Below are 72,089 nucleotides of genomic sequence, written 5' to 3'. Positions count from 1 at the left end.
ATCCAATTCTCCTAGGGGACAGGGAGATATCCAAGCTTGGCAAATGGAGGAGAGTGATTTGGTACTAAAAGCACTTGTGAAGAGTGGAATAGACCTTTAAAACAATACAAACGTGAATTTTAACTGTAAGTGACCCAGCAAAAAAGACTAGAGCAGAGACCCTGGACAGGGGTGCCGGCTGCCTGAAGGGCTTCACCTATGCGCCCTGCCACCCCCTCCTGTAGATCTGACAGGACAGGAGGGAAGAGGCTGCAGGAACAAGTCTCATCAGGCTGCAGGGGGCCCTTCCCAGACACTGCTGGCATCCTGGACCCGATGCTACCTCCTTGCTCACATGTAAGCAGTTTATCTCAGGTCTTGTTTTGGCTTAGAAATCCTTTAATCTCCCAGGATTGTTTTAATGGATCGGCCTCTATTTTTATTCTTGGATGGAAGAGTGCATCAGACACTCAGCCGAGTCCACTGGACGTGTGGAGACCTGTCCCCGGGAGCACTGAATTCCTTGCAGCTTCCAGCAAGTTAAGGACAGAGCCCAGAGACTGAAATGAAAACACCAACAGGAGGAGGCCTGCTCTTAACCACCAAGTTTGGGGCATAGTAGGCATTCGGCAAATATTTGCTAAACACAAACATTGAGGAGTCCTATGAATTCCGAGCAGTTTCTGCCCTTGCTGCACAGCGTGGGGAACGCGTGGCCGTGGCAGCCAGCAGGTCGGTTTCTGAACTGAGGAGCCTGATGCCTATAATTTTCCCAAAGCAAAATATTTGTGGGTATGGCTACATGCCATGGAATTTCTAGACTTCGTGCCTTCCTTTTCTCTCCATGGAAACTTTGCTTTTCTTTCCTATACGTGGTCACTTCGTTTACCCTCCTCGGTTTCTCTAAGGGGAGCCCTGGGGCATGTGGACATTACATTGAGCCTATGCGTCCTTTTTGCTGCCTTCTTTTTATTTTATTTTATATTTTTAATTTTATTTTACATGTTCTTATTGAAGTATAGTTGGTTTACAGTGTTGTGTTAGTTTCAGGTGTACAGCAAAGTGATTCAGTTATGCATACATACATATATATATTCATTTTCACATTCTTTTCCTTTATAGGTTATTACAAAATATTGAGTATAGTTCCCTGTACTATACAGTAGGTTCTTGTTGTTTACCTATTTTATATATAGTAGTGTGTATCTGTTAATCCCAAACTCCTAATTTATCCGTCCCTCCACTATCCCCTGTGGTAGCCATAAGTTTGTTTTCTATGTCTGTGAGTCTATTTCTGTTTTGTAAATAAGTTCATTTCTATCATTTTTTTAGATTCCACACATAAGCGATATCATATGATATGTGCCTTTTTCTGTCTGTTTGCCTTCTTCTCAGTGCTTATCAAAATCCAGTCTGAGGCTTCCCTGGTGGTGCAGTGGTTGGGGGTCCGCCTGCCCATGCAGGGGACACAGGTTCATGCCCCGGTCCGGGAAGATCTCACATGCCGCGGAGCGGCTGGGCCCGTGAGCCATGGCCACTGAGGCCTGCACGTCCGGAGCCTGTGCTCCGCAGCGGGAGAGGCTGCGACAGTGAGAGGCCCGCATACCGCAAAAAAAAAAAAAAAATCCAGTCTGGACCCTATAAACATGGGATTTGTGTTGTTCTGGCTGCCATAGGCTGGGAGCTGGAGAGTTACTGGACACCAGCAGGGTTGTGTTGTAGGGATGCTGCTCTGTTTTAAGTTGTCAACACCCTTCCCAAACTGAGGACTGCAGAGTTAGAAATGGGGAGTGAGAACGATGTGTCCTGAGCGGAGGCTGAAGACTCAGAGTCTGGGGCCCCAGGCACTAGGGCAGTGAAGTGAGCTTACTATAATCCCAGAGGTCCTGAGGAGAATGGTTGGCCATGGCCGTGGTCAGACACAGAAGCCCACTGGTTCCGCATCTGGCTCACGCAGTCAGGAGGACCGTGCTGAGGCCATGACTCACACACCTGCCCCTTCTGAAGGCGAAGAAAGCTCAGCCCATGGCTAAGCCAAGGGAAGCATCTCTAATCTGTTCCTTATTCATGGGTGACCATGTCTCTATTAGTCAGGATTTTCCAGAGAACAATAGGATATGTATCTATATCTATGTACAGAAATTTATTATAAGGAATTCACTCATGCAGTGATGGGGGCTGGGAGGTCCTTAGACCTGCAGTCAGTAAGCTGGAGGTCCCAGAAGAGCCGGTGTTTCAGTGGAGCATAAAGGCTAGAAAAGACCAATCACACAGTCAGGCAGGAGTTTCCCTCTTATTTGGCTTTTTTGTTCCATTCAGGGTTTCAACTGATTGCGTGAGGGCCACCCACATTAAGAAGGGCAATCTGCTTTACTCATTTTACTGATTTAAATGTTAATCTCATCCAGAAACACCCAGAATAATGTTTAACCAAATATCCAGGCACCCCATGACCCAATCAAGTTTACACATAAAATTAGCCATCACGGTGTTCCAAACCACAATTCCCATCCTTGGAGAGACTGAGTTGGTTGAGGGTCTTGCCCAAACCAAGGGCGGCCCCTTTGTGGGCTGAGTAATAACGTATGAAGGAGTGTAGGATAAAAGTCTTAAGTAGGGACGATAGTAATTAGCAAGGATGGTTATGGTCTCTTTCATGGAGACAGAGATGGAATCAGTCAATTGGTACCAAAAGGAGAAGCAAGGAGACCTCCAGAGAGAAGCGGAGACCAATTGACAGTAGGGGATCCAGGCTAACGGGGGCACCATAGTGAAGATGCAAGAGCGCCTGGTGCTACTGAGGCAACAGGACAACATGGAACCCAGAACTACCTTCTGTCCTGAACAACTTCCCAGGTTCATCTGCTGTGGGGCTAGCAGTACATTAGATTCTGTCCTCCCCTTGTATCCCTTATCACCAGATGGTTCCTTAAATATACTGTAAAACCCCTATTCTTATGGTGAACTGAATGAGTCTCTTCCTTACCATCAAATGAGATGAACCTTTATCTACCACACATGACAAACTAATGCCAGTGACGTTATTCTACTTGACATTTCAGAATGATTCGAGTCCAAGTTTAAGAAGAGACTCACTCAGATGCTTTCTGCTCCATCTCCTTACTTTGTTGGCTGAGTAAGAGCTGTACTGGAGTAAGAGAAACAGAGGGGGAAGGAGATCACAAGATAGGGCTGGAGACCTTGCTGTTGCGTAGACGCAACTGTTCACAAATTTCATGGGATAGAAAAATATGGGATCGGGGCTGTTTTCTGAGTTGTTTTCCCCTCTGTTTGCCATCACAGGCTTTCAGACCACTCAGTTCACTAGTCTTGTCTTTGATGTTCAGCACAGTCCTTATAAGTCTCCCCTAAATGGAGGGTTGGGTAGGTGGAAGGAAAAGATGAAATAAATTCTTACAATGGCAACATTAGGGTCATTATTTATGTTAGCTAGAGGAGCATAGAAAAATATACCCGTATCCACTTGATAAATATTTTTAAGCACCTGCTCTGTGACAGGTAGGGTCCTAAGCTTAGAAGATATCAATGAATAAAACAAAGAACCCTGCCATGAGGCACTTACATTGTCACAGGGAGAGCAGGCAACAAACAATGAATATAGTAAGATAGTAATAATAAACAATAAGTGTAATACAGTAAGGTAATAAATATAATAAAATGAGCCAATATCACAGGATGTTGAAGGTGATAAATGCACTGGAAAGAAGGAAAGAGAACATGGGAGGAGGGCGAAGAACTTGTCTGGAGGAGGACAGAGGTCAGCCCCACTTAGAGCATGACCTTTATGAAAAGGCTTGCAAGAGGTGAAGGAGTTAGTCATTGGAGCACCTGGGGAAGAGTGTTCAGGCAGATGGAACAGTCACTGCAAAGGTCCTAAGGCAGGAGCATCAGGCATGGTCAAGAAATAACAAGGAGGCCAGTATGGCTGGAAGCTGGAGGAAAGGGAGGAAGTGGGATGCTGGGGCAGAGGGGAATGGGGCCAGAACATGCGGGGTGTTGGGGAGAAAGAGAAGAATCAACGATGGGCCTGAGCAAAAAATATAATAGGCAAATGGTGTTGGATTAGTTTAATCCCTGATGGAATCAGTGACTCTCCTGGTCGGGGAGGGGAGCTGTATATTGTAACTCCCCCCTACCCCTGGAAAGTCTTTGCATGGCTCCCCTCTTTAGAACACACCACTGTCTTAAGGAGGCATCAGTACCAATGGGCAATGATGTGTCTTACTCCTGGTGTGTGAGGGCAGGGAAAGTGTTGAGAATCAATGTTGTAACACATTGAAATTAACTAATATCTCCTCTTGTCTGCTATGAACAAACTCTCTTCTAGGGCAACTCTTTATTTTTATCATTTATATTCCAACGAGGTATCCTGACTAGAAATACACTAGACAACGTGGTATAATTTTTTAAAGGCTCTTAAGGGTGTATCTTGACGAAGCAACTAAGTGTTCCAGTAGTTTTCCACGGGTCCATTTCAGATCACAGAACCAAGGTAAACTTGATCACTTTCAGATGGAGCTAGACTCTGAGGGGTGGTGATTATATGATGGGTAAATATCTTAGTTAATGTGGTCTTGCTCCTCAGGAGGTGAGATGTCTCTGCCATTTTAAACCTCATATAGAAAACATTCTCTGTGGCTTCATCTGGTGTTTTTAATATTCTTTCTTGCAGTGCATTTTGGGATGTAAATTTCCCCTTCTGAGCATTTGCCAGCTACTGTAGAGGTTCATGAGTTGTGGTGAGTTATATTTTTCTGAGTCTCAGACCCTGCAGGGACGGTCCCCAGAGGTGGTTCCTGCTTCCCCACAACACCTGGCCTCATTGTGGCTTCATTGTCCAGTGCTGGCTCCTGACCTCCTCATGTGACAGAGGGACGCTGTATTGGTGAAGATGTGCTCTGTAGTGATATTAACAAGTGTTATGCACTGAATGTTTGTGCTCCCCCCTAAACTCACATGTTGGAGCCCCAACCCACATTGTGATGCATTAGGAAGTGGGGCCTTTGGGAGGTGATTAGGGCTAGATGAGGTCCTGAGGGTGGGGCCCCCATGATGGGATTAGTGTCCTTATAAGAGGAGGAAGAGGCACGAGAACTTCCTCTCTTGTCATGTGAGCACACAGAAAGAAGTCAGTCACCTGCAATCTAGGAAGAAGATCCACACCACGAAAGGGATCTGTTGGCACTTTGATTTTGTGCTTCCAGACTCCAGAACTGTGAGACATACATGTTGTTTAAGCTACTCAGTCCATAGTATTTTGTCATAGCTGCCTGAATTGACTAAGATAGCAAGTATGAGGCTTTTTGTAGTCCTTGCTATGATAACTCACAAATGTTTACTATTTCTATTTTTACCTTTTCTGACCATTTTTTAAAAATTGAAGTATAAGTGAAGTATAATAAAATGCACAGCTCTTAGATGTTTAGTTCAATAAGTTTGTACTATTGTCCATCTGTGCAACCAACACCTCTATCAAGATCTAGAGCACACACACCATCCCAGAATGTCCCCTTCTGCCCCTTCCCAGTTAGTTATTGGCCCATTCTCATGACCTTGGAAGTAACCACTCTTTGACTTCTGTCACCATGGATGAGTTTTGCCTATTCTAGAGTTTCAAATCACTGGATTCTTCCAGGAGGCATTTGTGTGCATGACTCCATCACTCAGTGTTTTAGAGATGTGTTCATGTAGTTGTACCTATCAGTTCCTTTTTATTGTTGAGTAATATTCCACTATATGCATATAACACAACTTGTTTATCCACCTTCCTGTTGATGGGCATTTACTTTTTGGGTTATTGTAAATAAACCTTCTTGCATATACCTTTCTGTAGACATGCTTTCATTTCTCTTGGATAAGTACCTAGAAATGGAATTTCTGGCTCATAGGGTAGATGATTATTGAACTTCAAAGGAAATACCAAACAGATCTCTAATGCAGTTGTACCATTTCACTCTCTCCTAGCAATGTACAAGCGTTCCTGTTGCTCTGCATCCTGGCCAAAATTTGGCATTGTCTGTCTTTTTTATTTTAGTTCTTCTAGTGGGTGTGAAATGACATCTTGCTGTAGTTTTAATTTTCATTTCTCTGATGACTAATACTGTTGAGTAACTTTTCATATGCTTACTGGCCTTTCATATATCTTTTTTTGTGAAATGTCTGTTCAAGTCTTTTGCTTATGTTTAAAATTAAGTGCTTTGGTTTTTCATGTTAATTTGTAGGAGTTCTGCTAGTTATTTCTGTACTTGTCTTTTTACCTCTTTACTCTCTAAATTCCTTGAGATATTTTACCAAGGATTATATTATCTCACTGTAGAGAGATATTTCTCTCTACAGTGCTCACCACAATTCTTTGTCAGTAGCAGGTACTTAAAATTTATTGGATTTTCAGCAAGTGCTAGGCTCTGCCTGTATAGTATAGTGATATAATTTGTTGATTTTCTTAAAATAAGTTTAAGTCAAGGTTATATGTTTAATTTTTTGATTGACAGCTTCTTTTACTTTTCAGCTTTTGAATTTGACATTAATCTTTTCCAGTATCTTCAACTTTGGCAAACGTTCAGTGTATTTATTTCCAAATGTTTTAAGCCAATCTTGCATATTCTACTTGAGTTTGGAAACTACAATAAACTTTATAGTTAACCTTTATAAGATTAGGAAAATATGAAGTATTCATGATAGGTGGTCTCTTCTAGAAGTTAAAATATTTATAATCTTAAAAAAGAGAACATTATGTACTAAGAAACATCTTATGTTTTTCTCCTATTCTGAAGTTTATGAGACATTTCTTAACCGAGAACTGGAGCCTAAAGGGCAGAAGGAAGAAATAGAAATACTTTTATTTGAAGATGAAGATGGTTAGCATTAACAAAGAGAATATCTGAGGCTTTTAAAATCTTGTCTCCCTTCCAAGTTTGTCAGCCAGAGCATTATAAATGTATGTACTACTTTGAAAGAGCACCTGCAATGATGTCATTTCATATTCTTAAATTAGTTTCTAGACAGACTGGCGAGCTCGGGAAAGCCAGAGAAATATTTCCACTCATCCATTTGAACTTTGTCCCAGACTCTTTGCTCTTGGGTATTATCCCATGTTTTAGAGAAAATCTTCATATTGATTCAGAGAAGCATAATGTTGAATCTTGAAAATTATAAGTAGCCAACAAATTTATTATATTTCACTTGATTGGTTTTAATCTCAATTCAAAATTTTTTCAGACCTCAAAAGTCATATTTGCTTGTTGCAGATAATAGAGCATAAAAGTACAGAGATAATGAAAATGATCTGAAAATCTACCTCCATAAAAATAATAATTATTATTAAAATCTCTTAGGTTTATCTGAAATCTTTTTTATTTTTATTTTCTTGGGACTTTATATCATCTCTATTCTACAAAAAGGAATCACAGTGAATATACTCTTACAGATTCTGGGTTTTATTTATTCAGTTTTGTTTTTTCCAGAACAATTTTCACACAGCATTGCAGATTTTTAATGGTTGTGTTTGTTTTAATGTGCTTTTTGTCCATTATGTTTGTGTTGCATCTCTTTCAAGCTTTGTTGTTTTCTTCATGTTGTTAATAAGAAATCTTTTCCATCCATGACAGTATGCTTTCTGTTAGCTTCTTGTTGGTATATGTAGAAGCTATTGACTGTTATACATTTATTATCTTAAAAATCTGGCTCTTTTGCTAGGTTATCTTTTAAGTTCCAAGTGTTTCAGAGTTGATTCTCTTAGATATTTAGGTTACCTAATCATATCGCTGGTATATAATACAATATTTGTCTCCTCCTTCCCAACAGTTATAGTTCCCAGTTCTCTTTCAGGTCTTATTACATGAGTCAGATCTTCTTAAGCAACATGAAATACTAATGCTTGAAGCAGCCATGCCTGCTCTGTTTCTGATTTTAATAGGAATACCTTCAGTGATTCACTATTAAGTAAGATGTTGGCCATTTGTTTATGTAATTATTATGGTGTTAAAGAAGCATCCTTTTGTCCTATTTTTCCCTTAAGGATATTTTATAATTGGGGGATGTGTTTTAGGTGTTATTTACGCCCTTTAAGCCACTATTAAAATGGGGTGCTACTGACATAAAGTATTATAATGTCAAATTTCCTAATAGTGAACACTTTTGCAATCTCAGGCTAAGAAAATCTTTCCTTGATCCTGATAGAAAGTTCCTTTAAGATACTATTTATTTTGAAGCTACTTTATTTAAGATTTTTAAATTACTCCTATATGAGGCTGGTTTATAGTTTGCTTTTCTTGTGTTATCTTTGTTAGGTGCTGGCATCAGGGTTAATGTACCATCATGAAATAGACTGTGTAGCTTTCTATCTTTTTCTATGATTTGGAATACTTGATATGACCTAATTCCTTAAAAATTTAAAAGAAACCTTTAAGATGCATAACTTGTATTTTATATTTCTTCTGTGGGTAGTAATCTATTAACATTTAAAATTTCTTCTTAGGTCAATTTTGGTAATAAGCCCAGAAAATTATGCCCCCTCCCCTTTTTAAAGATTTTCAATTATATTTTGCATGGAATAGAATATCATAATTTTCTATCAGGTTTGTTTTCACCTCAGTTTCATTTTTAAAAACGTTTTTATTATTAAAAAAATTGGAGAGAATATTACAATGTAGTACCGTTCCACCCCCTGGCTTCAATAATGATCAGCTCACGGACAACTTTATTCTATCAATACCCTCATTCACTTGCTCACCTACTGCCCCCTCGCCCTCATTATTTTGAACAAATCTTATCATCATAATTTTATCTGTAGCTCTTTCAGCATTTATCTCTAAAATACAAAGACTCTAAAAAATAATAATATTACTACTCACCTAAAAGATAAACAATAATTCTTACTATCATCAAATATCCATTCTATGTTCACCTTTCTCCAATTATCTTTTGCATGTTTATGATTTGTTTGAGTCCATACTTTAAAATTTGTTGATAAGTCTCCTACATTTCTTTGATTATATATTTCTCCCTCCAACTCTCTTTGCCTTGAACTTTCTCACGTCTAATTTCTTATTTGCCATTTCTTTTCTTGATTATATTTGCTTGAAATTTATTTATTTGACTTTTTTCTCATTTCTATATTTGCTCATTTTCCCCTGTTTTCTTGATTATATTTGCCTAGAGTTTATCTATTATATTTTTTAAAGAATCAAGTACATATTTAATTACATCAACTCTGATGCTGTAATCTTTTCCTCCTCCCAAACATATTTATGTTACTGCAATTTTAGTTTCCTTAGACTCCTTCCTTATCTCACCAAACCTGTTTATCTGTTTATCTCCTCATCTTATAGTCTTGGCTCATCTTACTTTTTTTTTCTTTTTAAGAAAGTGATGTTTATTTTTCATCAACTTTATTTCCATTGTCTGTGGAAGAACAGCGAGGACCACTCAGTTGCACTGCAGCCCTGTCTTCAGGGGCAGGGGGGTGCTCCAGTCTTCAGTAGGGAGCTGCTGGACAGGCACAGAGGGTAACCATGTACCTTCAGACCAGCCTTCCACCTTGGGTGGAGGAGTAGTAAACTTGGAAGCTGGATGGTCCATCCAACCTTTCCATCTCGCCACGATTTCTATAGAAGTAGAGATTGGATCTGACCTCCCATGGGTGCTCCAGGAAGATGGTGCCACATGCGTGCAGGACACCCTGGACCAGGGTCCACCACGTCAGACCCACGGAGCGAGCTCCAGGCCATTTTTCATACATTTTAATCCTTCCTCAAAGCTCTCATACATTACAATGACTATTCCCCTGACTCACTGGCCACAGACTCTTGTGGAGCTGGTGAAAAACTTGCCTCTCACACAGTATACTACCTACCATCTTTCTGTTTTTATTTTTATTTATTTTAAAACATTTATTCATTTATTATTTATTTATTTATTTTGGCTGTGCTGTATCTTAGTTGTGGCATGTGGGCTCTTAGTTGTGGTAGGCGTGCGAGATCTAGTTCCCCGACCAGGGATTGAACCTGGGCCCCCTGCATTGGGAGCGTGGAGTCTTACCCACTGGACAACCAGGGATGTCCTATCTTTCTGTTTTTAATGCTCATTGTTTTTACTCTTTCACCCTAGCCTGTTGTTAGATTTTGATTTTCTTATCCTGTTTCATGGAGGTACCACCTTCTTGTATTCTACCAAGGATAGAAAACTATTTCCAAACTAACATTTCTTTTTTCTGTAGTAAATCATTTTCAGAAATTTCTTCATCCTCCTCTGAGTCTTCAGGATTGTGGTTTCTTTCAACTTTTTTGAATTTTATTCAAATTAGTACCATATCGATTTTTTTTCCTTTTAGAAATGAAGTACTCTTCCAAGAAGAAACATTTATTTAGGCTTAAGGATGGCCTACAGAAAAACGTATTGACTGCCCTTTCATTGCGGATGAGATCGCTGGTTATATTGGTCAAGGCTCACAGTGACAGATAACAGAATGCATTCTAGTTAGCATAAAAAGTGATTTATCAGATGATATTATGAAGCTTACAGAACCTCAGTGAGACCCAGGGCATGAGATTTGATTGCTACACAATCAGAAACAGTGGCAACCAAGGGAAATGACCAAAAGTGTATGGAACTTTTCTAGTGGAAACCTCACTGCTGTCACCACTTACTCCTCAGTACCTAAGATATTAGGAGCCAGACTTCAGAAACTCTGCCAGAGCTGCCCCAGGAGAACCAATGTGCCTATCACCTTGCTTGCGAAGACCCCTAATTTCCCTGTGCTTGGCCACTGCCTCACATTACTGGCATCCTTCTAGTGTCATGCAGGTATCTACTTGACAGACATTAAGTCACATACACCATCCTGGCTCTTCTAAATGAGGTTTTTAGTTTCCTAGCATCTATAATTCTGGAAGGCTCACTAAAAGGCAGTAGGAATGGCATTTGAGTGAACCTATGAAAAATCTACTGCACTAAATAAGTTTAGTGATAGATGGAACACATCTAGCCACAATCCCAGATCCAGGAGGTCTTCATCTCTGGTGGGTTTTGCTGCATAGGAACTGGTCTTCACAATACACCACTGATTTCCTGGTATTCTGTACCAAAGAAGGATATGAAAAAACTACAGTTCCTTCTCACACTAACTCTAGGGCTTTTCTTGCCTGAATCTTCTTCCCCTGAACTTTATTTTCTCAAATGAAATTTTTTACCAGCAATCTCTCCCCAAACCCTCCATGCCACAAACCTCCACACTCACTAGTCTTTTGAGACTTTCATTTTCTGAGTGGAACTATAAATATGTGGGGATACAAAGGAGAAATTAATTCTGACCATAACATAGGAGTGGACAAGCTGCACCATTTCTGGTTTGGTACGGATCCTGGATACATTAGCTGGAAACAGAATTGGTGCAAGGATGGCCTTGAGTAAATTAATTGACTTTGTTTGAAGGCTAAGTTACCTCTTAGCATATTTCTAGGGATAATGTCCTATGACTTTATGAAATTTGAAAGTCATTCACTTACATATTAGAAGAGTATATTTTCTTTCTTGACAAAAATGATATATGACTTTTCAACAAATGGTGCTAGAACAACTGGATATCTACATGCAAAAGAATAAAATTGGAACCCTATCTCACAACACACACAAAAATTAACTCAAAATGAATCATAGACTTGGATGTAAGCACTTACACGATAAAACTTTAAAAAAAGAGAACACAGGAGTAAATCTTTTTGACCTTGAATTGGCAATAGTTTTTTTTAGCTACAATACCAAAAGCACAAGTGACAAAAGAATACATATATAAATTGGGCTTCATGGAAATTAGAAAACAACTTTGTGCTTCAAAGCACAAAATGCCCAGAATGAGAGAGAATATTTGCAAATCACGTATCTGATAATGGACCTGTATCTAGGATACATACAAGACTCTGACAACCCAATAATAGAAAAATAATCCAATTTTTTAAAATGGGCAAATCATTTAAGTAGACTCTTCTGCAAAGAAAATATACAAATGACCTAGGATGCTCAACATCATTAGTTGTTCAAGAAATGCAAATCAAAACTAAAATTTGACACATGTCACACACAGTAGGAAGGCTAAAATTTTTTAAAAACAGAGTTTGGCAAGAACTTGGAGAAATTAGAACCCTCATTCATAACTGGTAGTGTGTTTTTCTTTTTTTAATTTTTTAAATAGTGAACTACATTTATTGATTTCCTTTTTTCCCCCCCTTTTTTTGAAATTGAAGTATAGTTTAGTTGGTAGTATTTTAAAATATTGCAGGACAGTGACTTTGGGAAAGAGTTTGGCAGTTCCTCAAAAATTGAAACAGAAAGTTACCATATGACCCAGCAATTCGAGGACCTACTCCATGTGGATTGAAAACATATAGCCACACAACAATCTATACACAAATGTTTATATAAGCATTATCTGTAATAGCTAAAGCATAGAAAATCACAAATATCCATCAACTGATGAATGGATAAATTAATATTTACTGGAATATTTCTCAGCAATAAAAAGGAATGAAGTACTTATACATTCTGAATATGGATGCATTTTGAAAAGATATTTATTTATTTGGCTGGGCAGGGTCTTAGCTGCAGCATGCGAGGTCTTCATTGCTGCACATGGGATCATTTGTTGTGGCATGCGAACTCTTATTTGCAGCATACAAACTCTTATTTGAGCCATGTGGGATCTAGTTCCCTGACCAGAGATTGAACCCGGGCCCCCTGCATTGGGAGTGTGGAATCTTGGCCACTGGACCACCAGGGAAGTCCATGAATATGGATGCATATTGAACTCATTATGCTATGTGAAAGGAGCCAGTCACAAAATACCAGATATTGTATGATACTATTCATAGTAAATGTTCATTATAGGCAAATTCACTGAGACAGATAACAGATTAGTGGTCACGAGGGGCTTGGAGGAGGGGAGAAAGGAAAGACTGTTAATAGGTAATAAGTGTTTATTTTGAGGGTGGTGGAAAGGTTTCAAAATAACAGTGATGGCTGCACACATTTGTGAGTACAATTGGCCCTAAAACAACATGGGTTTGAATTGTGTGGGTCCATTTCTACATGGTTCTTTTTCAATGGTATAGAATTACATGATCCACGGTTGGTTGAATCCACAGAAGCAGAACTGCAGACACAGAGGGCTGACTATGAAGTTATACATGTATTTTCAGTTGCAGGAGGTTGACTCCTCTAACCATTGCATTGTTCAAGCGTTGACTGTACAGTATATGAAAAACCACTGAATTATACACTTTTAAAAGGTGAATTTTGTGGTATGTGAATTCCATCTATTAAAAAAGTAATGCATGAGATTTGAATTTCACAAAGTTTATTCATGATATGCTCATGGCATGAAGTACAGTCCTAGCTTCAGCTAAAAAGTTAATTGAAAAAGAAAATAAGAAACTGAAGTTCCAAATTAAAAAGTTTTTAAGAAGCAAACCAAGAGAGAGCAGAAGAAAGCAAATAATAAAGATAAAAGCCATCATTAATGAGATAGAAACTTAAAAAATATAGTATAAATAATAAATTCAAATGTAGTTCATGGAAAAAAAACCCAACAAAGAACAAAGTGGACATTAGCTACTTAAGAAAAAAGGGAGAAACATAATTATAAACACAATGACAAGGGGAAAATAATTAATGAAACCAAGGAAGTTAAAATATAATGAGAACTATCTCTGGCCAAGAGGGAAGACAAGGCTCAGATTTACCCTCTCACTGTAAACAATTTGAAAACTGGACAAAATAGATTAGACAACTGTTTTCAGACATTAGACAATAGATAGCATAGTACTGTGATCCCTACTAATAGAAAAACAAAAAAGATAAGCCTTACAATTGCCCCAGCTTTCTACCTCCAGACATTTTTCAGACCATAGGTGACAGAGGGGCAACCAAGACAGAGCCCAGTGCCCTCATGAGTTGAAGAGATAGAGATCAGAATTTAAGGAGGCTGGGGCTACATGAAGTCATAGGCAGATTCCCAAGTAGGAAAGAGCTACTCAGAAAAAGAGCTGCAGAAATCTACATAGAGACGCCTTAGGTGTTTGCTGAGTATTAGGGTGCTTCTGGGTACAGTGAACCTTGACAGAGATAGGCCAAGAATGACCAAGTGTTGTAAGCTGACAGAGTATCAGAGTCACACAGGGAAGGAAGTGGACTATTTAAATTCTGACCAGTCAGAGTGGAGGGTCCTCGGTACCAGCCTGGTGCATTCATTGAAGACCCCAGAGTAGTCACACCATATCAGTAGGACTGAAATCTTTGTGGAGTGAAGTTACTCTAGACCTTCCCTAGCAAAGCTTAAAACCAGAGCTCACAGGGATCAATCTGATCTTCAAGTAACTTTTCTCCTTCCAAAACAAAGTCCATCACTCTATACAGGAAAGCAACAAAATCTAGACACAAAAACATAAAATTTACAGTATCCTGCAAAAATTACAAAAAGCCAAAAAAAGTCCAGTAACTAGGATAAATATCAGTCTTTAGAAGCAAACCAGAAATTACAGAGATGATAGAATTGGTAGACAAGGAATCATAACTAGACTTTAATATTTAAAGGAAGATATAATGAGAAGAGAAATGAAATACATTTAGAAGAACTAAATGGAAATTAAAGAGATGATGCATACAATAGAGGAAATTTAAAAACCATTAGTGGAAGGAATAATAATAGTACATTAAATACTTCAGAAGAAAAGATCAATGAACTTGTAGATATAACAATAGAATTTACAGAAAATGAAGCATAGAGAGAAAAAAACTGAAAAAAAAGAAAAAGCTGAGCTTCAATTATCTGTGGAAAAATTTCAAGCCCTCTAACACGATGGTAATTGAAATCTCTGAAAAAGAAGAAAGCAGAAAATTATTTGCAGAAATAATGCCTCCAAATTTGATGAAAATTATTTAGCCAGAGAAGCTCAACAAATCCAAAGTAGGATACACACACACACACACACACACACACACACACTACACCATAAAACATCACAATAAAATAGCTAAAAACCAGTGACAGAAAAATTCTAAAAGCAGAGAGAGAAGATGGACATATGTACAAAGGAGAAAAGGTAAGAATGACTGCAGATTTCTTGTCAGAAACTATGCAGTCCAGAAGACAAAAGAATGATATATTAAAGGAAGAGAGATAGAGTGATGATAGATAGATAGATAGATAGATAGATAGATAGAGAGATAGATAATAAATCCTGTCAACCTATAATTCTATATTCAGAGAAAATAATGGAAGTTATTATTCCATTAAAAATGGAAGTAAAATAAAATCTTTTTCAAACATAAACTGCAATAATTTACTTCTAGGAGATCAGCTGTACAATAAATTGAAACCAAGTTCTCTGTAACACAAGAGTGTGAAACATGTGACCACATGAAAGCTTAGACCTATATAAAGACATGGAGAATGCAAAAAATTGGCAAATATGTGGTAAACATAATTTTTTTGCCTCATTTAAAAATTCTTTTAAAAGATAATTGAATATTGAAAGCAAAATGTAAAAAATGTATTGTGGATTTAATATGTGAGAAATAAAATGTGACAATAACAAAATAGCACAAACAGCAAGGAAAAAAATAGAAGTATTGTATAATGTTTTAAGAATTGTATATTGTACATGAAGTGGCATAATATTATTTCTATATGGACTGTGATACGTTAAAGTTGAATATTGTAAGCCTTAGAGTAATCACTTTAAAAATAATAAGGGACATCCTTGGCAGTCCAGTGGTTAAGACTTTGCCTTCCAATGCAGGGGGTGTGGGTTCAATCCCCGGTTGGGGAGCTAAGATCCCACATGCCTCAGGGCCAAAAAACCAAAACATAAAACAGAAGCAATATTGTAACAAATTCAATAAAATCTTTAAAAATGGCCCACTTCAAAAATAATAATAGGACTTCCCTGGTGGTGCAGTGGTTAAGAATCTGCCTGCCAATGCAGGGGACCATGGGTTTGATCCCTGGTCTGGGAAGATCCCATGTGCTGTGGAGCAACTAAGCCCACACGCCACAACTACTGAGCCTGCTCTCTAGAGCTAGCGCACAATAACTACTGAGCCCACGCGCCACAACTACTGAAGTCTGCATGCCCTAGAGCCCGTATGCTGCAACTACCAAGCCCATGGGCCTCAACTACTGAAGCTCGTGTGCTCTAGGGCCCATGTGCCACAACTACTGAGCCCGTGTGCTGCAACTGTTGAAGCCCATGCACCTAGAGCCTGTGCTCCACAACAAGAGAAGCCACAGCAATGAGAAGCCCACACACCACAACGAAGAGTAGCCCCTGCTCACTGCAACTAGAGAAAGCCTATGTGCAGCAACAAAGACCCAATGCAGACCCAATGCAGCCAAAAATTTTTTTAAAAATAATAATAAAACATGAAAAATATAGCCTATCAGGCAATAGTGAATATAAATAGTGGTAAAAAAATTATACATTTAATCCAAAAGAAAGTAAGAAAAGAGAAAAAAAGAAATAAAGGGATGAGACAAATATAAAAAAGTAGCAAGATGACCAATTTAAATTCAACCATAGGGCTTCCCTGGTGGCACAGTGGTTGAGAGTCCACGTGCCGATGCAGGGGACACGGGTTCATGCCCCAGTCCAGGAAGATCCCACATGCCGCGGAGCGGCTGGGCCCGTGAGCCATGGCCGCTGAGCCTGTGCGTCCGGAGCCTGTGCTCTGCAACAGGAGAGGCCACAACAGTGAGAAGCCCATGTACAGCAAAAAAAAAAAGAAAAAAACATATATATGTAAATTCAACCATAATGATAACACATGTAATAGTCTATACTCCAAAGACAGATATTCTAAGGTTAAAAAACAAAACTATGTGTGATCTCCAAAAAATCTACTTTAAATGTGCTGACAAAGATATGTAAGAATAAAAAGATGGAAATAGATATACCATGAAAAGAGTAAACAAAATAAAGAGTAGCTTCATTAACTTTTAAGAGAAGATGGACTTCAGAAGAAGAATTATTAATATGGGTAAAGAAGATTATTTCATACAGATAGAGGTCCATTTACCACAAAAGCATAACAATCCTAAATGTGTACATATACAAAAACAAAGTTAACAGGCCTCATAAACTAGGCAGATCAACTATTTTAGCTGGAAATTTTAGCATTCCTTTCTTAATAATTTATAGAACAAGTAAACAGATACTAAATAAGGATATTATTCACCAACTTGACCTAATTGACATAAAAATGTCCACCCACACCAGCAGAATAAACCATTCTTTTCAAGTGCACATGGAACATACACCAAGATAGACCATATGCTAAGTCATAGAATAAGCCTCAACAATTTTTTTTTTTTTTTTTTTTTGGCTGCACTGGGTCTTCACTGTGGTGCATGGGCTTCTCATTGCTGTGGCTTCTCTTGTTGCAGAGCACAGGCTCTAGGCACATGGGCTTCAGTAGTTGTGGCTTGTGGGCTCTAGAACACAGGCTCAGTAGTCGTGGCGCACGGGCTTAGTTGCTCCGCGGCATGTGGGATCTTCCTGGACTAGGGCTTGAGCCCATGTCCCCTGCCTTGGCAGGTGGATTCTTAACCACAGTGCCACCAGGGAAGCCCAACAAATTTTAAAAGGATTGAAATCATACAAAGTTTATCCTTTGCTTAACAACAGAATTTAGTAAGAAATCAACAACAGAAGAATATCTGGAAAATCTTCAAACATTTGGAAATTAAACAGCATATGTCTAAATAACACATGGGTCAAAGAAGAAACTACAAGGAGGATTAAGAATATTTGAACTAAACAAGAATACAAATACCAGCAAAATTTGTGAGGTATAGCTTAAAAAAATGAATTAAACTTCCATCTTAAAATGTTAGGAAAGAAAAAAATGCAAGTTAAATCCAAAAATCAGAAGCAGAAAATAATAAACATAAAAGTAGAAATCAATGAAATGAAAAACAACAGCAAAATAACAACATGAATGAAACCCAGAATTGAGTCTTTGAAAAAAAAATACACAATGGAATCGATAAACCTTTAACTAGACTTATTCAGAAAAAAAGAGAGAAGACACAAATTACCACTTCAGGAATGAAATAGAAGCATCACTACAGACACTATAGGCTTTAAAAGGATAAAAATAATATGAGCAATATTACTCCAATTACTTTAATAACTTAAATGACATTTTTTTGTCACAATATTACTTTGGTTGTATTGAAGAGTGTCCTTATTTTTAGTATATACATGCAGAAATATTGGAAAGGCAACTCACTTTCAAATGATTAAACACAATTTTGATGGTTGGTGAATTGAAATTTTGAATCTCAGTGGCTGGTGTACAAATGTTCATTGTGTTCTTCCTTTCCCTTTTCTGTGTACTCGAACATGTTCGTACTATGAAATTGGGAAAAAGAAATCCAGCATAAACTCTTGTCAGCAGAGAGGTTCTCACTCCAGATTCTTCACTTGAAATAGGCTGATGGTGGGAAGGACAGTGTCCTCACCGTTTTTCCCACAGGGCGGTGTTGTGACCTTCCCTCTGTGTCAGGATGAAGCTTCTTGGTGGGGATGCTGGTGGGCTGTGGAACCTCCTATAAGACAAACATAGAGAAGAAGAACCTAGATCACTGGGTGACCAGTCTTGCCCTTTCACCAACAGCAAGAGTCAAGAAAAATATTTAGTAGCTTAATCTAGAGGTTTAGCTACCAACAACAACTTGGGAAATGCCCGGGGGACTCAGTCTTGGGCCTTGTTCTGTAAACAGAGGCTTGACATACTTAATTTGTCCCAGAGGTTGGAAAAGGAGGCCTTGACTCACACAGACATGAAACTTAGCCTAATTAAATACTAATTACTCATAAGAGCTTTGTTTACCTAAACTTCCCATAAACCAAGTTTGGCATGAAACGAGAGCAGGCATAAAGGAGCAGAATCACTGCTCGGAAAATGACATCAATTGAGTCCTTTTTTCAGAAATGATGTTGCTAATTGCACAAGAATCAACAATACACGAGTTGATAAATCCCACACTTAGGGGCGGTGAACAGCTTTCCTACATTCCTAAGGAGCTGTATGTTTGGAATGGGTAAAATGAAAGGAAGAATAGTTGGCCATCTGAAGCCACTTTGGATGAAAGAAGCAGAATTCTCCGAGTTTCTATATATCGCTGTAATGAGAGAATCTGTCAAGGACATGAATGATTGCATGCTTACGACTTTAGTAAGATATCAGGAAAAGAGGCCTGGTAATGTGAGTTTCCCCTTGGCCTTGGGTGCTGGCTGATGTTTGGGCATCCAGCCACCCTCTCTGTCTGAGTGGAGACCTGAGAGGGAGCCAGAGGGAGGAACAGCATTAAAACTTCCTTGTGGGACGAAAACAAACCACTTGCTACTTAATTTTTTATAGTCCATTTGTTCAAGAAATGGAGCGTCTCAATCACGAATGCTGTTATAGACACTAGATACAGTGGAGAAAAAGACAAAATTAATTGCTGTTTTTATGCAGCTTACATTGTGGTCGATGTCATAAAATCAAAATTATTTAAATAAGAAAAAAAATATGTGAGGAAAGCTTTGGACTTAGAAAATCTGGTCTCTCATCCCAGTGTTGCAGCCAGCTTGCTGGGGACCCTGAGTGATGAGTCCTTTGACCCCCCCCTTTAGACCTTAAGGTCTCATTTATCTTGGGTGGAAATGACCACATTTCCCAAAACAGCCCAATCTTTGTAAGGGGAGATCTGAGTACAGTCCAGTGGGGAAGGGCTGGGCTTTGAAGTAAAGCATTTGTGTTGCTCAGTGATTGAATCTCTGATCTTGGTCAAGTCATTTAACCTCTCTGAGTTTAGTTTTCTTGCTGTGAAATGAGATGATAATGTTTGTTCAGTTGAGATCCCACAGGCAAAGCAACACTCTGCTCCTGACGTGCCCTCATACCTGGTACCTGGCCGCGGCTCCCCTGGGGAGCTTACCTGTGAAAAAGGTTTTGCAGGGCAAAAACAATGGTCATTTTACTAGTGAAGCAACCCAGAAAGTGAGCAATTTCCCCCCAATCGCCCAGCCTAAGAAGGTTTGGCTCACAACGGAAAAGGCGTCCCACCCCCTCCCTCATTCTGAACATCTGTGGTCTGAAGAACTGGAAAATTACCTTCAAATGAGAAAAAAATTCCTGGTGGCACATGCTTTCATTATCCACACTGAGTTTGTGTTCCTTTTGGAAAATGTGTCCAGTTGAACACGTCGGGGCCATTTTTCACACAGCCCGTCCTGGCTCTGAGAGACCAGCAAGAGGGGCAGAGGGACCCGGGCTTGGGCTGCTGTGCACCAGCTGTGCCCCTCAGGGTGACTCTGGCAGAGGCTGGCCCTCCCACGTCCACGTGTCAGGGGACGATTCCTGCGACCACGGACAACTGACCCCCCAGGGGCCTTGTGGTAGAAACCTCGAGGGCAAGGCTGCAGCAGTGGTCCAACACAATACCATCATTTCTTCTAATTTCCAGAACATGATAGATGATTAACAACACAAGACTGGGATCCAGCACTTACAGAGAACCTGCTCAAATCACTAAGAAAGAGACAAGCGAACCGATTAAAAAATGGGCCAAGGTCCTGAGCCGGTGCTTTACAGTAGAGCAGGGTCCGCAGATGAAGGCCCCTCAGGCCAAATCCCACCCCCCAGCCTGGTTTATAAATAGTTTTATTGGAAGAAAGCCACACCCGTTCACTCCCATGTGGTCAAGGGCTGCTTTTCTCTACAGCAGCGGGGCTGATGAGTTGGGGCAGAGACTGTGTGGCCTGTAAACCGAAGATGTTTACTATCAGCCCCTTTCAGAAAAATCTGCAGATCCAAGAGCCCACTAAACATATGAAAAGGTGCCCAAGGTTATTAGCCAAGAGGAACATGCAAACCGAACCCATAGTTAACTACCTCGTGCATCTATTAGAATGGCTAAAATTCCAGAGACTGACCAGTGTGACAATGGTGGGACAGCTAGGGCTCTCAGACATCTGTGGCTGAAGTGCAGAGTGATACCACCTTGGAAACTGTTCTGCTGTATCCCCTACAGGTAAACACACGTGTTTTCATGACCAGAGGTTCCTGGGTGTGTGTAACTCAGGTGAGATGGGGGCTCGGGCCACCAACAGACACTCGTGAGAATGTCCATAATCATCTTCATGTATAATAGTCCCAAACATGAACTAACCCAAATGGTCATCAGTTGTAAGACAAGTTGAATCAACTGTGCTATATTCACATAATGGGACGGTACACAGTAAACAAACAGTTGTTCCAGGCAAGGACACGTCACAGACACAGTGTCGAGTGAAAAAAGATCCCAGCACGTGTGTTGTGTGAATCCACCTGCAGGAAATCCAGTGACACGTGGTGCTGGGTGTTGGGACAGAAGCCACCTCCAGCCTGGGGATTCTTGATGGGGGTTGCTATTGACCAGGGGGCCTGCTGGGGCCTGGAAAGTTCTGCATATTGCTCAGGGAGGTGTCCCATGCTGGAGACATATGTTAAAGGTCCCTGAATGGTACCCCGAACATTCAAGCACCTGCAGTGCAAGTGTGGTATCTCAATAAAAAAGAAGAAGATTAAAGAAAAGAAAGACTGGGAATCCTTTTGGACTTGAATCTTAATACCAGCAGTGGCCACTGCAGAGTGAAGTTTTTTTTTTGTTTTTTTTTTAACGTCTTTATTGGAGTATAATTGCTTTACAATGGTGTGTTAGTTTCTGCTTTATAACAAAGTCAATCAGTTATACATATACATATGTTCCCATATCTCTTCCGTCTTGTGTCTCCCTCCCTCCCACCCTCCCTATCCCACCCCTCTAGGTGGTCACAAAGCACCGAGCTGATCTCCCTGTGCTATGTGGCTGCTTCCCACTAGCTATCTATTTTATGTTTGGTAGTGTATATATGTCCATGCCACTCTCACTTTGTCACAGCTTACCCTTCCCCCTCCCCATATCCTCAAGTGTGGTCTCTAGTAGGTCTGTGTCTTTATTCCTGTCTCACCCCTAGGTTCTTCATGACTGTTTTTTTTCTTAGATTCCATATATATGTGTTAGCATATGGTATTTGTTTTTCTCTTTCTGACTTACTTCACTCTGTATGACAGACTCTAGGTCCATCCACCTCACTACAAATAACTCAATTTCGTTTCTTTTTATGGCTGAGTAATATTCCATTGTATATATGTGTCATATCTTCTTTATCCATTCATTTGATGATGGACACTTAGGTTGCTTCTATGTCCTGGCTATTGTAAATAGAGCTGCAATGAACATTTTGGTACATGACTCTTTTTGAATTATGGTTTTCTCAGGGTACATGCCCAGCAGTGGGATTGCTGGGTCGTATGGTAGTTCTATTTGTAGTTTTTTAAGGAACTTCCATACTGTTCTCCACAGTGACTGTACCAATTTACATTCCCACCAGCAATGCAAGAGTGTTCCTTTTTCTCCACACCCTCTCCAGCATTTATTGTCTCTAGATTTTTTGATGATGGCCATTCTGACCTGTGTGAGATGATATCTCACTGTAGTTTTGATTTGAATTTCTCTAATGATTAATGATGTTGAGCATTCTTTCATGTGTTTGCTGGCAATCTGTATATCTTTGGAGAAATGTCTATTTAGGTCTTCTGCCCATTTTTGGATGGGGTTGTTTGTTTTTTTGTTATTGAGCTGCATGAGCTGCTTGTAAATTTTGGAGATTAATCCTTTGTCAGTTGCTTCATTTGCAAATATTTTCTCCCATTCTGAGGGTTGTCTTTTGGTCTTATTTATGGTTTCCTTTGCTCTGCAAAAGCTTTTAAGTTTCATTAGGTCCCATTTGTTTATTTTTGTTTTTATTTGCATTTCTCTAGGAGATGGGTCAAAAAGGATCTTGCTGTGATTTATGTCATAGAGTGTTCTGCCTATGTTTTCCTCTAAGAGTTTGATAGTTTCTGACATTTAGGTCTTAATCCATTTTGAGTTTATTTTTGCATATGGCGTTAGGGAGTGTTCTAATTTCATTCTTTTACATGTAGCTGTCCAGTTTTCCCAGCACCACTTATTGAAGAGACTGTCTTTTCTCCCCTGTATATTCTTGCCTCCTTTATCAAAGATAAGGTGACCATATGTGCGTGGCTTTATCTCTGGGCTTTCTATCCTGTTCCATTGATCTATATTTCTGTTTTTGTGCCAGTACCATACTGTCTTGATTACTGTAGCTTTGTAGTATTGTCTAAAGTCAGGGAGCCTGATTCCTCCAGCTCCATTTTTCGTTCTCAATATTGCTTTGGCTATTCGGGGTCTTTTGTGTTTCCACACAAATTGTGAAATTTTTTGTTCTAGTTCTGTGAAAAATGCCAGTGGTAGTTTGATAGGGATTGCATTGAATCTGTTGATTGCTTTGGGCAGTAGAGTCGTTTTCACAAGGTTGCTTCTTCCAATCCAAGAATATGGTATATCTCTCCATCTATTTGTATCATCTTTAATTTCTTTCATCAGTGTCTTATAATTTTCTGCATCTACAGGCCAATATCACTGGTGAACATAGATGCAAAAATCCTCAACAAAATACTAGCAAACAGAATCCAACAGCACATTAAAAGGATCATACACCATGATCAAGTGGGGTTTATTCCAGGAATGCAAGGATTCTTCAATATACACAAATCAACCAATGTGATACACCATATTAACAAACTGAAGGAGAAAAACCATATGATTATCTCAATAGATGCAGAGAAAGCTTTTGACAAAATTCACCACCCATTTATGATAAAAACCCTGCAGAAAGTAGGCACAGAGTGAACTTTTCTCAACATAATAAAGGCCATATATGATAAACCCACAGCCAACATCATCCTCAATGGTGGAGTTTTAACTAGAATTCACACTGTCATACCTTTTAAGCTTTGCTCTAAAAAGAACGAACTTTTCAGAATGTACTAAAGTCTTCTGTAGTAACCTGTTTCTCTCCCTCCACCCCCTGTCCCCACCAAAGCTGAGGACACTAGCTACGGCCCTGGCCTGATCCCTGACGTAGATGTGTTTTGAGGTGACATCTGTGGGGTGTGTGTGTGACTCATACTGAGGGGACCAAGGACCGAGGCTTACGCCAGTCCTGCCCTGGTGGCCATGGAGGCCAGTCCTATTCACTGGAAGGCAGATGTACCGGAGGTGGCACCTCCCCAGGGTCAGCTGGTCCCATCGTGGGTCCAGGAGGAGAACACAAGGGCCATGGTCTTTCTAGGTGAACCCAAGCCCCACCTTAATAGAGCAAATACCGAGGACCCCCATCACACCTCTGGCAGGAAAGCATCCCTGCTCCATGATGCATAGGACTCCAGTGGATGCAGGATCACAGGTGTGAAGGAAGGAAAGCTAAGGCAGCACCTTTTGGTCTGAAAGCAGGTGAATGTTTCATATTAGGTATTGGGATGATGTCTGCTGCTCTCAGACTGTCCCTGGGAAAGACTCAATGGTCTCCCACGGGTTGGGATTTTGGGTCTGACTGGATCATCCGGTAGTGGAGGGCGGAGTCACATCGGAAATGTCCTGGTACCTCCCTCATCACTGCACACGCATGTGAAACGCTGCTTAGCTGAAGTGCTCACGTAACAGGGCTTGAGGATAGGCAGGTCCATGAACGCCTTTTCCTGGTAGGTTTGACTTAAAGCCACCTCTTCACTCACCCCCAGTGAAGGGGAGGAGCTACACAGAAAGAGAGTCAGTGAGACAGACCGTGAACACGTTCCAACAAGGGAACATTTATGAGGACATGATGAGGTCACAGATGTGGCAGGACTGCCTCTCCCCACTTTTCCTTCCTGTCCATCCTGGGGCAGAGACGGGCCTCCCAGGAGCCGAGCACAGCAAACAGAACAGAACTTGTCTTCATGGAGCATTTGCAAGATTACACGCAGGTGCAAACTATGAACTCAAGGTCATTGGTTGAGTTCATGATGAATCTGTGTCAATCCCAGGACGTTCCCTAGAAGATTACTTTAAAAATATCTAAGGTGTGTGTGTGTGTGTGTGTGTGTGTGTGTGTGTGTGTGTGTGTGCATGTGTGCGTGCACGTGTGTGTTATTTTTCTGTATTGTTTTACTCTTTCCTTAAAAGTATAAGGAGTAGGGCTTCCCTGGTGACACAGTGGTTGAGAGTCCGCCTGCCGATGCAGGGGACATGGGTTCGTTCCCCGGTCCGGGAAGATCCCACATGCTGCAGAGCGGCTGGGCCCGTGAGCCATGGCCGCTGAGCCTGCACGTCCAGAGCCTGTGCTCCGCAACGGGAGAGGCCACAACAGTGAGAGGCCCGCGTACCGCAAAAAAAAAAAAAAAAAAAAAAAAAAAGCATAAGGAGTAGATATCAGACACATTTTTCATTCTATCCTAGGTTCAGGCCAGTTGAATCCCAGCTTAGAGGCTTTGCAAGGCCTCCATTTTGAAGTATCATGGGGCACCGTATTCATTTCCTGTGGCTGCTATAACAAATGACCACGAGGGTGGGAGGGAGGGAGACGCAAGAGGGAAGAGATATGGTGAGATATGTATAGCTGATTCACTTTGTTATAAAGCAGAAACTAACACACCGTTGTAAAGCAATTATACTCCAATAAAGATGTTAAACAAAAACCACAAAATAACAACAAAAAAAAAACAAATGACCACAAACGGGGGTGCTTAAAACAACAGAAATTTATTATCTCCCTGATCTGGAGACCAGAAGTCTGTATCAAAGTGTCGGCAGGGTTGGTTCTTTCTGGAGGCCCTGAGGGAGGAATTGGTCCAGATCCCTCTCCCAGCATCTGGGTCTCTGCATCTGTCTTCACGTGGTTTCTTCCCTGTGAGTCTGTGTCTGTTTTCCATAAGAACACCAGTTACACAGGATTAGGGGCCCACCCTAACCCAGTATGACCTCATCTTGACTAATGACATCTTCAAGGACCCTATTTCCAATAAGGTCACCTTCTGAGGTTGGACATGAATTTAGGGAGATGCTGTTCAACCCAGCACAGGCATCAAATGTGTCTATCAGTCACCTCACACTGCAGATGGGTGGAAAGACCCACCTGTGACCACATCCTGAAGACAACCTCAGGAAAAGCATTCTGGAAGAAAAAGTGTTTCATGAGCACGGGTGGGGAGGGCAACGGCTGGCGAGCAGGTTGCCATGGTGATTGTGTCTCACATCTACCATGGTTCCCCCAGTTCTCAGGGGGTCCTGCCCTCCCTCCATGGATCATTCACAGTCCACACACCCCGCACACAGGGGTCTGTGCATGGTCAGCAGCCTTTCCTCCTCCCTTGATAGTCTGGGGTCCAGGGGTGATGGAGCTGTAGAGCAGCTTGTAGCTCTGGGAGGGGGTAGGAAAAGGCTCCTTCCAGGAGGGTGGCTGCCTGGGTGAGCCCCGGGTGAGGGTGCAGATTTGTCGCCCTAGCAATGGGTAGAGGACCCTCTGGGCCTAACTCAAAATACGGTAGTTCACACGGGGGGTTAGCCTTTAGTGGTAAGGCAAGAGTTCTGGGTGGAGTTTTATGCCAATTGATGGCAAATCCTCCAGGATTTAGTATCCTCACCATTATGTTATGAACCTGGGAACTGGATGGGGGGTTTGCATCTCATAGGTCGTTCTCTAGCAGGGTATGTGGCTGGAGTGATGTAGTCTGTGTTTTGGGGGCGGTCAAGGGAACTCCTTCAAGTCTCAAATTCCACAAACACTGTTCCCTATACCTTTTTGTCTCAGAAATTAGTTAAAATGGCTTGGCATTAACTTTGCCCAGGAGGAAAAAAAAAAAATAAATATATATATATATATACATATATATATATATTTATCTGCAGCCTGTTTTTAATAAATCTTAATAGATGGGGTAGGAGCTGCCTTATTGTCTCCTCCCACTCAGAGAGTCCAATGGCGGGTAGAGATTTTATTTCAGCTTAAAGATTCTGTGTGATGCCTGAAATGAGATATTTAGAAGGCATGTGATATAGACCTGCCCATTAGTTCTAATCTTACAACTACTCGAATCTCCCAGGTTTTGTTCATCCTGACCTCATGATTCAGACTTGAAATTTCACCAGCAGTGGGAACAGCAGAGACTATTCAAATAGAAAACCAGCCCCAAACTGGCCATCATTGACACTCATTGACCAAATTGCATCAGTGAGTATTTGCCAAGGTTGAGGTCAGATGTTGGTGTGGGATGAAATGGCAGAAAAATTGTGTTTGTGGATGATGTGAGAGCTCCATGGATCTGTCTGATTAGGTGCCTTGTCTTCCGGCATTGCTGATAACTTCTAGGGGTCTTAGGATGGGGGTTCCAATCAGGACCAGCTTCTGCCTCTTCCTCAGGTCTGGTTTCGAAGGTCGTAACCCTCAGTCAGAAATCCAGAGAGCACTTCACCACCACCACTGTTGGGGACAGAATACCTGGGTCTCGCCCCTTGTGGCCTCTCCTCCCCTAGGAGAGTGGCAGCCCCTCCCCAGAAGCTTCCCTGGCAGGAAGCTGCTCCCTATACACACAGGAGTGGGAGGCCCCAGCCCCAGCCCTGCTCCCTGGAGGAACTGCTGTGGGTCTGATGAGTCATTGGTGAAGGCTGAGCCATTGTGGTCCCTGCTGTCTTCCCTGGGAAGTTTGGAAGCCGGGCCAAACAATCCCCTTCCCTGAGGGTCCACAAGGAGAGTGCAACAGCCTTGGACAGAGGGTGACTCCAGAGGGAGGATGCCTTGTAAACTCAGAAACAGGGATGCTTGTCACTGCTCCTATACTTGTAAAGCATGAGCCCAGGTGTGACCAACTGCACCTTTGAGCTCTCTCACCTTGTCCATTCTGATGGATGTTGTGACTCTGAACAGAGTGTTCTATTTAAGACAGAGTTTGCTATTGGCAGAATGATTATAAAAATATAACCAATAGGATTCTTTCACATGCAACTGATAGAAACTCAGCTCTGTCTGGCTTAAACCTCAAAGGGGACTCAATGGCTCAGGGCATTTAAGAGAGGAGGATATGGGAATTCAGGAACAGCTGGATCCAGGGCCCAGCTCTCAGGACTCTGGCTCTGTCTTTTGGCTTCACTGCTTTCTCTCAAAGCTTAGTTCTCAAATAGGAGATCTCCAAAAGGGAGGAGATGACCCATGATGCCCCAGGATTACAGGATTCTTGGTGCTCATGGTTTCAAACTGAGAGAAGTTCCCTCTTTCTTAACACCTGTACTAATCTGTAAAAGGGGGCTGGGCCCGGGCCTGCAGGGGTCACATGTCCACCCTGTACTTCAGGGCTGGAGGTCATTCCCACTTGGAGGAGGGCAGCTCCCAGAAAGCAGGGAAGGAGGCAGAGTTGCGGGGCACCCAGCATCAGGCTTCCACTACCGGTGCTCCGAGACCAGCCTCCCCGATGGGATGTGCTCCCTGGCACCTAGTGAGAGTTGGGAGACAGCAATCAGCAGACGCTGGATATGACAAAGAGCCTCTAAAAACCCCTGCTTGCTGACCATCTCACAATTCTGAAAACCTGAGAATGTCACCTAAATAACAGGAGAAAGGGCTGCAAGTCCCTCTGCCCTGTCCTGGGTGACAGGCGCCATGGTGAGTCCAGAGCTTTCTCCAGGCTGTGCCAGCAGACTGGTGCACTTGACATTTAAACCATATTCCAGCCCCGGGTTCCTTTGAGAGACTATAGCATCTCTGAACTGAATATCCAGGTAAACCAAGAGAAAGATTGGGAGAAGATCCCGTCTTCTGAAACGCCTGTTTCTTAGGAGAAGCACAGGGAAGGAGCAGACCAGTCCTCCTCTGTGACTCTGCACCTTCCATGGGGTCCCAGCTCAGAACCTGGGGTGAGTTCTTTCCAATATCCCCACCCTTCTGACCCCCACTTGGTGATCACGGAAAAACCCAGGGAGGGACATGACTTTTCAGGGTCCATAAATGAACTTGGATGGGCAAAAAAACCCACAACATTTTAATTTTCACTAGCTTCCAACTAAAATGTAGCATTTTCTTCATTAATTGAATGGAGGCAACACATTACAGCAGCATTAGCAGTACCTGTGATTTTGTCACCAATAGAAATCACAGATATTTCATACCTCATTAATGCTGTTGTGAAATCTCGAAACACCGCTTCTGCTCATAACTGCTTTGAAATTGCAGTAGTTATTAGACCTGCCACTGATCTTATTCTACAACATGTTAATAAAAAGCACATAGATCACTTTTCCACAACTATATTTCAATATGCATTTCAATGTACAGTAACTGGTTTCATTTGTCATCCTCTGAATTTTATGTTATACGTTTAAAAATATGATTCTGAGAAGGGGCCCATGGTCTTTACCACTCTGCCACTGGGAGCCACAGTACGTCCTATGTGCTGGCACCATGCTGTGAGTTTTACAAGTGTTATTAAGAGAATCCCCACAGCTACACTATGAGGTAGGTATGAAGAATTCCCCCATTTAACAGATGAAAAGATTGAGGCTCACAGAGTGGATAAATTCCCCCAGGACTCAGAGTCAGTAAGTGGCAGAGTTGGAATTCAAATCTAGGGGAGCCTACCTCAACTTCTTGACTCAGAGGTGACGGCCAAGCTCTGGTCCAGGGAGGGGGCAGGTGTCAGACGTGTTCCCAAAGCCAGTGCATCCTCCAACCAGGTTCACAGGAAGGTATGAACAGAGCAGGTGCCTGTGGGCACAGGCGGGGCCTTAGGAGGCACACCCTTGAGGGAGGACAGGTGAGAACAAGAGAACCTGCCTCGGGCTATATTTGGGGACCCTTGATTTTTCCCCAAACACTCCTTGCAGGGTTCCCCAAATTTTCCTATCCGTGATATCTGACCTATACTTAGATAGCTGATTTTAGGTATTTTTTTCAAAAGGAGTCATCAGAAAATTTAAAACAATAAAGAGGAGGTGCAATGTTTTAGGCTGGTAATAATATTATCAGTTTCTGATCAGTGAGAGAGGTGATATTTTCACTCTTCCACAAAGATCTCTCCATCCCTGTTGATGACAGAGAACTTGACCCATTTCTTTCTTATTCTTTAAACTGGAAAATCCCAGTTCATAGTTAAAGCTCATGATGGACAGTGAATAAATAATGGCTCAGAGAGGATTTAAGTTCAAAATGAACCCCAAAACTAGGGAGCGATTTCTCAACGAAGAAGATTCTGCTTCCCTGAAAGATCATGGGAGCATGCTGACTTTTCTCCCCTGTCCTTCCTGATGGTTCCTGGCAGGTCCTCAGCTGTCCAGCAGGTCTCTCCCCACCCCGAAGCTCCTCTCCCTGAATCACACATCATCAGGGTTTACTTGAAATGATTATTGAACATTGCTTAGAAACGGAAACCAACCAAGGAGAGATGAGTAAAATATCCAGCTCCCCTGCTTTCTCAGTGGGAAACACTGAATGCAGCCCCTTTTCCCTGTAATTTCATGAGCATATTTGCAGGTGCTCCCGGGAGGGGAGAACTTCTCCATGTATCTCCAAGTGCCTGGTGCCCATCACATGCTCAGTCTGGGTGGGGTTGGGATGGATGTCGGGCAGGTGACCTGGATTGAGGTGGGAAGAGGAGGTGAGGAAGGGAAGGAGTGATGGAGGTGGGAAAGGGGAGGAAAGAGGCAGGAGGGGAGGCGGGAAGCATCTGGAGACAAAGAGGGAGCCAGGGGATCAGAGAAGGGAAGGGGCGGAGACGCTGCTCTTCACAGACTCGGGTTCACATCCTGCTCTGGCCTCACCAGCTACTGAATCTGACCTGTTTCTCACCTGGAGACTGGAGACCCTGCACAGACCTCATAGGATCGGCGTGAAGGTGGTCCCCTCTGCGTGTAGACAGGGAAGTGGGCGCCCAGACGGCGGACACGCAGGTGATGTGGGCCTGATGTCATCTGTCACCTTGAGCTGCTGCTCACCTGGGCTTCGAGGACAGAACCTTCTCCAGTGTCTGATCTCTGTCCATGTGTTGACATGGGAACCCTCTCCCCGTCCTCTACCTGCTCTTCACTCTGAACCCATCCTGGCCCTTCGGGATCAGATGCCTGCAGCCGCCACCAGCCTGGAGCTGTGGCACCAGAGATGGTGTCATGGCCCCCAGAGCACCTGGGACAACCCAGCTGCAGGTCAGCACTTTTCCTCCCTGAAGCTCTCAACACAGGATCCTGAGCCCCCTTGTCACCTGTTGGCCCCAGTCCCACAGGAACCAAACTGGGGGTGTCGGTACTCAGGATCCTATCGTTTCACCTCGTTCCATGAGCGTTCTCATTTTTAGAGCGACCCGAATATCACCAGGGGAGCCCAGACTTTCCGCACTTGTCTCCCTATTCCTGAGCTCAAGGCGGCGTTAAAGGTGGGTTTAGCATTTCATTGGCAGCATCGTCCTTACTAAAAACCCCACCCCCTCCACCTCCTGCCATCGTTTCCTGGCTTCCTCACCGTCACAGCTTAGAGACAATAAATAACTTATCCAAACAATCTTTGGCATCGTTCAGCCCTGAAACCAGGCCACGCCATAATCCAGGTGGGAGTGGCCAGTAAAATTACTACCTCGGTCCCCTGTTCTTAATAACTATCTTTTCTGTGTATAAGATTTAGATATCTTGTCCCTATATACACAAATTGCACGTGTGATTTTTATTTTTCCTTTTTTAACTAAAATTTTTTTCTCTTTATTTTTACATTTTCCTTAGGTACTGAAATAACAAATAAATTGTCTTACACCCCCATTGTAGTCTTTGTGTGTGTGTGCATATGTGATTTGCCAATAAAAAATTTTTATTTTCACTTCATAAAACTGAAAAATGTCTAAACAGCAAACAATACTTTAAACAAAATGACAAAGGTTGAAAATATAATAAAACAAAAAATGAGGGCTTCCCTGGTGGCACAGTGGTTGAGAGTCCGCCTGCCAATGCAGGGGACACGGGTTCATGCCCCGGTCCGGGAAGATCCCACATGCCGCGGAGCAGCTGGGCCCGTGAGCCATGGCCGCTGAGCCTGTGAGTCCGGAGCCTGTGCTCCGCAACGGGAGAGGCCACGACAGTGAGAGGACCGCGTACCACAAACAAACAAAAAGAGTACAAGATGTCAACTCCTCTAAATTATTCAATGAATTTAGACCATTTCATAAAAAATTATGACATTTCAGTGGTAGTGTATTCAAGGGTTTTTTTGTTTGTTTGTTTGCATTGTGTTTTAAAACCCATCTAATTTCTTGGGGGCAAATTTTAGATACCTGTACAGATTTCTAATAACAGTTCGTAGCATACAGAAATGGTCTTTATTATTTCAAACATCTCTCTCTATGTTAAACTTCAATGATGGCTTAAGGAATAGTGACTTTTGATTTAAATTAAAATACATTATTTATACTATCATGTTCTAGATGGTGCAAGACATACAAATAAATTATTCATAAGAATTGTATTAAGGGCTTCCTTGGTGGCGCAGTGGTTGAGAGTCCGCCTGCCGATGCAGGGGACATGGGTTCGGGCCCCTGTCCGGGAAGATCCCACATGCCGCAGAGCAGCTGGGCCCGTGAGCCATGGTCGCTGAACCTGCGCATCCGGAGCCTGTGCTCCACAACAGGAGAGGCCACAACAGTGAGAGAGGCCCGTGTACTGGAAAAAAAAAAAAAAAGAATTGTATTAAATAAAACTTTATTTGAAAAAATCTTACAAATTATAATGCATTATCTGTATGAATAAAAAATAATGTAATAGAAGCTAAACTAAAAAGATAATCAAAATTACTCTAAAAAGGGAAAACACATGCAGATGTTTTGCCCTGGTTTTGAGTGTCCAGACCCTGCTGCTGTGAGCTGAGTCAAACCTGCAAGTGACCCCAGGCCCCTGGGCCCTCGTGGCATGGTCTTCCTCCTTCCGGGGAGGTGGTGCCTGATGACCCAGGGGATCTCCTGACACTTCTGGGCCTCTGTGGACTGTGGGTAGAGCAGCAGGGGCACAAGGGCCCCTTGGGAACGGCTGGATGTTGGACTCGACCTTGGCCAGCACCTGCCTGTTGTGGTCACTCTCTTGCCTTGGCTCCTTGAGCTTTCTCTCCATCTCCACCACCCAGCTTTCTTGAGCTTTTTTCTCACGGAGGCAGGTCTCCTGGTGATAGTAGGAAGTGGTTCTCTCCAATTCTTTGCCCATGTCTTTGGCTGTCTTCTTGGAGAGGTTGAGGCTCTGATTATGGAGTTCATGGCTCTATACACGTTGAAAAGTTTCTTCCATCCTAAGCAGCGTGCTTCCTCCTTAAACAATTTTTTGTGAAGTTGCATCACATAGTCGTCATGTAAATCAGGCAGACTTTGAAGTTTCTGCTTCAGCGGCTGAATCTCACTGTCAAGAAGTAAAGTTTCACACTGCAGAGATGCTTCCTCAGTTTGGAGACTCGTGATTTGTCCTGTACGCTCTTCGATCATTTGCTTTTCTTCCCTCAGTTGTCTGGCTGCTCCTTGATGTTCCTCTTCAGGACGTGGCAGGGACACGTTGCAGTCAACATCATCAATGATGCCCTTCAGGTCAACTTCTGACCCATGGACAGGGCAATGGCCATTTTCTGCTTCCTTCTTTGGCTGGATATCTGAGTTCCCTTCATCCACGTGATCTCCAAAGGGGTCAGGTGCAGAAAAGATTGTCAGCAGGTGTTCTGCTATGGATCTTAATCGGCTGACTTTATCTTTCAGGACCTGCTCCTTTCGTGCCTTCCACTGCTCCAGGCTTCCTCCCATCTCCTCCTTTTCCTGGACTCGCCACTTTTCTCTCTCAATTTCTTGGTCAGACAGTTCTAGACTTTCTGGAAAATCAACACTGTTATTCAGATCATTTGTTTCTTTCTTCTGAGGTTGTTCTCCCTCTTCCTCTGATGCTTTAAAGGTGTGTTTTCCGTCAGTAACTTGGGAAAGTTGAGGAGGCTGGCTGTTGTGTACCTTTTCCAGAAGGTCCACAGTGTCCTGAATTGATGACCTGCTCTGGTTTGCATTCATTGCCGACAAGCACAACGTTTGTAACATGGGAGGATTCGCCTCCACCCAGGTGGCCCGAGGGCTTCATCAGTCTGAGCTATTGGTCCAATATTCTCATTACATTTTCCACAGACTTCATCATGGTCAGAAGACCTTTTCCCTCAGAACTTCACGCCTCTTAAAGTGTGCCGTCTCTTTACTATCAGAACCAGCAACACAGCACATAACAGGAACTCGCAGGGAAACGCAGGGAGACCTGGGAGGTGAGTCAAGCTTTGGGGAACCACCAGCAGAGCACCCCACAGGTGTTCCAGGATCAGTTGGAAAGTGGACCAGGGAGCAGATGGCAGACCTTCCATGGCTGCGTGGGCTCCACAGATCTGCCTCTGAGGGCCAGTGTCCTCTGGGTCTCAACTGACCACTCAGAACCATGTAGAGTGTTCTGTCTCCAAGGTAAACAAGGGCCTGACAACCAGGGCTGATCCGTTAGGCTGGGGAAGGGGAGGTCAGTCAGGTTCTAGGAAACAGTTCTCCCTAATTGCTCTGAAATAGAAAGTGATCTAATCACTTATACAGGCCTTGGGGGAGGTGGAAAGTGCTGATCACGGCCTGGAGCTGGACCCCTCTAGGCCCCACCTGGCCCTACAGCAAACCTAGGGGGTCAGAGCAGGGCCAGGCCATGTCCTTTCTGTGCAAAAGAACAAGTCAGTGCAGAGTGGTGGGGCCCTGTCCTATTTGCATTGTGATGAAAATGAACCTCTTCAACACCCAATTTGGTGGAGTTCACCAGCAAATGGCAAAATTGTTTCTGAAGGGCGTTACATGGAGATGGATCATGGCTGATACACATATTTTTGTTCATTTTCTATTTACCATTTGCCCTCCATTTCTACCTCCATCCTCCAGCCAGCCCAGGCCACAGGCCCCCTTGAATCAGCCTGTCTGTCCCCCAGCCATGTAAACACACAGGTGTGTGCTGAGCCCTGGTTATATGTACTCAGCACATGAAGCCATAGACACAGAAACAACTGATGGGGATCAGATGTGGCAATCTGGGGCTGTTTTGCCATCTGAACGTGAATTCGGTAAGCAAGGAGGGGTCACTTACTCATAGCACATGGACAAAGGTCATGCCAATTCCAGTTGCAAAGGTGTCGACACACTAGCTGTGACCAAAAGTGGTCTTTTCCCTAATATTAGATTTCAAGCAGCATCACATGTTCTAAACCTGCCCAGGAGTTTCAAAAGAGTGTATACAATAAGGGGTTTCCCCTTTCCCCGCTTGCGTCTCACCCTTCTGTTGTGCTCTTACAGAAAAGACAGATTAACTTCTGGCCCAGGTTATGTGATCCTGTCATCTGCTCAGAGAACGGAGCTGCCGCCAGCTGCTGTGTGTCCAAGGACTCTGTGTTCTCTTGTAGGAGGTTCCTGGATAATTTAAAATTCAAAACCAAGGGCAGTGCACAGAAGCCTGGGGGAGCCCCTGGGTAGCAGTTTTAATGACATCAACAAAACTCAGTCTGGTTATCTTGGCAAGAGAACAACATGAGGAAACAGAAGACCTGGGTCTGAGTCCTGGTTCTGTTCAGTGTCAGCTTTATCGCTGAACTGTGCACCCATGCTGCTTCTGGAAACAGAGCATTGATGTGAGAAGCCATCTGTTCTTTGCAGAACCCCTGCTGGAAGGCTTTGGTTAAGACTTCAGTGGAGTCCCCAGGCCAGTGACTTCCCACAGTCTTAAACCAACCATGGATACATCCACCAGGGACCTCATTTTGTGGGGGGAAACTGAGGCATGGAGTAAGTCACGTGCCCATGGTCACAAAGGCCGGGTAAGGGTGATAAGCTGAGGTCTGGCTCCTAAGCACAATAAACCCTCCTGCCAACTTGATGTTTCCAAAGAGATGATGAAACAGCCCACCCTGCCCCCTTCCTTGGACTCTGCCCACCTCCTCCGGCCCCACATCCTGTGCCTCACACACCCATCAGGCTCCCAGTCCCTGTATCTGCTGTGAGTGTCCATCATCGGCAGCTCTCAGGCCCCTAATATGAGGAATAGCTGGGACCCAGGGAGAAGGGGGCAGCTAAAGGCAACTTAGTTCTGCTGCTTCTCCACCTTGTGGAAAAGCTGGAAGACAGGCCACAGGAACCTCATCTCTTTACGACCACAGATTTGACTATGTTAGGAAAAATCATTTTAAAAAAATATTATGGTAAAATATACATTTTAAAAAAGGTTTGGAATTTCAGTGGAACTAGGAAAAGGACAAAGAGTGAGGCTAATAGAAGGACTTTGAAAGGATCTATCTCAACCTGGGTGGATGAATTTTTCCTTATCATGCAGACATTAGACCATTCTACTTGCTTTAAATAAAAGATGCTTCATCTTAACTGGCTATGAAAGGGTAATATTGGAAACACAGACACTGAATTAGAGAGACAAAAAGAAAATGTTCCCTCCCTGTGCCCCCCTCCCTGCCCCAGTTGCACCCCTTTTATTCTGGGTGAGCTTCTCCTCTTTCTAGAACAGTTCTCAAAGTGAGGTCCACAGACAACACCCTTTCAGAGGGATCCTCAAGGGTCGAAATGATTTTTATAATAATATTAAAACCTTCACCTTTTTTACTGTGTTGACATTTGCATTGATGGTGCTTAAAACTCCTGGAGCCTCAGCACTAAACTGTACTAGCAATCACGATATTCTTCATCATGTACTTGCAGGAAAAAAATACTAGTTTCCTTTCAAAAAAGTCCTAAATGAAGCAGTAAAAATTAAGTTTCTTAATAAGTGAAGACACATCTTTTTAGTTTCTGGGTAATAACATGGAAAAGTACACAGAAGGTCTGGTGCTACTGAGATAGATTGGCTGTCCAGGGAAATGCAGTTGCGGATTTGAGTTGCAAGCTAAACTAACCATTTCATTCATAAGCGCCATTTGTATTTGAAAGACCAACTGACAAATGATGTTTATTCAGACTTGGGTATTTGGCAGGTATTTCCCCAAAAGTAAATGAAATCAGTCTGTCACTTCCAAAAGAACAACTTTAAATATTTGTTGCTGATGATAAAATTTGAGCTTTCAAGTGAAAATTTGAATTTTTGAAAATTTGTATCTGCCACTGGGAGCTTGATAGCTTCTCAGGACTTTTCTGGTGAAACTGGTGGTGAGAGTAACTAATGTGATCGTTTGATATCATATGTTGAAATGAGTCAACATTTTGAAGCAGTGTTTTCCAATGACTAATGCATGTTACAAAACCACACATGGGTAAAAGATCCATTCAAAGCGCAAGATGGACCAATGGAACTTACTGTAACCATAGGCAAGTTTATTGATATGGTTTCATAGGCCAACTGGAATTTATCTTTAAGAAACTACCATTTGTCAGTTTAGATGTAGTATAAAACAACATCCAGTTATGTGAAACCGCTATAAAACACACTTGCCTGTTCCAATTACAGATCCCTGTGAGGCCTGATTTTCTTCAAAATGTATCCCAACAGACTGATGCAGAAGCCAACATAGGAATCCAGCTCTTTCCCACTAAACCAGACATCAAAGAGATTTAAAAACATGTAAAATAGTGCTGTTCTCACTTTTTGGGAAAAAGTTATTTTTTATAAAATATTAACATAGATGTAATTTCAAAAATGAATCAGTTTTAAACTTGTTTTAATTTCTAATATGGTTACCATTGAGGACCAGTGGTGTGCTAGTAAGTGTTTAATAACCTGCTCCCTGAGAAGCGTTGGTGGGGGAAGCCCTGACTTGTAGTGTTTGCTGGTTTCACTGGTGTAACTTACTCTCGTCCCAAACAAGTTTGAGCTACTAATACCTCGCTGATGCAAAGTTGGGGAGAGGCCCTCACCTTCAGCTCTGGCCAGCCCGTGGCAAGCCGGCTTCAGCACGCCACTGATACAATCTACCTAAATTTTTAGAATCCTCACTTATTTTGCAGAGTAGAAAGGTGGTCCAAGAATGAGTTTGAGAAGAGGTGTCCTAGGGACCACCAGCCTCATCTATGATAAGTCATCTCGGCAACATCAGAACTCCAGGGGAGTCAAGATCTCAGTTACAAAAGTCCTTGAACTTCAAACCCCAATGCTCTTATTAGAAACATCCTAAAATCTCTTGTTATCTCTGCCAAACCCCTGGCAAAGAATAGACCCCTGGATTTTTCTATTTTAATCTCTTCTTGAAATTTTTTCGCATTAAGGAACACTTTTGGGGAATTCCTTCAGGAAGTGCTCACAGTTGGTTCCAGCTTGGTCCCAATTTACTAGGGGATGGGTGTGTGAAATCAGTTAAAGGGAGATGTAATTCTGAAGGACTGAGCAGGTGTGTGTCCGGCGGTTCTGAGCCCAGTATCCTGATTCCACCGCCTCCATGCCGGGGGGTCGGTGGGGATGAAGAATGAGGACCCTTACAAGGAGGAGTTTGTATAAACAAAATACTTTATTATTTGAGAAAGAAAAGGCCAAATTACAAAACTTTTATACTCAAGTCCTGCTCATTACCACACCAAAGGTTTACCATGGATTTGATTTTCCATAACTATTGGGTTGAGCCACATAAAACTGCCAACTTCGTAGATGAAACACAAAAACATTGGCAATTTCACGTGCTCACACCCCATATAAAATGAGCCAATAGCTAAGATTTCTTTTTGGCAACAAGATGTTCCCAGTCCCATGTCTGTTGATGTTATAAACAGATGTCTGAGAGATAAACAGGTCCTGCTTGAGAAAAACACCTTGTGCGTAGTGATACTGGAATACAGTCTTGTGTGGGTTCTGAGACTGTGTGGTGCCCCTTCCAGCTCTGCTCTGCCCCGCTCGCCCTACCACCCACGCCCCTGGTCTCATCGCATGGATGATTCTTCTTGAGAGATGTCACCGATGGTCCTAGTATCTCCTCATGCTGCTAGTGAGGGCTGTCCAACTTTGAAACCGACTTGACTTGATCATTTACAAAAGGCAGGAGGCACAGGCTGAACCAGGGATTCCTTTGAAACAACTACATAAGTCTCCATCATGATCAAGATGTCTTCTTCACAGGAACAACCCCAATCCCTTCTCTTTCCCATCTTGTTGGCCCTCTCTTTGCCTCTGGGCATTCTGCGTCCAAGAAAATAAAACTGTGGACACTAAGCAGAAAGGAGCAGCTTGGTATCCAAGAAGCCCGAGACTCGACAGGTAAACAAGATGGGGAAAATCAGGCTTTACTCACGTTCAAGAGGTTTAATAAAGCTTCCCCTCCCCCTGCACCTTCAGCTCTGTACATCAACTGTACATGGAGCTGAGGTAAAAATAAAACTTTCTTTACAAATTACATTTTTTTCCAGTGAATTACTTTTGCAGTAAAAATAGCTGCTACATAAATCCCTCCTGATCTCTGAAAAGGAGTCACATATTTCCAAAAATAGTATTCTTATTTTAATCAAACAGCATAATTTGGGGCACGGGAAGGAAGTGGCTGGTCAAGGGGAGGTTAGTTGTTGGGGGAAAAACAGTTGAACTCAAAAATAAGTTTTGTATATAAACTGATTTAAAGGCATGCATAAAATGGAAAATGTATGTCATTTGTCAAGAAAAATACTGCTTTATAGCTTTTACATTACAATTAAAGGAGAAGCAGAGAGGCCAGATGGGCTCCCAGATAATAACATTAAGTTTCTTATAAAAATTCCCAAATGTACAAAGTCCTTGCCATAGATAACCCAGACAAAACAAAACGAAAAAAAAACAGGAATTAACCCTCTTGGACCTTATTCCTGTAGGCATATTAAATGTAAATAATACACACTTTACAACTTCTCTTAGTCTGCCCTGGCAGATTAAATGTTTGCAAAATGCCACCTGTGCTCTTGACAACTGGAATACATTGCAAAATGCTGTCTGCATTCTCATTTCACATATAGTTACATAATTATTTTAAATTACAATATACAATTTCTGTTAAATAGGTCTGTTAGGGGATTTTGATAACAATTATAAGGTTACAGTCATATATACAAACTAACTTCTGAAATGGCATGATTGTTTCCTTGCACTCTCTTCCCCCTCTGAACCAGAGACCTCTTTGGCATTGGCGTTTCCTGGTTGCAAAAGGCAAAAGAAAATCCAAAAGTGTGTGTCCACGAGATGCTCGCTCCTTTGAGAAGACCCAACAGCCTGAACGATCCTATCACGACACAGCCCGCCCAGAGCCAGGACGGCTGCCTGGTGCTTCTTTCTGGGCCATTCTAATGTAACAGCATCTTAAGTTGCGTGTTCCTGGCAGCAGGAGTTAGAAGCGAGAAACTGTGCTGCTTTCGGCAGAGAACCGCGGTACCAGATGAAATAAGGCCACTGCTTCTTGGAGACGTTCCCAGACGCGTTGATCCTGCCTCTCGGGGTCCTTGGATGGATCCCCATGGCCCCAGTTCCAGCCCCGGGCGGCTTCAGTCCTCCGTGTCCAGTTGGACGCCCAGGATGGCGTGCAGCTCCTCGGGCGTGAAGCCCAGCAAGTTCTGGAGGTCGCACACGAAGCGGTACACGTAGCGCTTCCCCGACGTCTTATGGATGATGTTCTTGTCGTAATAATAGCGTAAACCCCGGCTCAGCTTCTCGTAGTTCATCTTGGGCTTGTTTTTCCGCTTCCCCCACCGGCGGGCCACCTGTGGGACGGATGCAAAAGAGTTCCATTCAATTTGGCAATTAAGAAAAAGTGCATCACTTTCCCAACAGTGATTCGGATGCAGGCTCACTTGACCACTACGTAAGGACCACAGAGGTGTCATCTGCTTCTGTGCACATGCCAGGGCTCTGCATCCCCCTGGCTGTTTCTCGGGGGATGGAGGGAGGTGCTGATGCGAGAGCGAGGTGACCCCACCCAAAGCTCCGTCTGAGGAGGCCCCTCACTCAGCAAAACCCCCAGGAGCCAAGGGTTCAGAATCAGGGAGGTCCTGAGACGAGGGAAATGCTGTGTCCCACCCACCTCCTGGGTTTGAATTCTGACCCCCATGTCCACAGCTGCTGAGTGGAATCAGGACCTCAGGACATTCTGCATCCCTCAGTGCTTCTGCTGCCCTAGGATACCGGGGAGGTGACAGACTGCACTCTACTGGTACCAGAGACCAAGGGCTCCCCCCCTTACACTGTCCTCGAGGGGCTGGTATCGGACCTGCCCTCGGCTTTCTCCTCCAGATGGGGCTGGAGCAGCTCTGCCAACCTCAGCCGAGGAGCGGGCTCAGTCCCTCCAAGAGAAAAGGCAAATTTCCTAAAACATCTCCAGATGCTCAGGCGAGAGCCTCAGTTGACAGCTTTCCCCTTTCAACTAGATGACAGAGCAGGGTGGTGAAGCCTGCCTGGTGCTGTGTGCGTAAACAGGGGACACTATAAACTGTTCATCAGCGAAACAAGACTCCACGTTTCCCGACAGTCAGGCACGCCTCCTGTGGAAGTGCTCTCATCTGTCTACTGGTGACCCCTTTCCTGCACCCAGAGAATTGGATTTGTGAACCCCACGGGATGGAATCAGGTTTGAGAGCCTGGAGAGCAAGTTCCCAGGTTCTGGACGTACCTCATCGGGGTCAGCAAGCTTAAACTCCCATCCGTCCCCCGTCCAGCTGATGAAAGACTGACAGGATTTGTCGGACAGCAATTCTAGAAGAAACTGCCACAACTGGATAGGTCCGCTTCCTGAGGGCAAAGCGGGCGGGTTATGTTCTTCTAGATTTAAAATACAGCATGGCTTTAGTCGTCCTACTGAACCAAGGAATGTGAGACCTGGCTCTGGACTGGGTGCCGAGGTGAAGGCGCGACTCTGGGTGCTGGTGACAATCCTGGAGGGCTTCCTCCACGCCCCCTGCTCCTGAAAAAGAGGCCGCTGGGCCCTTGATTGCTGGGTTTGGTCTTTTTGGAAAAAAAGAAAAAAAAAAATTCTGGGCCACCCACTCTTGGCATCAAAATTTCTCACCCTAGGGCTTCCCTGGTGGCGCAGTGGTTGAGAATCTGCCTGCCGATGCAGGGGACACGGGTTCGTGCCCCGGTCTGGGAAGATCCCACATGCCGCGGAGCGGCTGGGCCCGTGAGCCATGGCCGCTGAGCCTGCGTGTCTGGAGCCTGTGCTCCGCAACGGGAGAGGCCACAGCAGTGAGAGGCCTGCGTACCGCAAAAAAAAAAAAAAAAATTCCTCACCCTATGTAATTGTTCCTTATGTAATAACTTTCAAGGTTTATTTCTAGAAACACCCAGTGGGACAGGGATGCAGGCGGTGGAAGGAGCCTTTCAACACAGGATGAGGCGTGTCATTCTCTGAATCCCATGCGTAGCTTTCTTGCCAGATGACAATGGTCACATTGCTTAACCCAAGACTTGCTTTACTCAGTGGTCACTGGGGCATCTGGGGTTGTAGCCATGGCCTCACCGCCTCTATCTGATGAGGTATATGCTCTGCAAAGTGCTCTTCATATACCTTTTCTCGATTAATACTTAGAACTGCCGCCACCTTGTGAAGTATCACCGTATCTATATTTTAAAGATGAAGGATAAGATGGGCTCAGCGGCTGGGTGCCTTGCCCTGGATCACACGCTTATCCGAGCACCGTTCCGCAAGGCACAGTGGCTATATTGTTGATAAGGCTGTGTGACCTTTGTGACCACAGACAGCTATCTTCCTCTGAGCCCATTTCCCCACCTGTAAAATGGGTTACTACCACCCATGCTAGGCTGTCCTAGGGTCTACTGACCATATGCCTACCACACGGACCTGGCAGGCAATGAACGGTAACTAATATTAAAATGAAAACCACCAACACCATGGCTGTTTACTTTCTTATCAGGCCCTGATGCCCATGTATGAAAATTACAGCAGTTTCCACACTCTCTGAGCATTTTAACACTTTTTCACGGCTATTTGTTTTATGTGACGGAAAAAAAATGGGTGTCTACGTATTCTTATTTTAACCTATTGGATTTTTTTAAAGCAGGTATTTTTTTTAAATCCCCAATGGCCCCATATGTTCAAAATATGAAGGAAAAAAAAAAGCACATTTAAGGACACATGAAGCAACGAAAAAAATTTTCTGATATTTTCGCTAAAGTACTGGAAATATCTGGTTCTAAAAACAGCTTTAATATTTGTCCCCGGCCTAGAATAGCTCTTACCCAAACCTTCAAAATAAGATGGATTTGAGAAGCAAGCAGAGGTAAACAGTCCCCAGGTTATTGGAGGCTGGCTCTGCTGCCCCTCCCCCAGCCAGTTTACATTCTCTGAAATTCCTGGCGTGGCTGAGTCAGGGCTTAAGCCTCCACAGGCCCGTGTCCCCTGCTGCTGCTCTTCTAGGCACTGGCCGGGCACATCCCAGGTGAGGGAGCAGCAAATTTGGCCTTTTCTGAATTCAGGGAGACAGCTCGCTTGGGTTCAGGATTACACCCCACGCATAAAACGTGGGGTGTCAACACAATGTGGTCCAGCGAGAAACGCCCTTGATGAACAGGGAGGGTGCAGGGCTGGGCGGGTGCAGGGGAGGGGACGGGGACCCGGGGTGGCGCCCACCTGTGAACCCGGCCAGCACGGCCGCAGGTATAACTGGTTTGCCTTGCTCCACTGGGTCTCTCCTCTCCTGGATGTAGTCCTTGAAGGACATGGTCGGCTTGCTGAGGCCCAGGGATTGGCTGCAGTCGTCCTCGAAGCTCTCAAAGGACGGTACCCGCTGCACGTCCAGCAGGGACGACTGGCTGTTCCAGGACTGCAGCAGCGACTCCGAGCTCTCAAAGCTGTCGGCGCCTGTCTCGGCGGAGTCGTGGTCTCCGGGCTTCCCTGGCAGAGACAACAACGGACTCTGACCCTCCAGGACAACAGCACGTCTGGTGCTACCACCCACGGAGGCGGCATCATCGCCATTGCCCCCTTTAAGTGTTCACCCTGCTGGTTCAGAATCACCCAGACTTTTCACGATGCCCTGAAACAGAGCTGCTTATTCCTTATGATACATATGCTACACAATCGCATCTTCCGTCAACGGCAGGATGTAGCTCCGAGCAGAGGGCTACACCGCAAGGAAAAGGGCAGCAACGTGGATGGACCTCAGGCACACACAATGCGAGCAAAAGACAAACACAGGAGAAAACACAACCTGTGTCAAGTTCAAGAACTGGCAAAACTATGGTGATAAAAGTCAGGACAATGATGGGGTGGGGATGCTATTAACTGGGAAGGGGCGTGAGGAAGCCTTGTGGGGTGCTGGCACCCTCTCCATGTCAATCTGGGTGGCTGTCACAGGGGTGAATATGGAAAAATCCAACCTGAGCTTCACGCACAGTACATACGCATCCCCACACAAAGAGATCTGTCACTTTCCTACACTGCCTCCCGCAATAGCCCACTGCGTGGACGACTCTGGCCACAGGAGCAAGGACTGTGTCATTCCCCCGGCACCCCCAGTGCCTGGGACCTGAGATACGTTAGGAGTAAGCTCGCCGAGCACCACTGTTGGGACCGTGACCCGACGGACCAGTCCTTGACACCTCCTTCACTGGCTGAACTCTGGATGTCTGAGCTCATGTCACCGTGGCTGTGGGATCGAACCAACAGCCCTGCAGAGAAGGGCACTTGGAAGCCGGGATCTTACCAGAACTGCTGGAGAGCAGATTCAAGGTGGCAGCCGGGAAGTCCTGGCTGATGGAGCAGTAGTTGACGCTGACGGTGCTGAGTCGGGCCTTGGGAAACATCTGGAAGTCCTGCTCGGGACTGAGCGTGCTGGGCGCTGAGGATGCTGGACACAGGCCATCCAGGAGGCCGCCTTTGGGGTAGTTCTGCGTCTGCATTCCATACAGCGCTTGCTCCACGCCAAAACCTGCAACAGGACCACAGATGGCAGAGCCGTCAGGTGACATCAACGTGATGACCAGACACCCTCCACACCTCAAAACGGAGCGCGAGCAGGTCTGCCCGCTCCAGCCCTCGCTCCCCAAAACCCCAGTGGACATGTGAGCTTGGGCGGGCAGCAGCTTTTCTACTGTGTCCTCCCCTTCTCTAACTGTTCGTCTTCTCAGTCAATGAGCCCTTTTCCAAAATGCCTGCAGCCCCTGGACCCCGGATGCAGTGCCTCACGTGAATATTTCTACATCTCTTGTTTTTCAAGTGCTTCCATGTGAGCCTTGGGACAACAGGGTCACTGGATCTTTCAGCTTCTGAGGAAACTAAGGCTCAGACAGATGAAGTGATTTGCCGTCCAGCCAGTGACCCATAAGGGAGTATCTCCAGTTGCCCTGCCCACTCTGGCTGGAGGACCACCAAAACCTACACTCGCCAGTGTCAACCACCGCGGGGGTGGGGGGGGGACAGAATTCCATGACACCTATTTAAACCCCAAAGTTCAGAGCAAATTTAGTATTGCTGTCCACACACTTCCTGGGCCTGCCACCTTTGTTTGTTACACTAATCTGACCACAGCAATTGGCTCACTCCATTCTGCCCCTTGAGTTATAAATTGCCAACTTATAGCCCTGGCCAAAGCAAAGATAACGTAAGTCACTGATGTGACGTTAAATTTTCTAGTAGCCACACTGAAAAACTAAAAAGACACTGGCGAAATGAATTTGAATATTTTACTTGACCTAAGAGAGCCATTACCATTTCAATACGTAATCAGAATTTTAAAAATTATTAAGGAGATATTGACGTTCTCTGTTCAATACTAAGACTTTCGGATCGGGCGGGTGTGCGTTATATTCTCACTACACATCTCAGTGTGGACTGGCCGCACTTCTGGATTTGTGAATGCGTGTGATCACCGTATGGGACAGTGCAGGCTCTGCCTTCGAACCTTCCATGAATCTAACAGGAAGACTCAGAAGCTCTCAAGGGCAGAATTAATTGCACTGACCTAACGAATTGCTATTAATCCAATGAGGAACTGAGTTGAGGTGTGAAATTTCTTCATACTGATCTTCTGTCTTTTCTTGGTTTTCTGAAAAATAGACAGAGGAGACATAAGATTATAAATTGAGAGGTTTAAACTACAGAAGAACAAAAGTTCCTTTCTGAATTCCTGTTCTATGGTTATTTCAGCATAACAAAATGCATTTTAGCACTTCCCACTTAACCTGACGGAATGTTCCATGTCATCATGTCGTTTAAAAGCACTAGAGACAGAAATGTATTTTTCTAATAACTAGAATAAGTCTTCTAAACTCCTCAGTGCTGTTATTGGCGAAGCTGAATTTTCTAGTACACGAGAGAGATCTAGATGGTGTATTGAATTTCATCTATGTAGTCGACAAAGGGTTAGTAAACGTTTACGAAGTACCCCCGCCCCCGTACCAGGGGCTGGAATACAGCAGATTAGTAACATGGACACAGTTCCTGCCCTGGTGAAGCTTCTGACCCATCGCCTCAAACCCTGAGGTGTGTCCAGGGGTGGTGAGCGCTGTTACAGAAAGAGAGGTCAGAGCAGTGCTATGGGCATCCGAACAGGGACACACACGCCCAGGAACTTAAAGGGAAAAGGTTAGCATTCCCTGTGCGTGCTTACGTCCTACAAACACACAACCACATGCACGCCCACCAAAAATCCAGACCCACACAGACTCACACAGCGAGAAATGGCAAAACAGGTCTAACTTGCCAGCAAATAGATTTCACCAGAAACTTGTCAGACCAGACGTGTCCAAGTTCAGGGAAAAGTTGAGGGTCTTTAAGTTTCCCTGGCCCTCAGAAGCCATAACTAAGAAGAGCTGGCAGGCGACCCCGAGATCTTTTTAAGATTCTGAGTCTGTGGCAGACGTGGAAACTCAGAGTTTAAAATCAATTAAATGAGGAATACTTCCCTAAACTCTTCTCACGGGCTTATTTTCTTACATTTTTAACTTGAAGGATTCCCTCACTATACCATTTCTCCTTTGTAACTCAATATATTTTTTAACATTGGTGTCAATGCTCTTTTTGGGTCTAAATCAAGACTTTCTATATAAGAGCTCTTTTTACTCAAAGGCCAGTCCCTGTATAATATGTCAGTGTGTAAATATGTATCAATTACTTCTACATTGGTTTATAAACATAAAACAAAAAAATTCTCTGTTGGATTCCATTTGGTAGGAAATGTTACTATAAAATTCCCAGTTTATCTGAACAAAGGCTCACTTTCGCTGAGGCTGACTTATTTCCTAAGGCTCTGTGAGGTGAGCTCCGAACACGGGCCTTCTTGCTGTCTCCTCACCTGAGCCACACACGTATGCCTCCAACTCCAACTCATGACGTCTGGCGACACTGAACACCTTGGTGACTAGGGCTCCTGCCTTGTGGCCAGTGCTCCCCACACACGTACTTAAGTGGAGTCAAAATCCATAAATCACCTCCACGTAGCTGACTCACGCCAATGGCATTTTCAGACAATCTGCCCTACATCACTGAAATGCCAACCGTAGATGACCCCCCACATACACCATCACTCTTCCCTGCTATGCTCACCCTGCCTGGGGAGCCCAGTCGCTTACTGGTACCTTTGATCATCTGCTCCAGGTGTTCCCAGAGAATGTCACCCACAAAGTCAGGAGCCAGCTCCAGAAAGCGCTCCTTGCCAAGGTTACACAACACCTGGCCGGTCATGCCGAACCTCTGGAGGTTGACGTCCACCAGACTGAACTCGTTGGTGGCCCAGAGAAGCCACTGGCACACCTGCTGCTCAGTCCACAGCCAGGGATCTACCGGGGAGGGAAGAAAAGGATGCAATAAGGCCAGAAGCACTCCTGATTTACCCGCAGAGCCCAGACGGGCACCAGAGTCCAAGGAAATGAACAAGACACCCAGGAAGATGTTGAGGCACTAAAAGCAGTGCTGGATGAAGTGTTCAGTTGGTTGGATTTTGAAATAACAACTGGCTCAGCTTAATGACAGCTCTGTCCCTCTTTTCAATACGCCCTAAACAAATGCTTGAAATTAAGTCATCTCAAGCTATGGCAGCCTGATGGCTCTGTCTAGTACAGCACAGGCGCAGAAAGCTCCAGGAAGGAGCGCTTACTCTTCGGGATGCCAAGGCGGCGCTGCTCCTTTTTGAAGCCACTGAAGGTAGCTTTTAAGGCTTGACTCATCACAGCCTTGCTGCATGGGGTCAACAGAGGCAACTCACAGTTGGTCGAGTCTGGAAAAGAAACCCCACGGGGATGTTAGGAGTTCAAGCTGGCAGCAACACAGGGAGAATTGCGGGGGGGGGGGGGGGGGGGGGGGGCGGTTCTTAGCTTCTAGGGAAGAACAATTCTGATCTCAAATCTTCCACATCATTCCTTTGATGAGTGTAAATATTAACAAAAACTGTGTTTTTGACTGCAATGGAGAAAATATCATACATCTCATAACTACACTTATTTAAAAAAAATCTAAAACAAAACTCGAGTTTGATTTTTTGCCAAACTTCATAGAGCAGTGATGCCTAGATAACGGTTCTATTTAAGACTATTCTTACATTTTCGACAATGAAAGAAGTTGCAAGTTTTTGGCCAAAAGCCTCAAGGGGTTGTAAATGGCTAATTTGGAAGCGACTTCCATTAAACTAAGCGGCAGCAAAGGAACATCAGATGGAACAGGAACACACAGCACTTAGCACCCGTGACGTCAATTTTTATTGAAACACAGCCTTCTCTGGATTCCCTCAGCAATTTCAAGAATGATAAATGACTGTCACATGATGGCACGCTTACGCAAGCATGTGTGTTTTAATTAATTTTCTGGGCTGTATTTTCTAGCACCTACTTCATATGACAAAGTAATTTCTGGAACGTTTCCAACTAATAACTATCACAGTAATCTCAGAGGCATTACTTGACGTGCTATTCCCTTAAAAAGAGTAAACAAGGACGTTAAGAACTACGGAAGCAAACGCAGATGGGTAAAGATGAGCAGGAATAATTTGTTGCCCCAAAACTCGGGGTAGGGGAGGAAGATCCAGCTAAGGATGCAAACCCTGGATGAAAAGTTGGGGTGCATTTTAATGTCTACTGGTCTGCTTCGCAGAGGGGGCTGGGAGATGGGGCCTGGGCTGGCTGCAGCGTTGAAATATCCTAAGGAGAAGCTGGGGAGGGGGGGAACCCTTGTGGTTTGCTCCCAGCAGGGCACCCACCCTCCCTGGGGTGTGTCTGGCAAGTGAGGACTTCAGAGTCACCAAGCGCATAAAAAAGGAAAACTGTCTTCTCTCAGATCTGAGTCTCTACCGGACTTTTCATACAAAGATTCAAGATACCAACATTCATCACTTATGAATTATAATGTAGGAACTGAACTACTTAGGGGCATCACGCTCAATTTGTCAAGTCTGAGTAACAAATTACCATGAGAAATTGAATCCAAGCCTGTTGGCACTTCCTGGAGTGTTTGCTCTTCATTTAGGGAGGGGAAAACAGCGAGCAGGGAGCCATCAAAGGTGTCAAAGGCAGGCTGGCGCTGCAAAAGCAGAGGGAAAGAAAACTGAAACGTGACATTTAAACTTACTTAATGACCTATTTTCAAAGTGGTCCATGGGCAGCCTCATTGATACACCCTGATTAAGCTGTCAGTCATAAAGCCACGCATGGAATCAACCAGTCTGAGTGGACTTCTGACAGGGTCAAAGTGACCAGAACAATTCTACTTTACTCTGGATCACTTACAGGCATACCTTGGAGATATTGCAGGTGTGGTTCCAGACCATCAAAATAAAGTGAATATTGAGGTAAAGCGAGTCACACAAATTTTTTGGTGTCCCAATACACGTAGAAGTTACATTTACATTATTAATTGTACGATAGCATTATGTCTAAAAACTATGCATACCTTAATTAAAAACTACTTTATTGCTAAAAAATGCTAACCGTCATCTAAGTCTTCAGAGAGTTGTAATCATTTCACTGGTGGAGGGTTTGAAATATTTCGAGGATTACCAAAATGGGACACAGAGACACGAAGAGAGCAAATGCTGTTGGAAGAATGGTGCCGATAAACCTAGGACGCAGGGTTGCACAAACCTTCAATTTGTGAAAAAGCGCAGTAAAGCGAAGTACAACACAACAAAGGTCTGCCTGTCATCACCTCAGAGCCAGAATGACTGGGAGCTTATTTTTAATGGCTTAACCAATTTAAATGAATAAATTAAGTAAACAAACCTAAAACCAAGAGAATCTTAGAACAGTGCCTGGAGGGACTCAGAGACCACTGCGATCCAAACACCTGGGCGGGGGCTCCTGGTGGTGCAGTGGTTGAGAGTCCGCCTGCCGATGCAGGGGACACGGGTTCGGCTTCGTGCCCGGTCCGGGAAGATCCCACATGCCACAGCGAGGGCCGGCCCGTGAGCCATGGCCGCTCAGCCTGCGCGTCCAGAGCCTGTGCTCCGCAACGGAGAGGCCACAACAATAAGAGGCCCGCATACCGCAAAAAAAACAAACAAAAAAGGAAAACAAATACCTGGGCCTTCTAAGCTACTTGGGAGAGATGCTTAGGCTGTGTGTATTAAGAAAAACGACTTGGTTCACTGCAGTTAAAATGAAAGGCGAGTGATTAAATGAAAAACCAAACAACAAAATACATTACTTTTTTCTGTGAAGCATTTATTCTGAAATGTTTACCATGAAACACTGCAACTGAAACTACATGTCTTTCCTTATCTATTCCAACAGTTCAGAAAATAATAATACATATGAGAACATTCCTTAAGACTTAATTTTGTAAAAGTTTAGTGTATTGAAAAGGACACCCCTCCCCCATCATCTATTAAGGGGAAAGATTTCTAAAGGAAATAGCTTTAAAGTTAAACTATCTATAATTTAGGGGAAAGAGGGGGAGAAATACACAGAGAAAGATACGCCTGGAACTGTGAGGATTTCTAATAATCTCATCTAACATTTACAAATGGAATAGCCTTTAATGTAAGACTCATTGGGACTTCCCTGGTGGTCCAGTGGTTAAGACTGCACTTCCACTGCAGGGGGCATGGGTTCGATCCCTAGTTGAGAACTAAGACCCCTCATGCGGCATGGCGTGGTCAAAAAAAGGAAAAGTGACTCATTTATGAGTAACACATGTAACAGATAAAGGCTTGGTTCATCACTGCCTAACCTGAAGAAAAACGTGAAGAAAGGTTATATGTTTCCAACATAAGCTGGAAATCCCATGTCATGTGCAATGCGATGACCCATCTGTTGAGTCATCAATTAAAAAATGTGTAAGACATTTACAAATCAAACAGTTTGTGTGTTTTCTTTTTAGAAATGCAGAACAATGAATGACGCATTACATACGAAGTAGGAGCTCAACCCAATGATGTCCCAATGATGTTGGAGTCCGGCTCCCCAAAACCCAAAGCAAAGATGTCCAACTGCCCAAAGCCCACGGGGGAAAGACAAATTCTGAGTGTGAAATACTCATCTCGGCTTATGAACTACCTTATAGCAGCGCCAATTTTGGTGAAATAGCCAATAGATTTTTTAAATTCCCACTACCACTGCCCAGTGACTAAGAAATGCCTGCCCTTTCCTGACTGTACTCCTGACTGTTCTTTTTTTTAAAACCAGGAAGCCAAAAGACAAGACAAATTCCTGCTGCACATTACAACGCATCAAATTTCAGCAATTGACAGTTTCTTCTCCGAGCCCAGAGATGGCACAGGCATTGTCAAACTCTTCTAGTTTATAGGAGAAGTCTTCTCTCTAGAGGAGTCGTTTCAAACTTAATACCATAATTTCCTGTATGGTTTCTGCCATGCCAACACTGGAAACGTCTGACCAAAATGAACAGAAAAAAGGAAACCTCGCTGACTTGACGTTTGATAATTTCATGACACTCTAGAAAGGTCTGTGCCAATTTTTGCCTCTTGGGATTCTATCAGACAGATAACCTCACGCTGATCCACTGAGAAAAATGTAACATGCCAGAGACACATCATCATACAAAACACCGAGCTAGGAGGAGGCTAATTTAAAACGCTGTTTCTGAGACATGTTTACTTCTCAGCACTAAAAAAACCCCAATCAAATCTCGCTGTCACATTTGTAGAAGGCAAATGGGAAATTATCAGTTTGTGCTGCTAAAGAATGTTCCCCAAAGGGACTGAGACAGAAACTACACAGAATGTTTATTACGCAGCTGAGAAGGCTCTTTGATCTTTAATCTGTTCTTTGGTTTACATAAACAGGCGCAGTTGTGTCTGGAAGGACACAATGGATGCAGACTGCCTGCATCCCGGTGGGCACTGACCCTTCTGACGGGAGCTGCAGCAGCAGCTGGGCCCGCCTGCCTCTTCTAAGCTCTTTCATTTCAGTTCTTAAACAACTTTTCTGTCACCCAAGAAAACTCCTGGGGGGACAGAACAGATAGCTCCTCCAGCTCTGTTCTCTGGAGAATTCATAGGATTTTTCACCTGGTAGGAGCCTCCGAAAGAAACTACAAAGGCCTCACCATCTACAAATTAAATGGTTTCATATCTTGGAGGACAAGTTGAACAAGCACCAGGACACCCATTTTGCAGACTAGAAAATGGAGGCCCAGAGAGATTAAGCAAACAGTCCAGAGTCACACAGCCAGTTAATTAAAAAGCTAGGGCTAGAACCGGTCTTCTGGGACCCCAACCCACTGTTTTTTCTCCTAGAGATTGAGTTTTCCAATTTTTTTTTTAAGTTTTAATTAATACTTGTTCACTCACCTTGAGTGTCCCTCTGTAACTGCTGGACACAGGGGCCACCTGGTCCATGTTCTTGATTCCAAAATCATTCATCTTAAAAAAAAAAAAAGAAAAAGGAAAAGAAAGGAAGAAAGTCAAAGAGGCAACAAATCAAGTCCACATCCACACCTAATTCTGGCTGAGTTGGCCCAAGTTCTCCAGCCCTAACAGGTCATTCAAAACTGAACGCCAGGAAATCTTCTCACAAATGGGATGCTACTTAAGTAATTAAATAATAATGCTGATTCTCCGCTGAATTCTATTTAGATTTGAGGCATACAGATAAAGTTGCCTTCTAGCCGGCTGGTTGAGCTGAGCTGGGGGCCTGGGTCCTTCCAGGACAGGAGTGGGAGGATGCTCAATTCCAAGGTCACCTCGGGGTGTGGGCCTGGAGGGCTGCCGGGCAGGGGAGGGCTATCTCCCTTATGCAAAGGGGACTGTCAGCTCAACCTGGGAGCTCCAGGGCAAGCGCAGGGATGACGTGCCACCGCAGCTCCCAGATCCAGGAAAGCCTGCCGGGAGACCTGCCTCAGAGGCCCCCTCCCCTCTCCAAGCTGTGAGGAAGCACACAGGCCCAGGAAGCAGATAAAAGGGAGAACCAGGGCTGCAGCTCAAACCCTCCTGCGTTGTCTAGATCCTTCTGCGTTGAATACACAAGCTCAAAATACGTCTGCTTTGCGTGTTGCTCAGCTGTGCATCTCTTCAAGAGGAAGTAATTCTGATCACAGATCTGCCTTACTTGCTTGGATGGTCTGGGCTTATCCTGGGCCTGCACTGACCGACGTGGCAGCCACCAGCCACATGGGGCTCCTGAGCGCTTGGCACTGGGCTGGGGCGAATTCCGACGTGCTCAGCATGTAAATTTCAAAGATTTCGTAGCGAAAAGTAAAGTATCTCAGTACTAATTTTGGATGTACTGCATGTTTATGTAATATTTTGAATGTGCGACGTTAATTGAAACACATTGAAATTAATTTCACCACATTCACCGTGGCTATTAGAAAACTTAGAGTTGCATGTGTGACGGGCATTTGGACAGTCCCATATGTGACCTGTGATTGCTGTAATCAACTGAAAACTTATTTGGGGCCCTAAAATGTAATTGTTTGGTGGGGTAAGTTAAACATTAATAAGTGAGAAAGGTACTTAGATAATCCTGCCTTAGTGTTAGATTAAAAAAAACAGAGCAACTAAAGCTGATTTTCAAATAACCTGGGAATCCCCTATGACAGTAACCCACCCTCCCCGCTTCACGGCCTTGAACTGGGGGTCTAAGAAGGAAGCTTTACGGGGTACCTCTAACTGCCCGCCCTGCGGTCTCCTCTGAGGGCTCCTACCTGTTACAACCAAGAACCCTGAGTAATTAAAACATTGTGCAATGGATAGACTCACTGGCGGAGGCAAACAGCTTATTTTCCTGTAACTACTTAATTCGAGTTTGTACTTTCTTGTTTTCTCTTTATAGTCAACGTTATGGCTAAACAGACCTCCCAACAACTCAGCACACAGACACACACCCCCTTGGCTAGAAAAGGCAGTATGCGAGGAGAGTCCCAGCTACCAGGGAGGCCAGAGGCACTGGACAGGCCTGTAAAAACCCTCAGACTGCGGGTAATTATCTTGGGGGCCAGTGGAGGTGCGAAAGCTTTGACAGTAAATCATAGTTGGGGGTGGAGGGGTGGGAGCAGGGGTTCGGAGGGGAAGAGTCGTCCTGGATCAAAAGTGACCGCGTTTGCTCAGAATCTCCACTTGGTGGATCCTGTCATCCACCTGCACTCAAGAATCAATACTCACTACTGATGATCACTGCCCTGGTAGATCGCACCTTGCTAAGGGCTAAGCCTGAGCTGGGGCACCACACCTTCCCACCTCACTCAACTGTCTGACATCCCCGAGCGGCAGATGTTACACCATCTTACAGTGAGGCAACAGAGACCTCGGGATCTTGCCCAGGGATCACACAGCTACTGCGGGGGCATCTAAGGGGCACAGGGCAGACCAAAGCCCCGGGGAGTATGGCCCTACCTCCTGAGCTCCTCCAGGAGCCAGGATCACCCGAATGATGAGGCGTGCGCCCTCCTCCCAGCACATCAATACAGAGCAGAGATGGCACACAGATATCTTTAGCCTAGGCCCCTGCTCGAGACGCTTCATGATGTGAAATGCTCCTTAATGTAGAGCTTTCATCCACTGACCTGGATGAACTAAGTCCTGTCACCCGGCTGATTACATCAGCAAGCCTCAAACAGGAGACCAAAATGAAAGCACACCTTGGGTGTTGTCAGTTACCCATCGTCTTCGCCTGGTTTGCGGACTTTATTCCACATTCTTCAGCTTCACGGAGATGGACAGAGAATAGATGCGGAAGGCAATGGAGAAGCCTCGCCTGATTTTTGTGTACAAATACCAGGAGGAAAGGCAGTCTACCACTCCCACATAGAGAGCTGTAATGACTAGCTATGGAATAGAATTCTTCTGTTGTCCGGATTTTAATTTGTTTGTAGAAACCATGTAGAATCAAATGCTCTGCCGATGCTTTCTGACAAACACATAAATAATCAAATTTAAGTTCCCTTATTTTACTCAACACAGCTTGTGAAGGTGGCAGACAGGCCAAGTTTCTCCACCTAAGTCAATTTCACATTTAGATCTTTTTGGTGTTGCCCTATTGATCGATGCTTTTGAACAACAGAAAAAAGGGAAAATGGCAGAAATGGAAGGGCTGAGAATGGTTAAATTTTAAAACAAACAGAACTTGCCGGACAACAGTACCCTTATGGAAACAAGTGATCGCTTATGTGAGATTAGAGCACAGGTTTCTATTTAGGTAAATTAAAAAAAAGCAAGAATAAAGAAAAACAAGTCTGAAACGCACTTTTGAAGATTAGTTTGCTTTTTCCTTTGAAAGTTATCAATCTAGAGAGAGGAATGACTAATCCCAGAAATGAGTGTTTGATTATTTCCCTGCAGGACTCAGAGAGCTAGCATTTACTGTACTGTGATATCATTCAGAATTTTAATAAACCTTAACTTAGAGACTTATCTCTCTGATTGGTGGTGATGTGGGCAAGCAGACAGCGCACAGCCGCTTCCACTGCACGGAACAAACATAATCTCTTACGGGTAAATTAAAATAAATTACCCCTATCTCCAAAGAGAACTGCTCACTTCTTTACTTTCTAAATCAGCAGTAGCAGGTCAACTACTGTTTTCGGATACCCTAACACTGAATACAGGCCAATATAAAAGTCTCATGTGCTTAAAAAAAAAAAAAAAAAAAAAAACAGCCATACACGCCTCAAAACGCTGTTACCCCTTCATCCAAAATGCTCTAAGAACGGGAAAATAAAGTCAGCCTTGTGTACCCACATCTCCATTTCCGACAGCCTCCCCATGTTCGCCTCGCAGGACCGAGGGGCCCGGATCCAGAGGTCCTGGGGCGCCCGCGGGGGTCCCACTGGAGCCGCAGGACCCTCCAGCCGCCCCCCTCGCCCGCTGCCACGGCCGGGCCCTGGACCTGGCCGCGGAGGTGACCAGGGGCTTGGGATCGGCGCGTTTTCGGGAAGCCGCAGCCTCCCAGGTGTTTCAGGCGCCCGGCACCCCAGATCTTCCCGGGCCCGGCGTCCTCCCCGCAAACCCGGGCGCGCCGGGGCCCCTCGGACACCCTCTCCAGCGTCCCCCACCCCTTCGCGAAATCAGGTCCGCCGGGCGCCCACTGGCAGGAGTCCCCCTACCACGCCCGCGTTTCCTTTTAAAACAAAAGCAAGTGAAACAAGCGGCGCGCCCCGCCCGCCCCTGCCACCTCGGCGACCCCGGGGCCGCGGCCCAAGTTCGCAGCCTGCTCCGCCCGTCACCGCCGGGCCCACTCCGAGCTCTGCCCGCCGCCCCGAAAGCCACTCGGCCCCAGGAACACGAGCCCCGAGCGGACCGGATCCCAGACGCTCGACCCCGGAATGCTACGGATAGCCGCCACCCAGCCTGGGTCCCGGCTGCGCCCCGGAATCCAGACCTCGGCGCCACCCACGTCCCCCGCCCGGTTCCTGGGTTCCCCGGTAGAGGATCTGACGCTGGAGGACGCTCCCCGCCGGATCCCGGCCGCCCGCCCGGCCCGATCCCGCTCTTACCGCGCCTCTTCGGGCAGGGCCGCCGGCGGTTCGGGGCCCGGGCTCCTCAGTGCGCGCCGGCTAGGGCGCGGGCGCGGCCGCGGGCGCGCGGCGGGGGATGTCTGGCAGGCCGGGATGGGCGGCGGACTGCGGGCGGCAGGCTGCTGGCGGGGCGGGCTCCGGGCGCTCGGGTCTGGGGCTACGCCGCACTCCGCGCAGCCGCTGGAGGAAGTAACCGGCTGGTCCCCTCCGCCGCGCGCTCTTCAGGAGCGGGGGGAAAAGGGAGGACAAGAGGGAGGGGAGACGGCAGCGAGGAGGGGAGGAGGGGCTGAGGGGGAGGGGAAAGGAGGGAGGGGAGTGGAGGAGAGACTGCAGAGGGCGGGTGGAGGGGAGGGGAGGGGAGGGCAGCGGTGGGGGGGGGGAGAAGAGCAGGGGGCGGAGCCGGACCTTTCAGGCGGGACCTCGCTCGGCGCCTGATGTCTCTCAGCTGTGCCTTGCCTGCTGTTCCAGGGCCGCTCTGGGCCGGGGACTCCGAGGCCTGGCGCCCCGTGCTCTGTGTGTCCCGGGAGCTCAGGAGGAGAGTCGTTCTTTGGTTTCTTCCCCGGGTCCGGAGGCTTTAACCCCAAACGTGCCCTGGCAGGACTGGAGTAGTACTGGTGCCACCGAGTGGCCGCAGGGCTTGGGGTCATAAGGGATTCATCCTGGCCCCATTCTTGGACCTCCTCGTGGACTTATGATTTCTGATCATTTTTATTTCTGATCATTCTGTCATGCTGACGCTGAGATGATAAAGATGCAGAATGGGCCCTTTTATGGGTCACGGAGTCCCCCTGCTCCGAGAAGCCCCATTCCTACAGCCTCCGTGTGAGTGGCACCCCCTAGAGTTGAGCGGTGCCTTAGTAGTAACCAGCCTTGGCTGAGCTTCCCTGGGCTAATCCTCGTGATAATTCTCCAAGGCATTATTGTCCCCACTTTAAATATGAGGGAGTTGACCCTCAGGGTAAATAAATTGCCAAGTCATAAGACATATAAATGGGAAATTCAGGGTTGAAACTCCAGTTTATCTGACTTCTAACTATGATCAAAACCATCACCCATATCTCCCATTTCCATTTTTAGCAGGAAATATTCAATACTTGAGTCCCTGGCTAGAAACGTGCACATTTCCTATTCAGATTCAGGTCAGATTCTCAATATTTTGGAGAAGTATTTAGATTCCTAAAAGTATTTATAAAATAAAATAGCTCAGCTTAGGCAAGGCCACGGGCTGAAATTTGGTGCATCTCAGGGACTGCAGTGCTGTGAAGGGAGAGAGGAAAGGCCTCACTTCTCCGTTACCAAGGTTCCTGGTTTCCATGGCAACCCTAAACCAGGAGTTATCCAGATAATTGAGATACTATTGCACCTTAATGTTTCCAGGTACCTGAGGGTCTCCGGGTATCACCATTGCATGGGTCAGAGGCAGGGTCTACACGGCTCAAACAGCCAGGTGCTGAGAAGATTGATATTTCCTGCACATTGAACTGATTCTGACGGTTTCTCCATGTACATTCAGGCCTGGAACAGAAATCACAGATAGGTCAAGAAGGAGTTTCATAAATGGGATACAGATCCATAGTAAGTTACCATGGAGACATAAAGAGTATTTTTTTTAAACTGTAGCAGAAAATACTGACTCATCTGGGCTGTAGTTTCCACTAATAGAGGGTCTTTTCCCCCAGGCTACTGAAAGCATCTGAGAAGCTTGGTACAGACAGCCATTAGATCAAGTTCAGTTGCCCGGAGTGGGGCTGCCTTGTCCATAGGAACTGTTCCCCTGCCCGTGGGTCTCTGGTGCTAGGTGATCAGGGGCTCCCTGAGTCCCTGAGGTCCACTGACTCTTTGGGAAGACATCTTTCCTCCTTGAGGGGCTGGTCGGGGGAGGGGCGTTTCCAACACATCTGAGCAGAAAGACGTCCAAAGAAGTGACATTGGAGTCTGGAGACAGTCCGTTCCTGACAACCAACTTTTCCCCTGCTCTAACGGGCTAAACCTTGGGCCAGTTCTCGCCTCTGTAGAAGCAAGGGTGATTATGGCGCCTATGTCATCAGGCTGTGATGGGCATTTGACACAGAACCAGATTTGTAAAGAATTTGTTCAGCACATGGTAGAGAGAGGTTAAAAATGATATAGCTATTGTCTTTTTCCAAGCTCCCTTCTGGGATCATTTGATGAAAAATCCTTTAAAAAATGTATACATGAAACAAAAATCCCTACTCTCTCAGATATAAATGTGTGAAACCTGATAGAAAATAATCCAACCGGGAGCAAAATGCAGAGCTGAAAGAGGTGCAGAGGCTGGAGAGAGGAAGCTGGGGTCAGGCACAAGCCTGTACTCCTGACTCCCGCCCAGGCCTCTGCCACTCCCTGTTCCCCTTCCCAGGAGCCCTGGGCTCAGGCAAGCAACCCCCTTGCCCTGGGTCCTACGTGGCGGTGGCTGATCCCCCTCTAGGCTTGGGTGGTCACATGCTCATAATAAAATGTCTTATCCTAGTTCTGGGGCCATAACAGGGCTCCTAACATTTTTTACCTTCCTGTCGTTAGTCGGTTTCCTAGTTACTCAGCAGAACTAAAACCCAGCCTGGCTGCAGCCTGTGATTATTCATTGACTATTATGGCTTGATTCACAAGGAACATCGGGTTTTCCAGTAAATTAAACCCAATAAAAGTATGGCCCTTGCGCTTCAAGATCAAAAGTCAAAGGTGTTAGAAGGAAATTAAAAGTCAGGAGGGCCCATCAGGTGAAATGACCAGATTTACCATGTCAGGCTGAGTGTAAGAGCAGTCTTAACTCTTCCTTTAAGAAAGAGGGAAGCTCATAGAGGAGAAGAAGAAAGAGGAAATTACAGTAGAATGTATGCATTATAAACAGTAAATGTCTAGAGGGTAAAATGCAGACAAAGAGTTCTTTAGAATCCAGATGTAATTATTAAAAATGATAAGCTTACCAAATTATCCTGTAAAAACAACGACAACAAAAACTTTTCCTTAGAAACACGTCTGTATTTATCTTGAAATCCAAATCGATAGTTAACATACAGTTGCAAGTGGAAACCATACAGGTGGTTTCCACTTGCAAGCTAAACAGATGTCATCTGGTCTGAGATGTATCATTTATTCATTTAGCAAACACAGTGTCAGCTGCTGAGGAGACAGATGAGTAAGGGCTTAGTCCCTGCCCTTGAAGAAGTAAAAATGAAGTCCACGTCTCTGCAAAAATCATGTACAAGTGTGAGACTTTGGAAATCCTGGGAGGGGGGTGGGCAGTGGAGGGGGAAATGCACTTAGAGATAGAAATAATTTAATGCATACATATCTTTCTGGCACCTACATTTCCTTTGCTGACCATTCACCCTGCAGTCACAGGGTCATGACTGTCAGTAGTTATTCCACTGATGCATGTTGGGGTCAAGGAGCAGATGAAATTAAACTTTATTACCTCCCCCATTTCCTCCCACCACACACAGCCAATATGCACACAACGTGTATACCATCCAGCTGCTCTCTCCTTGTGCCCATCTACGGGCTGGCACTGGTTCCTGGAATCCAGGCCAAGCTAGGGTCATCCAGCAGCCTCCCAGGCCCCTTCCCCCCGACAAGGTGGTCCCACACTATGCAAGAGCAGGTAGTTTCTACCCTTTTCTTTAAGATTCCTCGGAACGGCCAACATGGGACTACCCGCGGGAGGTCAAAAACTTCTCCTAATGTCCTATGTTAACTTCAGCTGCTTTTGACAGCCTCATTGGTCCCTTGTGTTTCCTGGGGTGTGAAGGCAGGAAAACTAGGTATAGAGCCTGTGATCTTATCCGGTGAAGGGCAGCCTGTGGGGTCAGACTTCCTGAGGTCAAATCCCAGCTTAGCCCTTCACTAGCTGTCCAGCTGTGGCCCCAGCAAGTTACTTAAACTGTCTGGATCTCAGTTTCCTTCTCTGTCAAGTTTGCATAATAGCCTTGCTTTTCTTCTAGGGTTGTGTGACGATTGAGTGAGTTAAAGTTTCTTAAGTACTTAGAACAATGCCTGGCACATAATTAAGTCTAAGGTTGTGATAAACAAGCAACAGCTCTGCAGAGAGCTGGTCCTGCCATCCCCTTCAGCCGCCTCTGATCGCGGTCTTCTGCTACACTCTAAGCAGGATTTTGAGTAACAGTAGGGAATAAGGTCAAAGACCAATGCTGTCCACTGGAGCTCACAGTTTCACTATAATTCTCTTGCCTTTGGTAGCAGGAGACCAGGGAATGAAACACTGAATTTTAAAATTGGAAAAGTCTTTGGAGTTGATAAGTGAGACCAACTCCTGTTTTTACCAGGAAACTGAGGCCCAAGGAGGATCAATTCCTTGCCAACGGTCACAGGGCCCCAGTCTAGACCTACTGCCCCCACTGCCTCCCTGACGCAGTCATTTTTTCCTTATAAGGCAGTGCTCTTGGAGGATATAAACCACCTTCAAAATCCGCTGTGATATTAAACTGCGTGATGACATGCTTTAGGCAAGTCTGAACAGCAAAAATAGTAAGAGGGACCTGCTGTATTCTGCAGGATTGATAATCTCTAAATAAATGTGTCTGCAGTGTGAGTCAGACCTGTACAGATAGAGGACTTTGGAGTCGTGTGTGTTTCTTCTGAATCACAAAATGATTCCCACAGTACATACTGGGCTGAATGATGCTTCGAGCACCAACTTGATTATTTGTCTTGCAAACTGGACGTGGAACTGCCAGTCCTCACGCAAATGAAGACTTAGTCTCTATTGTACCTGCCAGTCCAGCAGAAGATTAAGGAAGGCTAATTCTCATGCCACTTTAGGTGACAACATAAGACCTGGATTAGCATTTTAAAGCTCAATAATGTAACAGATACAAGCAACACATGAATAAATCATTAAAACGGGGTATTTATATTGTGTCCATTCGAAACCGCACACCTCAAGCTGGAAGTTGAATCCACAGGCCAGGACTAGAACCCAGCCAAAACCCAGATTGGGACACGGCCTCTCCCGCTGCGGAGCACAGGCTCCGGACGCACAGGCTCAGCGGCCATGGCTTACGGGCCCAGCCGCTCCGCGGCACGTGGGATCTTCCTGGACCGGGGCACGCACCCGCGTCCGCTGCATCGGCAGGCGGACTCTCAACCACTGCGCCACCAGAGAAGCCCGAACTCACTGTCTTTTAATTGAGATTGCACACCTGGTCGCAGGACTTAATGAAACTCAGGTTCTTTATGTCTCAGCGCAGAAGGAATTCAACGAGAAGCAAAGTGATAGGTGAGAAGTGAATTTATTTAGAGAGATACACATTCGATAGACAGAATGAGGTCTATCTCAAGAGGCAAGAAGGGCCCTGGGGAGTGAAACAGACAGACTCTGCAGACAGAGGGTGGGCCATCTCAAAAGGCTAGATGCCCCGAAATATGGGTGGTTAGTTTTTATGGGCTGAGTAATTTCATAGGCTAATGAGTGGGAGAGGATTATGCCGACTATTTTGGAGAACGGGTGGGGATTTCCAAGAATTGGGCCACCGCCTACTTAGGGTTACCCTTGGAACAGTCATGGCGCCTGTGGGCATGTCATTTAGCATGTGCTGATGAGCGTATAATGAGGCTTAAGGTCCCCTGGAAGTTGAATCTTCTGCCACCTTGGACCTAGTTGGTTCTAAGCAGTTTATGTTGTATCCTCAACTGGTATGTCATTCTTTTAAAGGTTATGCTCTGCCCCCTTCCCTCCTGTTTCACCTTCTTTTGAGGAATGGCTTTCCAATTGCTGCAAGATTTTTTCCCCCACTTCTTCACTTTTATGAATGTTGGTGTCTATTTCAGACCCACTGAGTTGTTAGCGCCTCTTGTTTATAGCCGTTAGGTAAATCACCTCTTTTCATTAAAGCTAATGCTTGCTTTACCTCTAATTGCCAGACTTGTCACCTTGAACATGCCTTTTGCTTCTGGTTGAGGGTGAGGAGAAGGGCCCACCCTCCACTCGCAGCTGTCAAGGGGGATAGCCAGCTGCGCTCATCTTCTGGAAGATTCTCACAGAATGCTGCATGAGGAACCCCAGCTCTCCTAGCAAAGGAACATCCCTTCATGTGCCCCCTTAATCAAAACAAAGCAGAGCTGACTAGCAGGGACACACCCCTTTCCCTCCACGCCTGGAGAAAGGGACAGTGAAGGGACCAGGTCCCAGTCTCCACCTTGAAATTCTTAATGCTTTAAAATTATTTATTTATTTATTGTTTTTTAATTATTTGGCCATGCCCCTCGGCTTGTGGGATCTTAGTTCCCTGACCAGAGGTCTAACCTGTGCCCTCGGCAGTGAAAGCACCGAGTTCTAACCACTGGACCACCAGGGAATTCCCTTAATACTTCTTTTAAAAAATAAGAGGCTCTCTTCCATTTTGCAGAGGGCTCTGCGAATTATGTAGTCGGTCCTAGGTGGGACATTTCTCCCACACCCTTCCCCACGTGCAGGGAGCCAGCGGGCACTTCTGTCACACAGAACACGCGGCAGACGTGTAGCTGTCAGTCCCCTGCTCCCGAGGCAGGTCTGGGACTCTGTGTCAGTCTGACTTGGTGTCTTCAAACTACACACTCCACAAACGCACATCCACACCTTTCCTGAGATATAATTCACATACCATAAAATTGATCCATTTAAAGTATAGATAATTCGTTGTTGGTTTTTAGAATATTCACAAATATGTGCAACTGTCAATTTTAGAACATTTTCCTCACCTCAGAAAGAAGCCCTGTGTCCATTAGCGGTCACCCCCACCAGCCCGTCTATCCCTATCCAGCCTTATGTAACCATTAATCTGCTTTCTGTCTGCCAATTCTGGGCATTTCCTATGAGCGGAATTGTACCACACGTAGTCTTTTGTGACTGGCTTCTTTCACTCAGCATACTGTTCTCAGGGGTCATCCATGTTGCAGCCTGTGTCAGCATTTCATTTTTCTTTATGGCCAATATATATTTTAGTATACACCATTGTCTGGTTTCTGTTGGCAACTACCTGGGAAACTGCTGGCCTATCGATGAGTCTTAGAGCATCTTGAACACCTAGAGAGGGGTCACCCCTCATGTTCTTTTCCTGGACCAGCCTGGGTAGCAGAGGAAGAAGCAAAGCCAGTCCAGGCAGGAGCAGCCTGGGCTGTGCCGGACGGTCCATCACGGGGCTTCCTTTAGGTCCCATCTGTCCTTCCCTCACAGCGGCCCTCCCGGCAGTGGGGCACCCCAGGAACAGCCAGGCCTACCTCGTAGGGTATGGAGGAGAGACCAAGAAGACCCTTCCACCTCTGATCTTTAGCACATGTGTTTCTTGGTAAGGAGGGAGCAGAATGTTTGATGAAACTTAGCGAGTTGTGTCTTCTCGTTCCCTTATTTGAGGTTTGTATAGAAAAGTGAGTCAACTATTTCCCTGCAAGAACCACCTGATCTGGTTTAATTTTTTAAAAAGTAACCATTTGACATTTTATTTATTCATTCATTCATTCTAGTTTTATTGAGATATAATTGGCATCATTTGACATCTTAAAAATGACTTTTCAGTGTGACTTATACTCATTTCTAAAGACCTAAACACTGTGCTTGTTTTCAACACAGCAGCCAGAGGGATGCTGTTAAAAAAAATCCGTCAGACCTGTTGCTCAACAGCTGAAACCCTCCACTGGCCCCGGGTGACTCAGAGGAAAAGCTTGAGGCCCCACCAGGACCCCCAAGGTCCTGTGACCCGGCCTCCCTCCGCCTCTGCGATTCTCTTCTTTCCCCAATCCTGGTGCCCCTCAGGGCACCAGCTGGCCTTCCCCAAACACCAGGCGGGATCTTTCCTCTCCTGGGAAAGCTCTTCCCCCATCGAACATTTCAACCATTGCTCATCTGACACAGCATGATTTTTTTTTCCAAAGCCCTTGGCATTAGGTAATGTTCCTTTGACATTCTACTTTTTTACCCTGTTAATTCTCTATTTCCCTAGCATGAATTCTACTCCATCAGGCCAGGGCTTATATCCGTTTAGGGCACTACTTTTCTACAGTGCTCAGAACAATTCCTGACACACCACTCAATAAATATTTGTTGAGTAAATGACACTCATGAATTCCGAGGATGAATTTTTGTCACCTTTCCGAGGAACACGTAAAATGCTGGTTGATAAGTATGGATGCAGATGTTAAATTTTTACCAATAAAAAGAGATAAATACATTATACGATGTCTTTCATTTAAAAATTTTTTTAAATGTTATTTTATGTTGGAGTTTAGTTGATTTACAATGCTGTGTTAGTTTCAGGTGTACAGCAAAGTGATTCATTTATTCATATACATATATCTGTTCTTTTTCAAGTTCTTTTCCAATTTAGGTTATTACAGAATATTGAGTAGAGTTCCCTGTGCTATACAGTAGGTCCTTGTTGATTATCTATTTTATATATAGTAGCGTGTATATGTTAATCCCAAACATACCTCGCCTTCACCTTCCCCCCGGTAACCATAAGTTTGTTTTCGAAGTCTGTGAGTCTGTTTCTGTTTTGTAAATAAGTTTATTTGTATCATATTTTTCGACTACACATGTGATATCATATGGTATTTGTCTTTGTCTGTTTCATTTAGTTTGATAATCTCCAAGTCCATCCATGTTGCTGCAAATGGCATTATTTCATTCTTTTTTAAGGCTGAGTAATATTCCATTATATATATATATATATATATATATATATATATATATATATATATGCCACATCTTCTTTATCCATTCATCTGTCAATGGACACTTAGGTTGCTTCCATGTCCTGGCTATTGTAAACAGTGCTGCAATGAACATTGGGATGCATGTATCTTTTCAAATTATGGTTTTCTCTGGATATATGCCCAGGAGTGGGGTTGCAGGATCGTATGGTAGCTCTATTTGTAGTTTTTTAGCAATGCCTTTTATAATACTTTGCTGAAATAGTAAAAACCAGAATAGTGACAGAATCTTGCATTTACATTGGACTTTATGCTTTTCCTAGGTTTACCTTCTGTGACATTACTTATTTTGGATAACATTAGTATTTCCAATTTAATGACTTGTCCAAAGTCACAGAGCAAACTTCAAGGTGATTCAGGACTAAAATCTCCTGAAGTTTTCATTGAGAGTGTTTTCCCATTAAAGTACATAGTACTTTGCATGTGTGTAGCCCTTGACAGTTTGCACACTGCTTCACAGACATCAGCTGCCCGTTCCTTGCCCTGTGGGAAGCAGAACATGCCCTGTTATCCCTGTTAACCAGTGAGGGAAACGTGACTCAGCCTGGCCAGTGCCTTGCCCTGCGGCCGTTGGCTAAGCTGAATGCCAGGGCCAGCCCTCTGCTCTGTGTACTGACTGGACAACAGATAAGGCCATCCTTGTGCTTTGCAGAATGAGCTATGAAGTGACCCTCAGCATTCGAGGATGTCATGTTGGTCAGTTCCATCGTGTGAGGGCAGCCTGAAGACCTCTGGTGGGCTGGGTTTTGAAACTTGGCTGAGACGTGTCTCAATTGCTCCAGCCACGTGGCTATAGGGGGAAGGGGCTCCCCCACTGCCCAGGGTGCTTTTCACCTTGACTTGGGTGGGTTCCCCTTCTCTTGGCCTGTGCAGTAAACTCTCCATGAGGGGTAGTGGTCATATCCCTGAAGTGAGCTTAATGGTGGCCCCCCTCAAAGATATGTCTATGTCCTAACCCCCTACGAATGTGAGCTTATTGGGAAAAAAAGGTTTTGCAGATGTACTTACTGAAGAATCTTAAGATGAAACCATGCTGTGTTACCCTGGCAGCCTCTAAATGAAGTGATAAGTGTTGAGGAAAGACACAGGGAGAAGAGGAGGGGGCCAGGTGAAGACGGAAGCTGGGGTTGGAGTGATGCAGCCACAAGCCAAGGAACATCTGGAGCCACCAGAGGCTGGAAGAGGCAGGAAGGACCCTCCCCCAGAGCCTCCAGAGGGAGCGTGGCCCTAGTGACACCTTGATTTTGTACCGCCGGCCTCCAGAACCGTGACAGAATTAATGTCCATTTTTTCAAGCCACCGAGTTTGCGGTAATTCATTACAGCAGCCACAGGAAACTAATACAATCCCTTTGTGAGACAAGACACTGAAAGGAGAGAACGGAGGCACCAGGGGTGCAGTCAAGGGACAGGAACCTTTCTAAGAAAGGGAGGGGTCTTAGCAGCAGTAAGGAAGTTTGGAGTAAACTGAAAAAATAGGGTAACAAGTAAAAAGTTGAATTAGGCAGTGACTTGGATCTCTGACATTCTCTACAAGAAAATGAGAAAAAGGGGTTTATGAAAATTCTTTCTTGAATGTTCCAGCCAGTGGGGGCAATATGTGTTTATGGTGGCAATTACACGTTGGACTCTTAAGTGCAATCTTGGGAGTGAGTCACCGTCTACGATTCATGTGAAAAAAAATCATTAAAATAAAAGAATGAGAGCTTAGAATTCAGGTCAATTACATGTTGATAACGTTGTGAAGTGGTCAACAGTCCGAGGATTAGAAGAAACCAGAAGGTCATCTTTGGCTCTCTTGTCCCTGTTTGTTCCTAGTTTCTCCTTGTTGGGCTCTCTGGGGCCCCTCAACGTTGGGATCTGATCCAGTCCCTGTTCCTGAGTTGGGAAGAGAACTGGGCTGGCCCCATGGACTTTTGGACAGCAGCTAAAAGTACCCCAATAGGAAGCCCTGTGGTCTGGTGGAGATTGGACCCAGGGTCACTGCTGGGTCCTGAGAAGTCCCCTGGTCGCTGCTGCTCTGTGCACCAGGACCTCTTCCTTCCCTCACTTCTGGTCTCCAGGACGGAGCTTCTGCCTTGGTCTTGTTTCTTCAGTTCAATCTTCTCCCCTGCTTGGTGTCCTCAATCCCCTCCCTGGCCAGAAGCATGTCCAAGTTCTGCCATCCAAGGACAGTCCCTTATAGTGACCACCTGTCTGTCTCTCCTCTGAGCATGAACCACACTGGGATTTCCTTCCAGCCCATCTGTTAGCACGTGCAAGTGTTTCTGTGGGACTCCGGGGCTGATCTCAACGTACTCCATCACAGGCTGTGGAGGACAGGAGTGAGGGCCTCAGGAAGGCCAGCCAGGTGACTGCACTGGATGTAAAGGTAGGGGCCAGGGTGGCTTGAACCACCAGTGGCTTAATGGTGGAGACGGAGAAAACGATTCACCATCTTAGAAACCAGCACCACCATCCAGTTACTCAAGCCAAGGTCCTGGGGGTCATCCTTGATTCCTTTCCTTTCTCAGCCCCATAAGCCATCAGCAAATCCTGTGGACTCCACTTCCATAGCATATCTCAAATCTAACCATGTCTCACTCTCTCTGCTTCTATACTCTTGTCACCATTTTGTTCACCTTGACCGTGCATCTGTCTCCTAACTGTGGACCACCCCTCCACTGCAGCCGTTCTATGAGTCACCCTTCACACAGCAGTCAACCTAGTCTTGAAAAAGTAAATCCCGCAATGCTACATCTCTCCTCAGAACCCTCCAAAAGCTTCTTATTCTAAGTAGAATAGAATCTCAACTTTTTCCAGTGCTCTGAACAACTGGCCTCACCTTCTTGCCCATCATTCTTCCCCTTGATCATTATACTCCAGCACACCTACTTCTGTCTGTTCCTGAAACACCTGAAACTGCTCCCACCCCAGGGCCTTTGCATTTGCCCTTCTCCACAATGTTCTTTGCCCTGTCTCTGCATCCAGGATAAATATCACTGGCTCAAGGCGGTCCTTTCTGATCCCTGATCAGAAGGAGCCTCGCCTTGCCGTCACTATCACATCACACTCTTAACACTCTTTCTAGCATTTAGCACTTCAACAATTGTCATTAGGGCTTCCCTGGTGGTGCAGTGGTTGAGAGTCTGCCTGCCGATGCAGGGGACATGGGTTCATGCTCCGGTCCGGGAAGTTCCCACATGCCGCGGAGCGGCTGGGCCCGTGAGCCATGGCCGCTGAGCCTGCGTGTCCGGAGCCTGTGCTCCGCAACGGGAGAGACCACAACAGTGAGAGGCCCGCGTACCGCAAAAAAAAAAAAAAATTGTCATTAATCTATTTCTTTTATTTTGCTGTCTTTCTACTGCAAAGTAAAACACAAGCTCAGTGGGAGCAGAGCCCTTGTCCATCCTGTTCATTGCTGTGTCTCAACACCTTCAGTGAATGAATGAATGAATGAATCTGGCTGGATTCAGTGTACCAGTCCTATCTCTCAGATCTTTACGACTCCCAAGTTTTGTTATCCAAAGTATCTTCCATCACTAACCACTTTGAGTAACCTATAACCTTGATAAGAAAGTCGTTGAACAAATAGTGACTAAGAATCAGTAGTATGTCACTAGGACTCTCCCTCTGGGTGGCAATAACCTAGGGATGATTAACTCATTTTGTATAACTGCCCTTAAAGATATAAGACATTGGGCAAAATATCCTGCTGAAGAACAAATAACTTGTCACATTCACCTTTTCTGCTTCACCAGTAAGCCCATCAGGTGCCACCGACGGAACTTGTTTTTGTGAAATCCTAGCAACCCTGAGGCCCTCACTCAGTCGGGAGTGTGTCCTGGCTCAGCCCTGCCAGAGCAGTTGTGAAGTGTCTGCTGCTGCCCGGATGCCTGCTGCACACCTAAACGGCCTCTGTTCCCGGGCTGGCATGGGCTGTGGACACCTCACAGTGCAGAGCTTGTGGGCAGAGGATGGGTGGCTCTGAGAGCCTATAGTCCAGAGATAGAGTTTCTCAACCTGTTGGTCCCTTAAAATACAACAAAAGCAAATGGGTCTGCCCTTCACATAGCACGGCACATAAACATGTCAGAAACAAGACACCACAAATACAGGGGCTTAAATGAGGTGGAATTTTACTGATCCTGGGCATAACACTCGGAGAAGGTGGTCCAAAGCTGGTTTTGGTGGCTCAGTGATGTTGGGACCTAGCCTCCTCCCATCTTGTTCAGCCCTTGTCCCCCTGGTAGAAGATGACTCACTACCATGTCCACATTACTTCCTGGGACAGGAGGGAAGAGAAGCAGAGGCACTTCCGTTTAGGGGCACGATTCAGAATTGCCCACCGCAGTCCAGCTTGTTCCCATCGGTCTGGATTGAGTCACATGACTTCATCTAGCTGCAAGGGAGGCTGGGAGGTGTAGTCTCTGGCTGGATGAGCCTGTGATAAGAATGGCTACCCACAGGGCAAGCAGAGACTCAGCTACATCCATCCCTGAGATACGCCACTCCCCCTGGGCTATTTCCCTGTTGACCAGGGACATTCCTCAGGCTCTCTGTCTCTTGCCCTCTCCAAATCAATCTGAAACCTGAACCGGGAACTATGGATCCTAGCTCTGACATTTCCCTAACAATCTCTTCTTCCTATTCTTACTGATCTAATAGGAATGAGCACAATAGTGTCAGCCAGTTGTTTTCCCATCAGATGCCCTCCCCCTGGTATCTTCCTTTCAGTCAATACTACACCAGGCAGCCCGATACGCTTCCTAATCCATTGCTCTGATTATGTTATTCCCCTGCTCAAAGACGTTCAGTGCCTCAGCACTGCCCTCAAAATGAAATCTAAACAGCTTGGCACGGCTTTCATCTGCATCGCCAGCCTTGTCTCCTGCTACCCCACATAACCTACCCTGTGAGCCTCAAGACACAGCCAAGGGAAGGGAAGAGAGTGAGGAGAAAACAAAATAGAAATGTACCGAGGATCTTTTGAATAATCATTGCTATGGTCTGAATGTTTGTGTGGCCCCCAGATTCATATGCTGAAGCCTAACCCACCCTGAGATGGTATTTGGAGGTGGGGGATTTGGGAGGTGATTGCATCATGAGGGCCCTGCTTATTTTGCACACGGTCCTTATAGTAGTCTTGTTGTGAGCCAACTCCTGGGTCTTAATCCCTGGGCTGTAACGCTCAGTTTTGCCTGTTTCTCCCTAGAGACTCTAAGCTTCCTGAAGGTCCAGAAAAGTCCCCTTCCACCCAGGGCTTGAGGCTTCCTGGGTAAGGGCAGCACCAGGATCTTTTAGAGGAGCTGCAGGCAGCTACTTCCAGGCTGGAGAGGCTGAGATTGAAAGGGGCTCCACCAGCTCAGTGGATGTCAGGATCCTGGTTGGCTGACTGCAAGAACCCCTCTTCCTTCCCAGAGATTTCCAGAAGAGGCAGCCAGGCCTGGTCTGTGGCTGTGGTTACTGAATCATGGACTTAACCATGAGCAAAAGGAGTGGGTGGCCCTCAGGGGGCATGCCTCACACAGCAGGAAACACTCCGGGGCTGGTGAATGGGGCTTGACCCATGTCACCAAATTGAACTTGGAAGGCTTCCTGTGGATTCCAAAGCCTGGATCTGTTCACAGACCCAGAGATCTCCTCACACCACCTGTGTTGATGGTGTGAGCTCCTCCAAAGGGCTCTGAGTTCTTTCCTGGGAATCTATGCATCTTTCAGTGACAACTGGGCACAGGCTCTCTGTTAATACCAACTCCAGGGGGCTCAGATGCCCCCAGGATCGACTAGAGAAGGGGTTGCCTCCTGGGGTCGGATTATAGAGTCACGTTACAGAGGAAGCTACAACAGGAAGTCTGGGCTTTACCACCACCATGGGACCTCCAACAGGGACCCTCACTTCCGATGCCTCGGTTTCTCCCATAAAACAGTGACAGTGCAACCTGCCCTGTCAATTATACAGATACTGGAAGAGCTATGCCCCTGTCTCCTCCCCCTCCCCTCCCCCTCCCTCACATCCTCAGATATTTATCAGGTGCCTGCCACATGCCAGCCCCAGTTCTAGGCAGCCTGGGATACTTTAAAACAAAATAGACAAACATCTCAGCCCTCATGGAGTTTATACATCAGCAGAGAAATACACATGACAGATAAGAAGCATAACAAGTAAGTAAAGTATTGAGTAGTTAAAATGACCATAAGTGCATTGTGGGTAAAGAGGAAAAAAAAACTGACAAGGCAAAGAAATCTAAATTATGAATGACAAAGGGACCTTAAGATGACTTAGTGCAATGGGTGTCAAATCTGTTTCTCTCAGGATGCCTTTATATTCTTAAAATTTCTTGTTGATACGGATCATATACACTTTTACCATATTAGAAATCAAAACTGAAACATGTTGAAAACATTTATTTATTTAAAAATAATGACGATAGACCTATTACATGTTCACCTGAATAACATTTCTTAATGAAATGTAACTGAATGCTCTAGAACAACAAAACATTAGCGTGACCCATGGAATTGTTTTATAATTTTGTGAATCTTCTTAATGTCCGGCTTCATGGAAGGCATTTGGATTCTCATATCTGCTTCT

General features: G+C 44.8%; 1 protein-coding gene across 3 annotated transcripts; it reads right to left on the bottom strand.

The window, feature by feature from the left end:
- Positions 1–38,415: 38,415 nt before the first annotated feature.
- ETS2 (ETS proto-oncogene 2, transcription factor) lies at positions 38,416–57,028 on the bottom strand. Of its 3 annotated transcripts, XM_032630118.1 has the most exons (10): positions 56,772–57,028; positions 52,630–52,701; positions 49,289–49,400; positions 47,986–48,105; positions 47,468–47,668; positions 45,853–45,936; positions 44,596–44,820; positions 43,521–43,784; positions 41,544–41,662; positions 38,416–40,638 (listed from the first exon to the last, which is right to left on the bottom strand). In XM_032630118.1, exons 2-10 carry the CDS (start codon positions 52,699–52,701, stop codon positions 40,423–40,425), a joined length of 1,413 nt encoding a protein of 470 aa, XP_032486009.1. In that variant the 5' UTR covers positions 56,772–57,028; the 3' UTR covers positions 38,416–40,422. The 3 variants fall into 3 exon arrangements, with proteins under 3 accessions (XP_032486009.1, XP_032486010.1, XP_032486011.1); XM_032630119.1 differs by lacking the exons at positions 47,468–47,668; positions 56,772–57,028 and having other exon boundaries at positions 49,289–55,852; XM_032630120.1 differs by lacking the exon at positions 56,772–57,028 and having other exon boundaries at positions 47,436–55,845.
- Between the last annotated feature and the right edge of the window lie 15,061 nt (positions 57,029–72,089).

Source organism: Phocoena sinus, chromosome 4, assembly GCF_008692025.1.
Source record: "Phocoena sinus isolate mPhoSin1 chromosome 4, mPhoSin1.pri, whole genome shotgun sequence".
Taxonomy (NCBI): Eukaryota; Metazoa; Chordata; class Mammalia; order Artiodactyla; family Phocoenidae; genus Phocoena; species Phocoena sinus.
Note: the sequence above shows the minus strand (reverse complement) of the source record. Positions and strands in the feature narration are given on the sequence as shown.

What these genes read in the sequence shown, in the direction of transcription:
- ETS2 (XM_032630118.1), bottom strand. Translation starts at nt 52,701, where the DNA reads ATGAATGATTTTGGAATCAAGAACATGGACCAGGTGGCCCCTGTGTCC. An exon ending in GTTACAGAGGGACACTCAAG is followed by an intron (nt 49,401 to 52,629) that starts GTGAGTGAACAA and finishes CTGCTTTTGCAG; the next exon opens with CGCCAGCCTGCCTTTGACAC. An exon ending in CCTGGAGCAGATGATCAAAG is followed by an intron (nt 45,937 to 47,467) that starts GTACCAGTAAGC and finishes TCTATTTTTCAG; the next exon opens with AAAACCAAGAAAAGACAGAA.